At 37.3% G+C, this 72089-nt stretch overlaps 1 protein-coding gene across 2 annotated transcripts; it reads right to left on the minus strand.

Annotated features, from left to right (window-relative positions):
- Positions 1-9549: 9549 nt before the first annotated feature.
- Positions 9550-46895, minus strand: DCN (decorin). Of its 2 annotated transcripts, none has more exons than XM_068969993.1 (8): positions 46559-46895; positions 42527-42773; positions 30357-30469; positions 23787-24000; positions 22867-22980; positions 18485-18578; positions 14515-14653; positions 9550-10586 (listed from the first exon to the last, which is right to left on the minus strand). In XM_068969993.1, exons 2-8 carry the CDS (start codon positions 42738-42740, stop codon positions 10392-10394), a joined length of 1083 nt encoding a protein of 360 aa, XP_068826094.1. In that variant the 5' UTR covers positions 42741-42773; positions 46559-46895; the 3' UTR covers positions 9550-10391. The 2 variants fall into 2 exon arrangements, with proteins under 2 accessions (XP_068826094.1, XP_068826095.1); XM_068969994.1 differs by lacking the exon at positions 46559-46895 and adding an exon at positions 43526-43639.
- Between the last annotated feature and the right edge of the window lie 25194 nt (positions 46896-72089).

Genomic DNA, 72089 nt, shown 5'->3' on the forward strand with positions numbered 1-72089 from the left:
TAGTTGCTCAGTCATGTCGGACTCTTTGTGACCCCATGGACTGTAACCAGGCTTCTCTGTCCATGGGGCTACTCAAGGCAAGAATACTGGAGTGGGTTGCCCGGATCAAACCCAGGTCTCCGTCATTGCAGGAGGATTCTTTGCCATCTGAAACACCAGGGAAGCCCATATATATATATGAATTTGCGTTGTATCATGCCAGTATCAGTTGTTCCGTGACCGTTTGTTAAAGCCTCTGTCTCCTTTGAATTGCCTTGTCACTGTTGGTGAAAATCATTTGGCTGTATATGCATGGGCTCATTTCTGGGCTGATCTCTTTTGTTCAATTGATCTTTATATCTCTCCCTTCACTAATGCCACACCACAGCATCAATAGAACTTGAAAAAATAAATGAGTATAAATGTCTGATACTTTCCTTGAAAAAAAAAAAGCTTTATATCTACTTGGTTGTTTGTATTTTCATGTACACTTTAGAATCAGCCCATATATATATACGGGCTTCCCTGGTGGCTCAGAGGTTAAAACGTCTACCTGCAATGTGGGAGACCTGGGTTCAATCCCTGGGTCGGGAAGATCCCCTGGAGAAGGAAATGGCAACCCACTCCAGTATTCTCGCCTGGAGAATCCCATGGACGGAGGAGCCTGGATGGCTACAGTTCACGGGGTCGCAAAGAGTTGGACACGACTGAGCGACTTCACTTTATATATATTATATATTATATATATATATAGTAAACACCAAATCATTATGTTGTACAGTTGTCCTTGGTTTTCATGAGGGATGAGTTCCAGGACCTCCCACAGAAACTAAAACCTGTGGAGACTCAAGTCCCAGTCAGTCCTCTACATCTGCTATTCTGTACCCATGGATTCAATCAACTGTGGATCATGCTATGTTTTTATTGAAAAAATCTGTGTGTAAGTGGACCTGCATGGTTCAAACTAATGTTGTTCAAGGGTCAATTGCACACGTTAAATATAACGTCAATTATATCCTTCGTCCATGGGATTTTCAAGGCAAGAGTACTGGAGTGGGTTGCCATTTCCTTCTCCAATATATCAATAAAACAGGGCAAAAATACATGTTTGCCCAGGTGAAAAAATAAGCTGAAACAACTTCTAATCAGTTTACTATCTGCAGAGTCGAAAAGGACCAAAGTCAAAGAGTTCTAGCAACCTACAAAAAGGCTGTGTTTATATTATTAGCTGATTTTTAATTTTTGCCCACTAGGGTCAAAGGCATTCTTTCTCAGAAAGGAGTCCAAGGGGGGATCCTAGATATCTGAGAAAATGTAGGCCTTATGGATGTGACAGCAACTTTGACATCCCAGCTGTGTTGTACAGCTCAGTAATGAGTAGTTGTTTTCTGCACTAACTTCCCATTTCAGAATCTATGAACTCTATTGTCCTTCATCTTAGGTAAACAGATTGCTAGTATCTTTATCAATGAGAGTTTCTGAAGCTCGAGAAGAAATACCAGAGTGGGGGAAAAAAATCCATGTATCAGTCCAGCTGGTATGAGAAGGATCTTAATCAAAATAACAACATTCATGAACATCTGGTCTCATAAGCTTTGTTTATCATTTCCTAGACCTCAGAAAAAGCTTTGTGAGTTGTAGGTGGCCTGGTGTTTCTCACAGCGTTCCAGATGTTTTTTCCCCAAAGTCAAAGGCAGCCACAGGAAATTTGTTTAACATTATAATTTTTAATCATGAACAGAGACACAATACTTTTGACTTTCATTTCCTCTCAGAATCTTCTCAGATATTATCCTTTTATTCACTTTTAAAGTTTATTGAAATAATAATATCTCACTTTCACATCCCATTGTTTTTGACTGCAGGAAATAAAATATACATTTTTTGTTTTTATTTTCTCCAGACCTAGCATAGTTCCAGTCATATTCTAAGTTTTCAATAAATGTGTGAATTAAGTGAATACATTAATGAATGAGCAAATGAATCAAAATTTTCCTTCCTCTCTTGGTGGTGATTTAGTCACTAAGTCATGTCCGACTCTTGCAACACCATGGACTATAGCTTGTCAGGCTCCTCTGTCCATGGGATTCTCCAGACAAGAATACTAGAGTAGGTTGCCATTCCCTTCTCCAGAGATTCTTCCTGACCCCGGGATCCAACCACATCTCCTGTATTACAGGCAGTCTTCTGGATTGCTGGTAGATTCTTTACCACTGAGTCAGCAGGGAAGCCACGTTCTCTCTAATAAGCATGTTAAGATTGCAAGAAGATACCACCCCTCCACAGACAGGCACACTCACACACACACATAACTGGTGTTGCGGAAAGATGAAAAAAAGTAACTTGTTTCACAAGATATGTTTTATATTTTTCACGTATCAACGCCAGAACAAGTGACTTCGTGTGTTCTTCATAAACCGGTGATCAATATAAGTTATAAAAGAATCGTCTATGCTGGGATTTCGTGAAATAATGACCAGTTGTGGAACTGGTTTGTGTTTTTGTGGTTTTCTAGTTAGATGTGCTGGTACAAGTCCTGACGCCCACTGAGACCGCCTGTAGTTTCAAAAATATACTTTCTTTATGGCACAGGACTGTTTACTCATAACTGTCAAACCACCAGCAAGTTATTAATCCACATTCGAGGCAGGCACCAAGCTGTATTTGTGTTAATGTGAACTCTTGAGGGAAACAGAAACTAGACTGTGTTTTTATACAATTTTAAACACAGAAGAGAGAACACAGGAATTTTTTCAAAAAAATAAAATGCTTTCTCCTCAAGAGGTTTTTCCTTCGTGGTGTTGTTCAAGCAAGGACTGTTTTGGAAATGTTGACAGGATCTTAGCAAAGGCATCCAGAGGGAAACATATAATATGTTTATTTATCTTAGAAACCACAAGAACATTGCAAGAGGACAGAACTGGCCCTATAAAATGTGTTGCTAAGATGTACAGTATGACTGTTTTGTTTGGGTAAAGTCAAGTCATTTCTGTGCTGATAAAGGAGAGTAATCTATATTCTGACGTCTCCCAAATTTCTGTCTACAACCCAGCCCTCTCCCTGGAGCTCCAGATGCCTAGATCAAAAGCTTCTTTTATACCTCCTCGTTGAAACTGAATAGCCATCTTAAAAGAACAAGTCCCAAACCAGACTTTTCATTTCATCCACCCCAGCCTCCTCAGTGTTTTCCATCCCAGGCAAGGGTGACTTCATCCTCCCCGTGGCTCAGGCCAAAATTCTTGGACTCATCTCTGTCTCTCTTCTTTCTCTCTCACACCCCATTTGATCTCTCAGCCATCCAGTCCTCTGTAGCTTCAAAACATTTCCATATCTTGACCCCATTCTCACTTCCTTGTCTGATACTGAGCAGGTCAAAACCATCATCACTTCTTTCTTGATAAATAGCCCTCCTAGGTCCATCCCTATTGCTCTACAGCCCATGCAACTTGAGGTACCCTTTCACAGACAGTTAAATCAAGTCAGTTCTCTACTGAAAACCTTTCAACAGCCTCCTGTCTCGCTCAGAGGAAAAGATAGTCTTAAAGTCCTGTAAGATTTAGGTTCCCATTGTCTCTCTGACCTCATGCCGTATCTTGCCTCTCTTTATTCATTTTACCTGCTCACATTTGATCTCTCTGGTATTACTAGAACCTACCACACATCTTCCTAACTTCTGGCTCCTTTTTTTTTGCTTTGCTTCCTTCCATTTTTCATAGCTCTGCTCAAATGTCACTTTATCTTAAGGTCTTTTTCTGACCATGCTATATAAAATAGCAGTTTCCCTTCTCATACTGCCTATTCCCTGGTCCTTGACTTTCCTCTGTTTTATTTTTCATGTGCAGAAAGTCTCCTCCCACTGTGACGTCTGCTGTCTTTGAGTGAGACATCGTTCATTGCTCTATGTCAACTACTAGGGCAATGTGAAACACACAGTAGGTCTTTAATAAATATGTGTTGAATAAATAAGGTGATATGTGTTGGCAGATATATCAGACCTGGATAGAAGGGTTGGATTATTTGATGTCTGTGTATATTTAAAAATTGATTTCTGTTCCTACGCTTGTCTGTGAAGGCCTGGGAGTATGAACTTAGCCCTCATAGTCCCTATTGGAATAAGGTGTCTGGGGAGCAAGTTGTCTGTCCGTCAATGGTTAATCAATAGTTGAGAGTCGTGTACTTGGTAAGCAACTCATTCAGTCCTGTTCTGGTTATCTTGTATTGTGGAGGCGGGAGCGGCAGACATACGGACTTTCTCTTCAAATTTATCTCTATTGGAAGGTTGTTTTACATTCCTGGATGTTTATGTTTGATTTTTAATAAGTTTAGTGTTTTCCCTCTCTTGATTTTTCTTTTTTTTCCACTGTTACACCTTGTAGTATGAAATTGACAGTCTGTCAGAGACCTGTGACTCGAAATAACTGTGACAGATGGTGCACTGGAATACATGAACAGATCCCCTAAAAGAAATTCTTTTAGCAATGAGTATAGGAATTAAAAAATGAGCAGAAAAATCAGAAATGAAATATCAGCTCAACAACCTGTAACATGTGTGTTGCAGGAGGAGAGTCTGCGGGGCGATGAAGTCTTGTCAAGAGTGAACAGTGTACATTGAGGAGCAATCTTGGAACAACCCTCACTGGAACTCTGGATGAGTGAGAAAGTGTTGTATAAGTGTTTTTAGTTTTTAGTTTACTTAAGGGATCAGGCGTTTCTTTGCCTGGAAGACAAGGCAATGAGATCCTGCAGCTGCAGCCAGAAGAAAACGTGGAATGAGGAATTGTATTATGGAGAAGGAGGAGGAAAAAAGAGAAGGAAGGTGTAGGCATGACTCAGTAAAATGAGTGACCCAGGAAAAAAAGTGGACATCCAGGTTACTCCTAATTTATGTGACGAGAAAGACAGGTTCTTTCATTGCCAGGTCAAGGTCACTGATGAGGAGTGCATTAAAAGAACATAAATACTGTGTTCTGGAAATTTTGGGGCACTTGAATATGATGAGATGACAGCCCTTAGGATAAAAAGGTGTGCAGCCTAAGCTAGCAGAATGTGTGGTTTACCCAGCCACAAAGGGTCAGGAGCAAATTCATACTTTCCAACCTCTTAGGTAAACCACACACAGTCAAACAAAAGTCTTAATAGAAAGAAAAATAAATAAAAAATTTTATAAAGATAAAAAGAAAGCGAGTGTTAATGGTTTAATTACATCCCCTCAAAGACAGTTTCAAGATCTAACCCCTAGTACCTGTGACTGTAATCTTCTTGGAAACAGCCTTTGCAGATGCAATGAAGATAAGGCCATGCTGAGTTGGAATGGGACTTAACCCAATACTGTAAAAACAGACACACAAGAGAAAGAGGCCATGTTGGAGACAGAGACAGAGATTAGAGTTATATTGCCTCAATAAGAAGGTTAAATAACTCTCCTAAGTCCTGTGAACAGAAAATGTTGAAATCAAGGAAATGAACTACATTTTTCCTTATTTCAAAGAAAAGATATTCAAAAAGAAGTTGTGCTGATACCAAACAGTGGGATTCTGAAGGGTCAGGCCTCTTTCCCATGAATCAGAAAAGAAATAAAAATAGCTTTACCACTGGAAAAGGTAAGTTTGAGTATCTGCCTTGCAGAGAAAAGTCCATGGTTCTCTTTCTATCCATCCCTCCCCCAGCTGTAGGTTAAGCAGCAGGGTAGCTGCAAACATTTCTTCTCTAGGAGGAAGGTCACAGCATGAAGGAGGCATACTTGAGAGGACAGTACAGCATTCCAGCTCTGAAAAAAATGTCCAGAGATGACCTTGAACACCCAATTCCTTCCAGTAGAAATGAACTTTTCACTGTAGTCATGAGAGTAGGACCTTTTGAGAAATATGAGAGAAAAGAAGAAGAAGAAAGACATTTCTTCCTTCCTATTGAACGTTCTGGGAAAACTGATATTTTGTGTACCGATAAGACTGTGGAAAGAAAAAAAAAAAAAAAAGCCTCTTAGCCTAATGTTATCCTCAGCTCTGTGTATACCATAAGTAACTATAAACCACTGCCTCTGCTTCAGGAGAAGGTAAAGAAGTAGCAGAAAGCCTTCCTTTATGCCAGAGGATCAGACAATGTGCTAGGTATACCTCTGAGTGGTTGAACTTACTCTGCCTTGAATAGCCCCCAAATCTCCCTGTGGAAGGCTCACACAATCATCAAAACCCATTTCAGTCCCTACCTGTGAAGTTCTTCAGGCTCCTCTGTTCTTATTCTCCTGCTCTTAGAAGAGGTGACCATCCCTCTTGTGAGCCATTGCTGTAATTTGCATACATTCCTATGATAAAATTTATCCCTCTGAATTTCTGTTGTTTGGTTAAAAGATTGTGTCCTTTGTTAAACTCCAATCACCTTAAAGTCAAAGATGGTGTCTTATTGCTTGTATCTCCAGTGTCTGACACGGACCTAATAAATATTTTTCCAAGAATAGAAATTCACTCTGTACCATGAAAATCATATTTAAAATCATTGTGATTATTAAGAATATGATCTCCGTTATGATATCAACATAACTTAAAATTCATTAAAATTACATAAAATTTAAAAGTAAGTTCTTCAATCCTTTCACATTTCTCATGCTCCACAGTCATGTTTGGTTAGTGGATACAGGCCTGAACAGTATTGATATAGAACAGTTTCAAATTTGAACAGTGTTGTTGAAGAATATTTTCGATTTTTTATGAACAAATGTATCCTTTTTGAAAAGTGAAGACACGAATTTGAACTAGTAAGATTGTCCATTATTTTATATCCCTACATTCTATGGGAGATGTTCAGTGATTCCTCATTGTTGGGTATGATCTACTTTAAAGTATCAGAAGACAACATATTGAAGTGATGGATAATTTGCCTTTCTTACTTACAAGCTGTGCATCCATGGGAAAATTACTTGACTTCTCTGGGGCTCCATTCGCTCATCTGTAAAAGGGATATTAAATAACCAGAGATAGTTCACAGAGCTGTTGTAAATATTAAACAAGATGCTTTGTGTGTGTGTGTGTTAGTCGCTCAGTTGTGTCCAACTCTTTGCAACCCTATGACCTGCGGTCTACCAGGCTCCTCTGCCAATGGGATTTCCCAGGCAAGAGTACTGGTATGGGTAGCTGTTCCCTTTTCCAGGGGATCTTCTCGACCCAGGGATTGAACCTGGGTCTTCTGCTTTGCATGCAGATTCTTTACTGTCTGAGCCACCAAGGAAACTCCAAATAGGATGATTTATATACAGTTAAATCATAATATTCAATAAATTACAGTGATTATTTTTATGGAAACTGCACCTCAATACTCTAACCCATTAACACAGAGGAACTTCTGAGAACCATGAATAGATTCCCTTCTTAGATTTTAAGACTATCACCTTTGGTTTTGACATGCTATGAACTATATAAATTTTTGCAAAAGCAAAGGCTGACTCTAACCTGAGCAGGACAATGATTCTGACTCTGCATTTCCAATATCTCAATTTCATCATCTGTGAAATGGAATAACACAGACTTATGGAATTTTTGTGATAAGTAGACATGGTCCCCAAACAGCCAAATACAAAGGCTGGCAATTTGTTGTATGCACTGAATAAACTCCAGACGTACATGCCTATTTCTGCTACTGTTATTGTCCTTATCTTTCTGCCAAGATGTCTGCAATACATTCAGTGCTAGTTGATTGAACAAATGAATGAACAAAAGAATGAATAGAGTATGATAAAGCAGTAAATAGCTTCTTCCAGTTACGGACTGATAACAGATTATGAATAAAAATCACTAGCATAATCACTTCATGGGAGTCTCCCACATAATTAAACTGGTCCAACAGAGCTTTGTATATCCCAGGCAATAACTGGTATGAGGAGAATATGATTTTAACCAAAACAGCTTAGAGCTCAAGCTTTGATTCTTATGACCCTCATGATTATGCAAATATTATTTTTGTTTTCTGCTATATTTATGTACAATACATAATTGACTGCCCATTAATGTTGACAGTGTGCGTTTTCTGTTTACACTTCGATTTTTGACACTAACCACATTTCTTTCAATAAGTAAACTGCTTTAGTCAAAGCCATTATAAAAGCAGCCTAGTGTTTCACAATGGAAAATCAGATTTAGCTGATCATTTGACAAAGTTTTGTCAAATATTTTTTTGTATTTATTAACACCTCTGCATTAGCACCTCTGCTCAATGCAGAAAAGTCTCAAATAATTAGGGTCAGAAAAACTGCCTGGGATGACCTACAATGCAAATGTAATGCTAAGTCGCTTCAGTCGTGTCCCACTCTTTACAAGCCAAGAACTGTAGCCCACCAGGCTCCTCTGTCCATGCAATTCTCTAGGCAGGAACACTGGAGTAGTTTGCTGTATCCACCTCCAGGGGATCTTCCTGACCCAGAGATCAAACCTACATCTCTGATGTTCCTGCCCTGGCAGGCGAATTCTTCACCACCAGGGAAGCTCATGCTTAGCTGAGGCTGGTGGAACGTGTTCAATGACCCTACAGATACAATTACAGTGTTTGGGCTAGATATTCTCTGAATGTCCTGAAGAGATCCATTCCCCTCTCCTCCCCACTGGGCCCAGGAGGAGGCTTAATCTCTCTGGTTTTCTTTAAGGGTTGTCTTTCCTTTAGGTTTGATCAGTGGGAGGACCTGAAGTGGGAAGGAAAGGTAGTTACCCTACTTCAGTTCTTCACCTCTGGTGGGTACTGCATCCCACCAGGAGCATGGCTCCCTGGACGCATCCTCTCACTCAGCTCCAGGAATTCAGTTCTTCTCCTGTCCATCAGCCACTTGGGTGGGAAGGCCTTTCCTCCACTGTCCTTTCCTAGGTGCCTCACCATCCCTTGTTTCCTGTGGCTAACTCTGAGCACACTCTAGAACAGCCCTATCATCAAATTGCTTTCATTTAAATTCTCTGGGGTGAATTCTGTTTTCTACCAGACCCTGACTTGTACAAAGATTAAAAGAGAAAGCTCTGTTGCCAGGTATTTCCCAGGTATTTGACTATGGGAAAGTTACTAAATTTCTCCTAATTTTAGTTGACTTTTCTACAAAATGGGGATAATGATAGTATTTACTCTACAGGGTTGTGAAGTTTATATGCAATAGTGAGGGACAATCTCATGACTTTTCCTGGAATTTTGTGTTAATATGCTCTTGTCTGGGGGTCAATGATGGAGGAAGTTCATATTTCACAGCCATAAGAGAGGCCAGCCTGAAAACGTAATGCAGGAAGGCAAAGCTGAAAGAATTGATGAGAAACTCTGATAAAGGCTCATCTACTAACAAGACTGTTTTGTATTCCCCTTCACAGTTTAAACCAGTTTGGGTCGCAGTATTTACAATCAGAAAACATACAGGGTTATACAAGACATAAATTGTTCTCATGTGTTTGCTTATTAGACATTGATATCATACACGTACTTTTTGATAAATATTTACTCTTGGTAAAGCAGCCCATTCCCCAGGCTTGTTGAATGATCTGCTTTGATAGCTATTTTTAAATTGTACACAAAAGAATTTACAAAACCGAAGGTTTAGCTAAATGCACGAAATATTTCTAACACATCTAGTAAGGACAGAAATGTTTATGTGAGCAGATTGATTATACATAAAGTTTTAAAACCGATTTAGTATCCAGTAACTGAAAATATTCTTTTTTTAGACCAATAAGAAAAAGTCAGTTTTGTGCCTTATCAGCTTAACACTGAGTATAGATTAAGTAAGTTATAATACACAAACATCAAAGGACATGGGTAGAATACAAATCTGAGAACTTGAAAAGATGTGCTGTTTTTATCAAGAAAGCAATGTCTATTCTCTTCAGCAGATTGAGTTTAGGGAAGATTTAAAATTACGCCTTTATACAATAGTAATTTTAAATGTACTTGTGAATTTATTTTTTTTCAAAACAATGACATTAGCAAAAATTTTACATAGCCTGGATTGAATTCACACACTCAAATGAGGCTTTATCAATACTAATGGGGATGAATACACTGCTAGACTATGTCAACGGAGCTAATCCCCCGCCGTGAGTTACAGAAGATTGATACCATCTTTATTTGATTCTTTCTGGAAATTAAATGCTCTACTAAAATTGTTTACTCCAAATTTTACATTTAGTAAAAGAGAATATCTGCAATAGCTCAGTTAACATCAATAATAAGCTTCAAAAAAGGATTCTGAAATGGCAGGCAAAATATTTTTTTATTGTAGGCAATTATTTAAACTGCATATTTGGCTTTATGCATAATAAGTCATGTGGGAAAAACATCCACATTGCAGATAGATTTCCAGTATCTAATTTTCTTTCTTTTTTTTTTTTTGTATTTTTTCCGAGCAATGACATTAATGGGATTTTGCCAGGTTATAAAAATGAGGGTTTTCTCGGGAGCTACTTGTAGTTTCCAAGCTGAACAGCAGCGCGCACGTAGACACATCGGAAGGTGGATGGCTGGATTTCCCAGTACTGGACTGGGTTGCTGAAAAGGCTCACTCCTGAATAAGAAGCCTTTTTGGTGTTGTATCCGGGTGGGCAGAAGTCGTTAGAGCCGATTGCAGAGATATTGTTGTTGTGAAGGTAGACAACCTGCAACCCAAATAATGGCACATGGTTATTTTTCTCTAAATATACGCAGACCGTACAGGTAAACACTTACTTCTTTTTTAGCATGCTCATCCCTCAGTTTAAATATCTTAATACTAATCAAACCAAATGTTTGATTTCTCTCTCCCTTTTTAATCTTGTTTTTCCCTTCCTTAGTCTTCCTCATCTCAGTATATGGCATTTCAGTCTTTCCAGATGACTCAGGCTAAAAACATTGTCATTATCCTTGACTCTCCCTGTCTTACACTTTTTGCCCTAACATCAACAAATCCTGCTAGTGTAACCTTAAAAAAAAGACGTGTAATCCAGTTCTTCTCCCCATATCTACTCCTACAACCTCATGCAAAGCCACTATTATCTCCTTTTAAATTATTGAAGCTGCTCTGATCTTCCTGTTTCCTCTTTTTCCTTCTTGAAGTCTGTTCTTTCTTTCTCTTTTCTACCTTCTTACTTTCCTTTCTTCCAACTATTATTTTAAAAAGTAAGCAAGTTATATCATCCTGCCTCAGTACCCCAGCAGCTTCCCATCTCATGCAGAGTAAAATCTAAAGTTCTCACAATGACACATCCTACTTGATCTGGGCATCCTTCTACTCTCAGCTCATGCTAGAACAGAGTAGATGTTCAATAAATATGTGTTGAATGAATAAATGAATGATTTCATGGTTATTTCATAAATTGTGTCCACATGGAATATCTTCAGGGCAAAGATAAAATTATAGACTATTTAAAGAATTACCTAAAATAAGGAAGTAATATAGTAAAGTATGAGAGGGTATAGAGTATTAGAATCAGAATTAAAAATCACAAACTCTAAGAAATACTTGAATGCAACCATATTTGGAATAAGCAGACCTAGAAATTTTTAACAAAAATGTATTCTATGTTACAAGTTATATTCAATGAATATAACATTATAGTTCATTAGAAATTTTTTCTGAAATATATTTTATGATTATGTTTAAGACAATGGCAATTTGTTCATAGATTTTTTTTAAGCAAAACTAAATATCAGACTTAAAAAGAAGTTTGAAAATGAGTTTTTACTCAAATTATTTATATGTGAATTCTGAAGAATGGAAGTGATTGACCATAAACCAAGGCTAAAATATAATGGTAAAGCAATAATTTCTTACGCAAGCTATGAAATCTATGAGGTCCTTCCTTAGAATAACTGACTTGAAATATTGTTCCACCCACCAGAATATTTATATTCATATCCTGGTGAAGACTCTTGATTAAGAAAAGGTTTATGAAGAGAACAATAGATGTCTTACAAAAACAGAAACAAGGGATATTAATATCAAAACAATATCTGTAAGGTTTGTGTGTGTGTGTGTATGTGTGCATGTGATTCTCTAACTTTGAAAATTTCTTGTTGTCATTTGACAGTCTCCATTGCTTAACAATAATTAAAAAGAAAGGAGAGGTGCTTGGTGAGAGTCTATGGATAATAGTTAGAATAAGAGAAGGAAATATCAAGACATAAAGCAAGTGTTAGTCTGTGTAAAAAGGAAATTAAATTTCCAACTCATTATATGAGGTCAATATTTTCTTATAGCTAAACAAAAATCACAAAAAAGAAAGCTATAGTCAAAATATCACATATGAATATAGACAGAAAATTAACAAAATATTAGGAAATTATATATCACAACATTTAAAAAAAAAAGACTTCACCATGGTCAAAACCAAACATGATTTTTCTCAAGGATTTAAATTTATTTAACTGGAAATCAATTAAGTTAATATAGTATATTAAAGGAATAAAAGCAAAAATCACATAATCATCTCAACAGAAAGAGAAAACATTGGGAAAAAACACACATTTATGATAAAAATTTTCAGTAAACTAAAAATCAAAGGAAATATTTTTAACTTGATTAAGAACATGTACAAAAGACCTGTAGCTAGCATCATGCCTAATGACAAAAGGTTGATTGCCCTTGTAAAATAGGGATAAAACAAAGATGTCTAATTTCTGATTTTTTTAATTGGAGGTCACATGTACCCCAGTGTTCAAAGATGTCTAATTCCATCACTTCTACCAACATTGTACCATAGATTCTAGCCAATGCAGTGAAGCAAGAAAAGAAATTTTAAAAATTCAGATGAGAAAGAATAATTAAAATTCTCTTTATTTACAAATTATAAGATCCTGAATGTAGACTATCCAAAGGAATGTATTAAAAGTACTACAACTAAAAATAATTTTAGCACAGGACACTAGCACTAAGACAGAAGATAGATGCACAAAAATCAACTGAATTTCTACTAACAAAAAGATTCAAAAATAAAATTAAAGGAAACTATCCATAACAGCACCAAAAATACACAAAATTTAGAAATAAACTTAATGAAATGTAAAACTTGCATACTAAAAATGCCAAACTATTGCTGTGAGAAAATAAAGACAAAATAGAGAGATATTCCATGTTTGTGCATTTGAAGACTCAAAGTTATTGCAAGGAAAATTCTTTCCTGAATCATCTGTAGATTCAACACAATTCCTATTGAAGCCCTAGCAATCAATTTGAGAAGAAATGAACAAGCCAGCCCTAAAATTTGAATGGAATGCAAAGAAACAAGAACAGCCAAAATTTTGAAAAATAAGACCAAGGTTAGAGGAACTTCATTTCTCATTTCTAAGCATAATCAGAAGTTACAGTTATCAAAAGGTATAGTACTAGCAAAATAAAATGTGGTATATCCATACAATGATGTGCAATTCATCAATAAAAATGATTGAATTACTGACACATGCTGTGATATGGATGACTTAAAATTACTCTGATAAGTGAAAGAAGCCAACCACAAAAGCCACACCTTGTATGATTACATTTAGAAATGTCTAGAAAAGAAACATATATAGAGAAACCAGATTAATGATTCCCTGTGTCTGAGGATGAGATTGAGAACAACTAGAAATAAATATGTAAGAGGCCTATTTGGGAGGTAATCAAAATATTCTAAAACTATATTATGGTGATAGTTGGATAATTACATAATTTAAAAATATCTGGACTATATGGATACAGAAAAAAATAGTAGAGTAGGTGAAACCGCTAAGAGCCTCGAGAAATGTAGGTAATATGACTACACAGATGCCAATTGGAAATGGGAAACTAACAACAAGGTCCTTCTGAATGTGGGGCCCTGTGTAAATGTCCATGAAATTTGCTGACATTCAAGAAAGATTTCAAAATGGCATGTTTGATAATTTTATCTCTGTGACCACAGTAAGACACACTATATATTGAGCTTTTCATATATATAATCTTTTAAAAATACACAATTTAAACAACATGTTTGTTTAATTTCCTCAAGATAACAATGGAAATCTTATATTGTTATATATGAAATCACTATGACTACTTAAAGTAATAAGCATGACTTACATTTACAGATTTATGAACTATAAAGCTCTATTAGCATAGTGAACCACTGAACCATATCTTATCTTTAAGAATATATGCTAACTGATAATTTATATGAAGTTAATTCGGTCACACAGCTAGGTAAACATTGTCTTTTGACCTACAAGATGTTTGTTGAAACTCAAAGTTAAAACTACTATTTTATTTCATATCCATAGATTACAGATGATATCTAAACACTATGTATTTGTAACACTGATCTGTGACTTGAAACTACCCTGCTTCATAAAAAATAAATTATATTCTGGAAGCAAGTAATATAGTAAGTTCAAGGTAGTAGTCCTAATTAAAAAAAAATTAATACTAATTTAAACCTATATATCTCACAGAACCAGAATGAAAATTCATGTAGAAACATTAAAAATATCTCTCTGCAAAAACATTTCTAAGCAGAATTTCCTGCCTCCAGGCATCCCAGTAGGGATGATTTGCTCCCTAGATATTCCTCACAATAGTTAGTGGTTTTATATTACCTGGATGTACTTATGATCGGCCAGCCCACCGGGCACTTTGACAAGCTTGTTGTTGTTCAAATGAAGTTCCCTCAAATGAGGAGTGTTGGCCAAAGAGCCATTGTCAACAGCAGAGATGCTGTTGAAACTCAGTCCCAACCTGCAACAGAAAACAGAAATGAATGAATCACTGCACATGGATGCCTTCTTACAATAGGAAAGGCATTTTTTTGTTGTTTTGTTTTTGTACTATTACCTCTGCCTAATGTGATTTTCCCCAAACTATCTGAGCTTGGATAGAGCCGATTTGTTCTTAAGGTTTCATCTCAGATACAGTCTGCCCCTAGTGAATGCTCATAGAGCACCCTGTTGTCACCCTCTTGTAACACTCAAGGGGCTGTGTACTTGTGTGTCTTGCTTTGAGAAGAGTGACTGTCTTGTACATCTGGTACTAACCCAGAGCTTGATGTGATCAAGAGTTGATTGTATAATGAATGCAGTTTACTCAACTGAGGCAAAATGAAAGGGACACTATTACTATCTGGGTCACTTTGTAAAGCAAGCAATTGTATTTGTATTGGACAAATTTATTTGTTGTAAATAAAAAGTGAAAGTTTGTAATGTCAACAAATCTACCTGCCAGAAAGCTCAACAGAAAATATGGTTAAAAGAGTCTATCAATGACAATCTGTTACTGTCAGAATATGCCTGGTATCAATATTCCTGGCTTTTGACACTGATCTCTGAGCTATGAGCCCTAGAGCCCTGATCTCTGACCCTGATCTTGCCCCATCTTCCATTTCTCATACAATGCCACTCAAGGTTCTGGGTTGTATTTTTTTCGTTAAATGTTTAGCAAGTGTGAGTCTGCAGCTTTGATGTTCCCTCACAGTGCGTGCTAGGTCACTTCAGTCATATTCGACTTTCTGCGACCCTATAGACTGGAGCCCACCAGGCTCTTCTGTCTATGGGACTCTCCAGGCGAAACTACTGGAGTGGGTTGTCATGCCCTTCTCCAGGGGATCTTCAAGACTCAGGGTTCAAACCCGTGGCTCCTGCCTTGCAGGCAGATTCTTTACCACTGAGCCACCACGGAAGCCCTCCCTCACAGTCAATCAGATTCAAAACTCAGAAGACGCTGACTTGAAGACAGAACCACTGGACCCAACGTTCTCAGAATTAGTATCTGTCAGCACCAAGGTGCTGTCAATCCAAAAGGGCGGAGAGAGATGAGGCAACCAAGTAGTGGAAGAGAACCAGAAAGCTCAAAGGGAGAGGAAGCAGAAGAATCTCTTGAAGTCCTCCAAATTTAGTGAAAAAGACTTGGCCCTTTTTGAAGAATGATTCCTGCTTGCCTTCAGTGAGTTGAGATTTTTGAGCCCTTTTGGGATTTAGATGTTGATATAGGGCTTCCCTGATGGCTGAGCTGGTAAAGAATCTGCCTGCAGTGCAGGAGACCTGGGTTCTATCCCTGGATTGGGAAGATCCCCTGGAGAAGGGAACTGCTATCCACTCCACTATTCTGGCCTGGAGAATTCCATGGACTGTATAGTCCATGGGATCTGCAAAGAATTGGACACAACTGAACGACTTTCACTTGAGGTAACCAAAGTCTTCCAATTTTCATCATGACTTGGTATTTGAAATAACTGAGATTAAAGTGTGCTGACTTTAGGCTATTGATAAAACAGGTGGCTTGCCTTACTTGTTGATTATCAGCCTGGCACCTTGTCCCATAATATTTTGTCTTTCCCTCAGTCTTACACTTTCATCTGTTTCTGGTCTTTCCTTTTCTATTTCAGAACCTTGACTCTTAGTTCTTATAGCACTCCAAGTCCCATACCCATTTGGACTAATACATTTCTTAAAATATAATACTCCTAATAATTTAATCGAAGGAAACTACATTTTCAATGGTCAATTTATATTCACTCATCAAATGTTTTTTAGAACCTATTATGTTAAAGACTTTTGTTCTAGGCTTGTGAGGACAGAGGAGACGTGGCTAAAAAACCATGATTCTTTCCATCAAAGAAAATTAGGAGAGAATATGGTTATATATGCTTAATAAGAAAAGGGCAGTTTGCCTGAAAAACCACTTAATATTCTTGCAGAGGGACATACAGGATTTTGGCCTTACTTGTTCCTAATAACTAATTGGAATATTTGCCCTGCAATAATATTCTGAGATTAGTGGCTGCTTTTTTCTCCTTTTCACAGTTTTGATTTTTAGCACCAATGTACCTCTCATGTTCCAGAATCAGGGAGGAGCAAACAACATAAGGATTTGATAATTTATGAGATAGATTTTTCTGAACTTGATCCCAAACAGAAATATATTTAATCAATTCAAGAACTGAGAAAGATTGCCTGGCCAGTGAGGCAATTTTCTCTTATTTAATGACTGGAATTAAAAATCTTTTTAAACAAAAGTCTTCATTCCTATTGACCTTTTCAAAGTTTATTAGCTCTTTATGCTTCTATTTGATAAAAAAGTATGTGATGTTAATTTTAAAGTGTGGAATCATAAAGTCTCCATACCACTTTCAGTACAAAATAAATTTACTTTTCTAAAATGGCACAATATTATGAATGATTTACCACATTTAGAATTTTATACGATTGCCAATCCCTACTACTTATACTCCTCCTAATACTACTAATAATAATCCAAGGCTTCCCTGGTAGCTCAGACGGTAAAGTGTCTGCCCACAATGTGGGAGAACTGGGTTCAATCCCTGGAGAGGTGTCGCGAAGATCCCCTGGAGAAGGAAATGGCACCCCACTCCAGTATTCTTGCCTGGAAAATCCCATGGACTGAGGAGCCTGGTAGGCTACAGTCCATGGGGTCCCAAAGAGTCGGACAGATCTGAGAAACTTTACTTTCTTTCAAAGACACTTCTATACAGTGAGAAATGCAACTTATCTTCCTATATTTCTCTCTAGCTAGAGAGGCTTAATCAACATAGAAAGGTAGGTAACACTATTTTGAATATTATTTTCTCCATTAGAGACTAATTAAAATTGCTTTAGACAATGGGTTTCTTATCATTTGAGGCACCAGGGTTATATATTGCAGCTACAGTCACATGCATATACCACCTTCATCCCTCACGCTCCCCTGGGTCACTGGGGGATACCCACAGACACAGGGGAAATCTGCATTACATAGACATCTGCTTTTACGTATTTCTCAAAGGTAAATGATACGCTTTGTATTTATTTATCCATGATGAAATTTATGTGCAAAAAAAGGAGTGAGCCAATTTGGCATAACACTATGCTTCTCAGCAAGGACATTCAAGTACGTGTGAATCAGGAGCAGACTGTTTGTGAAGACAGTTGAAAAGGTCTGCCAATACTCTCTTTTTACTGCTTCGCCAGATTACAAATACTAAAAAAAAAAAAAACTGAAATTAGGTTAGAAAGCAGAATGGGCATTAATGATCATCTATAAGGAAAAAAAGTTTAGAAGGCTCAGAAAAAAAATTTGAGAGTATATTTGTCCAGAGAGACATTTTAAATTCTTCAGAGAACAGGAGTTAGAAAATCACATGATATGTATTCTAATACATGCAGTAAGATGCCCAATATTTTCATGCCCTGGTAGCTTTCATTTTAATATGTTTTCAAATTCTGAATACTATTTTATAATTACTTAGACTTCAGTTTGATACAATCAAATTAGAACATATTGAATGAGAATACAGATTTAATCAAATACTTGGTACATATGATATATCTTAATCTAAAAACAGTATGGTATTCATAAAATATAAGGCTGATGTTAGTGGACTTATGAAAGTACACTATTTCATTAGTTTTCTTTTTTTAAATAATTCGACAAAGCTGAAGTTTGCGGTTATTAGTAACAAAAACAATATTTGTGGTACAGGCAAAAAATCAATCATCATGTTTCTAATTCCGAGCGTATAGGCACTAATATACTCATCCATTTCACTGATAGAATATTATGAAATAACGTTATTACTTAGCCAAATTATTCAGTCCTTTCAGGCTAGCTGCATCAACTTTGGTGATTTTGTTGCCATCGAGATGTAATTCAGTAAGGGAAGCAGGAAGACCTGCAATATGGAAATACAGGAGGTTAAATTAGCAGAGAAATATAATTAGCGAATGTATGAAGACAGTGCAGACACATGTCATCAATTTTCCAAATGACATTCAGTTTCAAAGGATTTGCTTTGCATCTTATTCATCAGTTTTGCTTTTCATCTTTTTCCTTCATCACTTTTGCAATAACACATGTTTTCGGAAGTAGTACAAGCCATTTCTGCTTTCCTCCTAAACTGATTTTAACACACTGCGTTTGCTATGTAGCAGATTACCATGCAGTATATCTTTGTCCTAGACACTGTCAATACAGTTGTAGACGTGAAGTCAAACTTTGAATCTCGCTAGTTTCTCACACCTTTGCTAATGGGTTCACACTGCCATTGACAAAGGATAATGACCCTAAAAGGAAGCTTTTGGCATTTGAAGTATAAATAAGTAATTATGGATAAGTTCAACCTATAAACGACCTTAATCATGTATTTCCTTACTGAGATTCATTAATAACTAACACTTATATACTGTGCTGGCTTTACTTTTAATAAATTTTTCCATAAAAACACCAAATGTTTCCAAACATGATGTGTAGAAAGAGCTTACTTGATCCTTTTAAATTAAGACTATTTCTTCATACAAGAGGAATACAGAGTCCTATAAGCAAGCAACCTGCCATATGTGGGGCACCTGGGGAAATAATTTGAAATCCAACACATCAGCTAAACCTCTGGATAGTACCTCATGAATGGCTGTGACCTCTAAAAATGTAGTAATGTAAGTATAAAAGTTTAAATACTATATTTTCATTCCCTCTTGCCATCTGAGGATCTATTATGTTTTTATACAGTTTTTAAAACTACATATTGTTCCATTTACAAGAACAGCAACAACTACAAAGAAAATAGCAAATTGGTTACATGGAGAACTAACATCTGCTTAGCAGATAGGGTTGGTTCTTTGTCTATAATGAATAAAATTGGAAAATCACAGGTTATGTTTGGCTTGAAATTTTCACTACATCCCACTGAACTCAGTCAAAACATTCCATTTAATGTAAAAGTTTATTCCATATTTTATTTGAAAATGACTATTAATTTCTCAACAGTAGTATGATTTATGTGGGAGATACCAAAGAAAGGAACTTTTGCTTTACTAACTGTCTGTTATGTGCTGAACACTGAGGTTATCATTTTCCTAACCTAGCTCATGTAAGTTTTTTCAATATATAAATTATTTTTCATTAATTCTGTTTCATTGATGAAGAAACAGAGATTCACAGTTACCCATTTTGTAGGTTATCTAGCTACTAAGTGGGGACTGTGGTATGTTCCCAAATGGCCAAAGAGAATAACATGCTCTTCACTGAAGAAAATGAAATAACAATGGCATGATTCTTGCAAATAAATGTCAGGAAATCGCAGTCAATAAGAACTAAGGGATTCCAATCACTTTAGTCTCAGAATATACAAATGTGGATTTTTAAAATACTCTCATAGATAAAGCAAGTGAGTGTATAGCGAAGCAGTGAATGTACATGCTTTCTTCCCTGTCACTATGAAAAGCTGTTTTTAAAAATGTAGTGTCTCTGGAACAACAATCATCACCACATCCCTCATTCTTACCTCATTTCTAAGTGTCTTCCCTTTGGGGACATCAGTTTCCCAAAAGGAAAGTTATGGTAAGTTTCACTGTGAAAGAGAAGTTTGCAATAGGAGGGTAGAGAGATCGAAATTCATAAAAAACATCATTAGCCTCTGCCACAGTAGCATTTAGCCAAAGATTCTACACCTGTTACTGTTTTTTCTTTTCCTTTTCCATTTTTAAGATAAAATACACTGAGAGCTTACTTTGGGCCAGATACTGCGTACGTACAAGTCTTATTTATATCTATTAATCCTCACAAATATCCTTCAAGAGAGGTGTCACTAATACCACCATTTTATAGGTAGCAAAACTGAGGTTTTGGAAGTGTGGAATAATAAGCCTGGAGTCACAGGATAACTAAATGAATGAGTCAGTCCTCTCACCCAGGAAGGTCTGACTTCACAGTGTGAACTTAAAATCTCTCTACTCTACTCCACTGCCTTTTGATGTCACTCTGAGCGGAGATAACATGTGGAAATTAAGACTCCTGGAAAGAGGCTACGTTCAGGCATAAGGGCACCAGTCTAGGAAAGGTAGACTCTTACATGACACAGGTATAGATATGCACAGGAAGAATGAAATGGTCAAACACATGAGTTATGGCATCAGCCCAGCACAACCCAGCTGTGCCACTGCCTAGCTTGGAGGCTTTGGTCACAATTTACTTTATGCCTTTCAGATTTATTTTCCTCAATTATAAGACAGGTGTGATAATACTACTTAAAAGGGTCATTCTGAGATTCATATAACAGAGACCAAGAAAAGCATTTGGCATAATATTATAAAATTCATGAAAAGCATTTGGCATAAGTGCTTAATAAAACTGAGTTATTATGATTTCAATACTATTAAGAGTTTAGTAAATAAAAGCAAGTAGAAAAGATGAGAAAAGAGCCCTAGCATAGTAATAAATAGAGATAAGAAATCAAGGAAAACTGATCACTAAGTGATGAAATGTGTTATTGAGATATATTTAGGAGATGTAATTAGAAGGACAGCAAAATCAAAGAATGTGCTTTAATGCAAGTCATCTGGTAGCATGAAGTAATAAAAAATACCTGGACTTCAAATTCCAGTTACTTTACTTTACCTCCTACAGCTCTAAGGCTTTATAGATTATATATATATATAATAAAATGTACTATTGTAAATGTAAATTAAAATATATTTACAAATATAAAATCCCTGCACTGGTGATGTAAAAATTACCTATTACCATGTAACAAGTCAGAGACCCAATATGAAAGCACTTTGTGAACTATAAATCAATTTCCCTTCTTCTATCTGTCTATCATCTGTCTATTGATCTATCATCTATCTATCATCTATACCAGTAGTTGCTATCAATGGGTATCAGAAACGCTTTGTAGCAAAAATACTATAGAGAGGGCAAGGGGTAGTAAGAACCATCCTATGGACTAAGTACTCTCTAGACCTGAAATTTCAGTAGAAGCACAATAAAGGATAACTGTTTTCTTTGGGCAAGAACCTATATTTTGTATCAATTCAAGAACAAGACATCTAAACTGAGGAAAGGCCAGATTGAGGAGAAAATTTGAGAGTACGGAGGAGGTTTTGTGTGACTGAAATGAATACCTGAGACCAGAAAAATGTGAAAATTAAAGAAACTTATTTTTGCTGATTTGTTGGCTTAAAAGCCTCTCCTGACTAAACCTTAGAATGTGAGCTTATCCCTGTGACTGTGATGATTGCTGTTTCCTTGCCGGCTTTGCTCTAGGTAATAAGCTTCTTGAAGGCAGGCCTATATCCTATTCACTGCCCTTTCTCCATGCTTATACTTTGCCTAAGCTAAATGAGTATTTAAAATATTTTTAATAAATAATAGAAGGTAACAATAACCCACTACTTATTTACAGGCCAGATATTTTTCCATTTATTTAATTTTAAAACAATCCAATTAAGTGGATACTAATATTATTACCACTTTATGATTTTACAAATGTGTCATAGGTGTTGAATAACTTGGCCAAGATCATAGCCAATTAGTGACAGTCTGAACTCAAAATCCACACTCTTTACAACATGTAACCACCAGTCTTACAGCGCGACCATTGTGGATCCTGTTATTCAGAGAGTAGTGACTAGAATGTCCTAAAATGCAATGGAATTCTCTAAGGGATTAGAGACTCAGTAAAAATTGGCTCAATTTCAGACGTTCTTCCATGGTATCATTTTTTAAAACAAAGTACTACAAAAGCAGTCTACTTTTTAAACAACTATAATTTTTTTCTTTATGATATCACAATTCTATAATATAAAGTCATTGTCTGTTAATTTGCATCTTACATTAGATATAAGTATCTTTATAGCTGAAAGAGTCTAGCCATCTTTACAGTCAGCCTGGATGGCCCAGTGGCCAGCTAGTTTTGCTGGAACACTTTAAGGGATAGAGAATTTACTAGAAATAATGTTGGCCATTTGAGTCATCATCCAAATTTTCAAAGACATACTTTTTTTAGTGTCAAAGCCTTTGGATTTGGATATTCAAATTGCTTTGAAGACCCGTGGCTGATTCAAGTCAATGTGTGGCAAAAACCACTAAAATATTATAAAGTAATTAGCTTCCAATTAAAATAAATAAATTAATTTAAAAAATCAAATGAACAAAATATATATTAAAAAAAGAATTTTCATCACCTTGAGGGATGGTAGTTATATTAGTGTCAGCAATGCGGATGTAGGAGAGCTTCTTCATTCCCTGAAAGGCTCCATTTTCAATGCCTGAGCTCTTCAGTGGGTTGGTGCCAAGTTCTATAAATGCAATAAGTGCAAAACTTTTAGAGGACAACCTGAGGAAACTGCAAGCCAGAGCGGTGTCTGCTCAACAAGAAAAAATTTGAATCAATAACAACTTGACTGAAAATACGAAAGAGAAATTAAAGGGCTTGTGTCTCAAAGGGATGGCAAAATGTGGTAAAAGTTTCCGTCATTAATATAACCAAAAACAATAACAACAATGAAAATGATTTAGGAAAAAGTAATAATATGAAAAACAATATAACAACAACATTATTTAAGGTCCATACACAGGTTTGCCTAGAAATCAACAAAAGTTAGTGTTTATAAATCACACTTGTTATGGGGCAATTATTTAGATATATTAAAATATTGTTAAATAATATGAATCTAGCATTTTGTAAGCCAATTTTAATATGACAAATATTTTATCTCATATAGAGAAAAACATTAGAACACATTATTTAAAGCAATGATTTATAGATGTTCAGACTAGAATAAATTCCCACAATGTAAAGGTATTCTCCAAATATCTCTAATTAAGCACAGCTTAATTACATCCTGCATCTTGGGCCTGCAGTAGGTAGTGAAGCATCAGCCCTAGAGACTTCTTCCTACATTTTCAGATCCTCAAGTTCAAGAATAAAATTTTTGTAAGGCACAGATTCAATACCCATTTCTCCTGGCCCAGCTACTGTTATTTCTACATGCTTTAAGAGCTGTAAATTCTAGCTAATTTACCTTCCTGTAGCTAAAGCTTACTTGTAGTCTCTTAAGGTGAACCTTGAATCCTGGTTTTAGAGCTATAAGAATATCTGTACCTACGACGATCATCTGGTTCAATCCATTGAACACAGACTTTCGCACTTTGGTGATCTCGTTCTCGTGGACACGCAGCTCCTGAAGAGTTTTGGGCATTTTCTCTGGCAATTCCTTCAGCTGATTCTTGGAAAGATAAAGTCGTTCCAATTTCACCAGAGGAGTAAATGCCCCAGGGCTGATTTTGCTAATTTTGTTGTTGATGAGAATCAGTGTCTGTAGATAGTGAACAAAAGCAACATCTTAATTCCACAACCTTCCACTCATAAAATATGTATGTCAAGCAAGTGTGTAATTTCATTCCATTTATGGGACTCACAGAGAAATCTGCAAAATTAGAAGAAATTGGAAAAAAAATTAAACTGATCTGATTACTTGAACAGCACATGAGAACCTGAACTTCAGGAGAAAAGGGGAGAGAAATTTGATAAAAAGCGGATTATACATAGAGAGATATAGCTATTTAATTTTTAAACAATAAATGCTCCAAAATATTGAAATTGCTAGAGTGACCTGGAAAGAATCTAGTGCCACAGACCTCCATTCTCCAGTCAGCTTTTCAACCTCTTCGTCTGTCTTCACTGGCTGTTGTCATGGAATCCACTACAAAATGGTGGCACTAATTTATACCATCACCAACAATGCAAGAGAGTAAAATTATCTCGCAGCCTCATGGAATTTAATATAATCATTTTCCAAAAGTTTGCAAATCAACACATTATGTTGTAGTTCATTGCTTTACTTTGCATTTCCTTGTCTCTTGAGAGGTTAAAGAAATTTCCTTTTATTTTGCTACCATTAGCTTTATTTTTTGGAGGAAAAGGATTGCTTGGTCACAAAACTTCTCATTTTTCTTAATGTTTAATGTATTTTAATAAATGATTTATGGATACATTGTATTTTTCTTCTGTTTCTGCTCATTTTGCACGTAATGGTTTTATGTAGCCAAATATGTTATTTTTTTGTAATTTTAAAATGTGTGTTTCTAAGTTCTCCTAATATAAGAAATTATTTGTAAGCCATTATTGTTATACTATAAATACTGCTACACCTACTTTTGGACTACCTCAGTTATCTTCCAATGATCTATGTATATACAGAACCACACTGCATTATGTCAACTTGTTGGCTTATCATGAGGAATATAGGATAATTTCATCAAGATCTAAGAAACTTCTATTTTCAATTGTGGTTTGTGTTTAGGCACATGTGAAAATGCAAAGGGGCAAGAAAAGAACAAAAGGAATAGAACAGTGGGAACTTTCCATCTCAAAAATATAAGACTATTTTTAGAAGGTAATAGCTAGTTTAATAATCCATGTACATTCTCATGTAGTTCACATTATTTGATTAATTAAAACTTATTACAAATAATAAGTTCATCTTTTTAACTAATCCTCACAGGTGAATTGTTTGATTAAAATGAAATCCTAGGAAATTTCAGTAACTATTACAGAAAGTTAAAAAAAAAAAACATGAAGGTTAAAGTCTTAGGAAATTGATATTAATAAGCAAAATGTCCAGAAAAATCAGTAAAAGCCAGAGCTAGAGGAGAGAAGAGAGGACTTGCATCATTAAAAAACAGTCAAAATGGTGGATGCTTAAATGTAAACACAGGATGTCCTTAATTGCCATCCATGGAAGGAAATTCTGAAAGGCTGATATAATTAAATGCATTAAACCTGGTCTTAAAAATCTGTCTTATTTTATGTTGAATGTTAAACCTATTATGAAGAGTCAACCTGCTGATGTATTACCTGCCATTTCAGGTAATAAAATATTACTTGTTTCACTAGATAATACCTAGACAATGTCTCTACTGGTGAGTATGCTATAGTAATAACTGCTGCTATATTTTGGAGGTGGTGTGACATTTGTCCCCAGTTTTTTCTTCAGTAAAGCAGAAATAATAATAACACCTACAGGGGCTTATTGTGAGGACTAAAAAAATCAATCATGTATATAGACTGCTTTCTTGCAAAGCAACTTTCAAATAGCATTGTTTGTAGAAAAGGTCTAGTCCAGCAAAAAGAATCTCCACTGGAAAATAAATAAACTACAAATTTTGATCATCATGATATAAAGTGAAGTGTTAGTTGCTCAGTTGTGTCTGACTCTTTGTGACCCCATGGACTATATAGCCCTCCAGGCTCTTCTGTCCATGGGATTCTTCAAGCAAGACTGGACTGGGCTGCCATTCCCTTACCCAGGGAAGCTTCCTGACCGAGGAATGAACCCAGGTTTCTTGCATTGTAGGCTCCAGTCCATGGGGTCGCAAAGAGTCGGACACGACTGAGCGACTTCACTTTCACTTTCACTTTTCTTGCATTGTAGACAGATTCTTTCCCATGACCTGTATAAATTAGAGTTTCATATAAAACAGATCCACGTGTGAAAAAAGTTACTCATGTATACATAGTACTGCTGAGAATGGCTAACATTAGTTCTATACACAGGGATAGGTATTTGAGAAAGCATAGTTTATAAGATTATATGGCAAATGTTGATATGGAAAAAAGTGGACTAATTACATTGAGTAATGACAAAGCCCAAATAAACCAGAGGAAGAGTCAAAGGTAAACCACATATACTGTTCAGGAGATCAGCTGATGAAAAGAAGAAAGACAAGCAGAAATGGACTATCATTGTTTAGATAACGGGCTGAGAGAAGCCGAATTAGGAGGGATACTGTTGCTTGAGGATCAGAAAATGCCCTGAGTGCCATTTAACCTACAACTGAAGCACAGGCTTAAAAAATCAGAACGACCTACTTCTTTGTAACTGAAGAAAAAGTGATGTAGCCTGGTAGGTAGGGGAGAGATAATGAAAAAGTGAATAGATGAAAAAATGGCAATAAAAATACGGTGGCAGAAGGAGTAAAAGCATTTTCCCCACCTTCATCAAAGGAAGTAGTCAAAAGGTCCATACTTCCAGTCTTAAGACCAGTAAGTACTGGGAATGTAATGTACAAAATGATGACTATAGTGAACACTGAACATTGCTGAGAGACTAAATCCTAAAAGTTCTCATCACAAAGAAAACATTTGTTCTTCTTCTTTTTTAATATCTGTATGAGATGATAGATATTAATTAAACACACTATGGTAATCACAATATATGTATGCCAAGTTATTATGCTGTACTCCTTAAAGTTGTATGAAAATTTAAGTGTTACTCGCTCAGTTGACTCTTTGTGACGCTATGGACTGCAGCCCGCCAGGTTCCTCTGTCCATGGATTTCTTAGGCAAGAATAGTGAAATGGGTTGCTATTTCCTTCTCCAGGGGATCCTCCCAACCCAGGGATCGAACTGAGGTCTCCTGCATTGCAGGCAGATTCTTTACTGGCTGAGTCACCATGGTATCCCTGGTGAAGATATATAGTGCTGCATATTAATTATAGTTCAATAAAATTGAAAGAAAAAATGTTGAAACCCAACTTAATAGTATGTTCAACTTTCCCCAAAGGCACTAATGTAGGGCTCATACTATACCAGAGGTTTCTTTTAAGAAATTTTATTGTTATTATCATATTTACAGGCAACTATAAATGCACAGACTTGAGCCAGACTGCTCCTGAGCTTAGATGTCAAGCTCTGGCTATCATTTGCTGTGTGACAATAAGCAAGTAGCATAACTTCACGTGTCTGTGTGCCCTCATCTGTATTGAGGTGTTGTCTAGAGTGTCTACTTCATAAGAATAATTATAAGAATTAAATAAGTTAATGAATATAAGATATTAGAAACAGTGCTTAGTACGTGTATGGAAGTCGCTCAATTGTGTCTGACTCTTTGTGGACCCCATGGACTATACAGTCCATAGAATTCTCCAGGCCAGAATACTGGAATGGGTAGCCACAGGATCCCCTTCTCCAGGGGATCTTCCCAACCCAAGGATTGAACTCAGGACTCCCGCATTGCAGGTGGATTCTTTACCAGCTTACCCATCAGACAAGCCCCATAGTAATGACTAAACAAGTGCTTTGCTTTTTGAAAATTAAAGCACTATAGAATTTAAAGACTCTTTCAATCAATTAAAAAAAAACACATATCTATTAAATCCAAAAAAAAAAACAACAACAACAAATGTTTGCTATGATGTTTATTCATTTTAACTTAAGTTTTTTACTAGATTTATTTCCCAGGTGACCCAATGGTAAAGAATCCACCCGCCAGCACAGAAGACACAGGAGACATGGATTCAGTCCCTGGGTTGGGAAGATCCCCTGAGGGAGGAAACAGCAGCCCACTCTACTATTCTTGCCTGGATAATCCCATGGCCAGAGGAGGCTGGTGGGCTACAGTCCACGCGACTGCAAAGAGTCAGATGCAACTAAGCGCGAATGCAACTAAACTTTAACTCAAAGGAAACACACAGAATGTTGGATTAAAATGTTTAACTTTCCATTATTTATAGGATAATTATTTATTTTTATGCTATTTATAAGAATACAACTACTCTCAAGCAGTACATACCGCTCATAGGGAGGTGCAGTTGTAAACTGAAAAAATTCAAAATCAGACACGACTGAGAAACTGAACTGACTGAGGGAAAAAAGCAACGTTTTTCTCCTAAATCCTTTCCATTTTAATCCTTGGTAAATTTTTATTTCTCTCCCTTCTCATTCAAGGGTGGCTTTCTTTGCTAAAATTATGATGTTTATTTGCATAATAACAAGGATAGAAATGATCATGAATGAAAGAGTAAGAGAAAAATAGCTGTTTAACATCCTCTAAATGTTTAGAAGCTCTAATAAACTCTCTCTCTTCTTCCAGTATATACTTTAAATTAGAAAGAAAGGGATTGCCAAGATGATAAGTTGCCTAAAAACATACTTAGGAGGGGATCAAGCAAAGAAAGGACACATTATTACAGACATCAGATTTAGTGAGAAGGTCACAGAAGCTAGGTATCTCTTATTTAAGGTACGAGGAGTTTAAACAAACTTTTGAGATAATATTTAAACAAACAGGAAGTTGAGATCAAGAGACTTTTCCTTTCTCACAAAGTAGCTTGAGGGTAAATTTATGCAAATAAAGTGAAGTATTTTATATTTTTGTTTATTGAAGCTAATATATTCACTTTTTTATTATTGCCTCTTTTAACTTATTCAATAGTTAAAGAATCACTAACAAACTTTGTTGTTACTCCATCAGCTCACTCCCAGTGAGATCAGAACATGAAAAAACAGAGGAAGATGAGTAGGGTCCCATGTCCTGTGTTCTGGCAGTGGAGAAGGATCCCACTTGTCCAGGGTTCATCTCCACCTCAGGCCTTAGCTTCCACTATTTTGGAGCCTGTATCTTTCACTTTAGCCATCTTCTATTCTTGTCTCTCGCTCATTTTCTTCTGCCTTTCCTTCCTCTTGCACAGAAAACTCTCTTCTCCTTTCAAAATTCTGCTAATCCTCTATGACCCTTTTGTCTCTTATTATCTCAAAACACTATCTGGGTAACCTGATGTAGGAACATGTCTCTTTTTTTCTCATCATTAGTGCCCATAATATTCACTACTTACATCATAATGTGCTTACATTACTTCAGTAATTTGATGATATTTTATTATGTGCTATTATTTTTATTAACTGTTTCATAAGCAATCTTAAAATATCAAGGAAAAATTCTTTGCTTCCTTTTGAAAGTCTGGTAAATTTTCTCCTACTGGGTAAATGTTTATTGCTTTTCTTATCTTGGCTGTCTGAAGGTTGATAAGTAGATACTGTTTTGATTATAACATCCCTTTTCTGTTGGAATCCTAACTGGTAGACTGTGTTACAGTATAATAGATTAGAGGGAAGTGAAAAATCAGAATACACACACAGATACAGATAAGGATTCAGCTTGTGCATGCTCAGTCCCTCAGTTGTGTTCCACTCTTTGTGACCCCATGGACAGAGTCAGCCTGCCAGGCTTATTTGTCCATGGGATTCTCCAGGCAAGAATACTGGAGTGGGTTGCCATGCCCTCCTCCAGGGGATTTTCCCAACCTAGGGATCAAACCCATGTCTCTTGAGCCTCCTAAAGGAAACAGAACAATGAAATAAACTAAGATCAGTCCATTTTGTTCCCCTGTTGAAATACGTTCTGGAAAGATATTGGAAAGAGAAAGATTTTTATCGATGAAATGTGAGAAGATTAAGATATAATGTATCTTTTGGACAGCCGATACTAAAGCTATATAAGAGTTGTTGCTCTCAGTCATGTTTCACTCTTTGTGACCCCATGAAATGTAGCTCGCCAGGCTCCTCTGTCCATGGGATTTCCCAGGCAAGAATACTGGAGTGGGCCAGGGGATCTTCCTGGCCCAGGGATCAAACCCAAGTCTCCTGCATTGGCAGGCAGATTCTTTACCATCTGAGCCACCTGGGAGCCTATATAGGGGTATATGTGAGAAAATTGGCTCTGATTTTTAGGGGTTAATATCCTGCTTTACTCCATCACTCCCTAAAAAGAGAATTTAATAAACACTTATGTGCTTATTTATTACCATGGAGCACTCTTGACCTTATGTACGTTTTGTTTTCAAAAATACTTTGCAGATCTTGTTATAGCTCAAGAAAATAGCAATTCTTACATGAAGGTTCTTCAGGTTCTTAAAGTCTCCATCTTTGATCTCAGTTATTTTGTTGTTTTGCAGGTCCAGCAGCGCGGTATCAGGAGGAAGGTCTTTGGGCACTTTTTCCAGACCTAGCAGGAGAGGAAAAGCAACATGCAGTCATTAAAAAGGGACACATGACCACAGAGTCACAAAGAATGTGTTTACAAAGACATTAGTATTTCAGTGATAGTTTTCCACTATCATATTTTTCTTCTTCTAGGAATTATATCAACTGTTGTTTAAAATATCTGCTTTGCCTTTTCTAACAAAGTCAAAGGATTTATTAGAAAAAATCATAAACAGAGCAAACTATTTACCCATGTAATTATTCTTTCACATAAAATAGAAATTAATATTTTGCCAGGTATGGTTCAAATGTCTCAGTACACAGTCTGTTTCACCTCATTGTTCTTATTTTAGAGAGTCATTTCTTTGATAAGTGGGAGTGATTTGTAAATCTATACCTTTCTATATAAACATGCTTTCAGTAGAGAACTTTAACCAATCATCAAATATTCTTTTGATAAACTTAGCCCTGTCATAGATCTACATATAAAATTTAAATTATGTGAATATGTAACCATGCTGTTGTGTCAACAACTTGAAAATTTATTCAAACTTTTGGGAGAATGGTTCTTTCAGTTTTAACTCACAAAACAGTATCAATTTTATGACTATCAATCAGAATAAAATGAATAAAATTTGTGATTGTAACTTCTCTAAAATGTATTACACAAAGCATTACTTTCAGACTTAAATTTGGATCTAAATAACTGAGGTTTTAGTTTATAAATATAAATACATTGAAAAACTAAACGTTCTATGGCATTAAAAAAAACATTTTCATAGTCATTCCACTAGATGTATAAGGATAAACTGCTTTTCTACAAAAGGTACGGCATTTAAAATAAATTATCATGATGGATGTTAATAGAGATAATATTAAACTACAGAGGATGAGATGGCTGGATGGCATCACCAACTCAATAGACGTGAGTTTGAATGAAATCTGGGAGTTGGTGATGGACCGGGAGGCCTGGCGTGCTGTAATTCATGGGGTCGCAAATAGTCGAACACGACTGAGCGACTGAACTGAACTGAGGCCTTTTGCCTTACTTTGTTCCATGGGCTTTGTCCCATATTAATATAAGATGATATTTTATTAACTCAAATTCATATGATCATTTTCATATTAATATTTTAAGACTGTATAACAAATCAGAAATGCTTTTTAACCTCTTCATCATATCTGAAACTTGAAGTGCTGAAGATCATTCTTTCATTCATTCAATAAAGGCTTATTGAATATTTTTAGACATCATTACTTTATTAGGTAGGCCCTGCCTGAGGATATAGCAGGCACAAGATAGAAATTGACCAAATTCTCATGGAAAAAAGAATTCAATCTACAGTTTTCAATTAAAAGGAAAATTACAACAGGGTATACAATAACTAGGTTGGGAAGATATCTTTTTGATTTTTATTATATATAAGCATATGAAGGTAGATTATCAAGGTAACCATATTTCTATCTTCATATTTCCTTGGAACTTACAGAAAATGTATCTGAAATCACCAACTTCTAATTTCTTTCCAAATAATTTTCACATTATTACTGATCTAATGATAGTGGGAAAAAATCTATAGTTTCTAATTCAGTGGTTAGCTATGGTTATAAATTTGAATATCAAAATGCAGATGATTCTGCACATGCATAAATATATTCTAAGAATTAACTACGGAAATAGTTCACAGAGGAATAACAGAAATGAAGTGTTTTCAGTGACAAACAGCAAACCACAGAACAGCTACCTTGTAGGAGGATATTTAACTGTACTATACACTCATGATCATTGCCATTTTCAGAAATGTCAGTTTGCTAATTTCATGCAATTAAGGAGTGTCAGACTTCTGCCAAATCTTTGATAATTAATGTTCTTTAACGAAGAAAAGACATGTTTCCTTTCATTTGGAAAAAACTTACTGCCTACATTTTATTATTACATCATGGGCTTCTTTGTCCAAGTCTTAATTTCCACTTTTGCTTACTTTTATACATAGTTGAATGTGAATTCTAGTGTTCAGTGTCAAAGTTGCCTTAACAGTTGTTCAGTCCAAAGTGCAGGTTCATTTCAGATATGGACAAAAAATGATATATCTGGATGGCTGATCATTTTGATTATGTTGTCATTCTAGAATTTTATAATAACAAGAACTACGTGGGGTGAATTATATACATTGTTCCCCTGATGATTTATCATTAAAAAAAATCAGTTTTGTGGCTTTTGCAGCTTAGTTGTTAGAGAGTCATCTTAATGATTAAAATCATAACCCTACAATCTCTGAATTGCCAGAAAATTCATATTCACTTGAGAGACTTAACAGATTTATATTCTATCTTAAAACTTTATATTTACATAGCTTTACAATTTATAAAAAATGAAAATATGTTACCTCATTAATCTCACAGCAATCAAATGAAATAGGTAAGGCAGTATGAAAATTTCATTTTTTCAGATGATTTTTAGAAAAAGTTAGGTGACATGAACAAGCTCATGTAACTGGAGTGACAAAATGCAGATGAAAAGACTATTTCTTGGTTTCCAACAGTATATTATTTTTTTCCTGTCATCCCTATTCATATCCCTAACAAGAACTGTTCTGACATCAGACTCAATAACATCCTGAAAAGGGCTAGACAAGGCATCAGAGTGCTAACTAAGCTCACTCAGAAATTACAGGAAGAATACCAAGGGGGAATAATCCTAGCTACGTATTCTTACAATGTCACAAAGGGAAGGACCATTAAATATCAGCTAGTCTTTGATTCCTAAATGCTGATCGGGTAGACTCTATGATGATCTTATTAGTCTGTGTCAAAATCAGAAAGCTATAGGGAAATTTGGTTAGTTTTAATGTAAATGATCAGATACAAATATATATGTGCACACACACCTTTGTGAGGCTAGCTCCTGCCTCCATTTAAAATAGACCTTCTTTTTAAAAAAGCTAATTATTTGGCTGTTCCAGGTCTTAGTTGTAAAACTCAGGATCCTACACATTCTTATTCAATATACACTTGTCCAACCCCATTGAAAGATGGAGTCAAATTCTTCTCCCTTCAAATTTGGCATGGCCTTATGATGTCTCTAAGAACTAAAGGTGAGGGTGACATGGTGTGGCTTTTGGAACTAGGTCAGAAAAGGCTGTTTCTACCCAATTCTTCCGGCATGCTTGCTCTGGGGACAGTGTGGGGTCATGTAAGTTGAGTCTGTCTACATTGAGACCACTGTGCTGGTGAGGTCACCGGAAGACACTCCAGATGACAGAAGAGCCGAGCTCCCAGGCAACAGCAGCACCAACTGCCTGTCACTAGAGTGAGCTGTCTTGAGCTGACCCAGTCTGGGTCAGCCTCACCATGGTTATGGCATCAGCCAACATGCATGCATGCTAAGTCACATCTGACTGTGTGACGCTATGGACCGTAGCCCACCAGGCTCCTCTGTCCATGGGGTTCTCCAGGCAAGAATACTGGAGTGGGTTGCCATGCCCTCCTCCAGGGCATCTTCCCAACCCAGGAATGGAACCACATCTCTTATATCTCGTGCACTGGCAGGTGGGTTCTTTACCACTCAGCGCCATCTGGGAAAACATGGCCACCTGATTGCAAACGCCTGAGACCGCAAGGGAGAGCAGCCCTTCTAAGACCTGCTCACATCTTCTGTAGCCTAAATTATGAGCAAATAAAATTATTTTTAAGTCACTAAGTTTTGAGGTAATATTTATTCAGAATAGTAACAGGAACAAAGTGATTTCCTAAATCCAATTATTTTTCAGTGAGCATTCTTTAATAGAATTCTAAATCTTCTGTTAAAACGCAATTGTTTTCAAGGCTAGACTGAAATATTTAGCTGCTATTCCAAATTCAATAAAGGAAACTTTATCTTCTTTAAAATTGGGTTATTAATTAAAATAAATAAAACTCTATTTAAGACATTACCGGGAAATCATTTCTGAAATAAATGCAAATAAGAAGCATATTTTTAAGAACTGTATTTTTTTTTCCTAGTTGTCTCGGTGATGAATGGTATTGTTGTGCTAGTAAATTTCAGCAATCTGGTAAACATCATGTTGGACAAAGGCCAGGATGTCCTAAAATACCATGCCTTTTTTGTTGTTTTCTGCCCTGTGGCAGTGGTCCAAACTGCAAGATTTATTCTCGTTGACTTCCAACACTTTTTTAATATTTCTGTCTCCCATGTAATAATCAAGACAATAGTGATACACTTAGTTTTGACACGTGACCAGTATAATATAATGGAGTCCCAGGTCCATCAAAAAACATTTCTGCTAAAGGCATGCATGTTTCCTTCTTCTCTTAAAAATGGCAATTTAACACTGATGGCAGCGGATTCAGAAATACTAAAACTTCCCTTTAATTTAATTCTCTTTCCAAATAACTTAAGGAAAGTTTGAGCTTCCCGATTCTGTGTGTGTGTGTGTGTGTGTGTGTGTGTGTGTGTATGTATGCTCAGTTGTGTTCAACTGTTTGGGATCCCGTGGACTGTATCCTGCCAGGCTCGTCTGTCCATGAGATTTTTCAAGGCAAGAATACTGGAACAGGTCGCCATTTCCTTCTCCAGGTGATATTCCTGACCCAGGGATGAAACTCACATTTCCTGCACTGGTAGGCAGACTCCACCCCTGAGCCACCTGGGAAACCTCCTGGTTCTATGTGTGTGTGTCAGTCGCTCAGTCCTGTTCTACTCTTTGCAACTCCTTGCACTGTAGCTTGCCAGGCTCCTCTGTCCAGGGAATTCTCCAGGCAAGAATACTGGAGTGGGTTGCCAGTCCCTTTCCCAGGGGATCTTCCTGACCCAGGGATTGAACTCAGGTCTCCCACATTGTGGGCAGATTCCTTCCCCCTGAGCCACCTGGGAAGCCCACTCCTGGTTCAATAGTCATCCTCCACAAGAATAACAAAGGATACACTACAGTTTCATGACTCCTAATTCCTAGTCAGTCATGTTCTATCCTGTTTCCAGCTTGATAGAGTCAAGAAAATAAAATTAAGCACTCATTCAGGCACTAAGTCATGTATATGTTAATTTAATCATATCAAGCATTTACTGATGTTTGAGAACCTACCAAGTATAAGACACTTTTTGGAGTGGAGGGCCAAAAGATAAATTATCACCATGCTTTACTTCTGGTAGGGAAAACAGAGATTTATTTTTATATAACAATCTAATTACATTTTGTTTGGTTGGTTTTATTTTTTTTATTTTTTGTGCCATGCTGTGTAGCATGTGAGATCTTAGTTCTCAGACCAGGGACTGGATTCTTGCCCCCTGCTTTGGAAGCACAGTCTTAACCACTGGACCACCAGGGAAGTCCCAGAAAGTAGATATTTAAATAGATGATTAAAGGTAATGAATAATCATCATTTATTAAATGTAATTAATTGATTATTGTTGTCATCAGGCAAATATAGATTACAGTGAAATCATGGAAGCAGACAAGCTGAAGAAATTGCCTGAAAACCATCTCCAGACTAAGTCAAGGGTTAATTGAATCTTGAGTGTTACAGTATAGCTGCTACAGGGCTTCTTCCTTTTATTAAGACTGGATTGCAAACTGAGTTAATTCTCCTTTGTGCCTATTTTCAAAGAAATACATAACTTTCTCACTACTCTTTTGAAGGAGAAAATTAAGATTAGAGGGTCTTCTGCATTTCCTCTTTCATCCAGGAAATTGATATTCTGGCTAACCTATTCCCATCCTGTCCTCTGGAGCCAGGAATGATCTTCCAGAGGAGAATGCATCACAGCTGCAGCCTAACCAAATGCCTTGATCCCACACAGCTGCCTCCTTCTCCCCTCTGGGACTAAGAAGGAAACCAGGGATATGTTAGTTGTCAGTCAGATCAAGGAGACAGATGCTTCCTTTGGCCTTCTCTGACTCCTCTCTTCCTCCTCCTTCTCTTTAACCCCTTGAGTCAGAGGCTTTGGTTATCTGGATCATACCTGAGCATTCCTCTTGCTGCATCTGAGATCTGTCATACTCTACTCCTATCCAAACTACTTTAGGCAGCCAATGGGCATGCTCCGTGCACAGCCTCCTGTGTAGAGATACCCTTTCGATGCATCTGAAACTCTGAATGAGGGTCATCCCACATCCCTGTTGATGTGAAGCTAGATATAAACTATGAAAGCAACTAAGCTGCCAGCATTCTCTCTGACCCTTGCCAAAGAGGACTAATTTATTCTTCCAAGATGATTTCATGGAAGAAGTCTAATGATTCATTTACCTCATACATAAGATTTGCTTCTCAAAAAACAGCTTCCCCTTAGATGTTGTGGTATCTAAGTCCCAAGTGGTGACCTCTGACAAAATTTTCCTAATTGAAGCAAAATGATTTTAAAAAGAAGAAAACTATGCAATTTAAAGGGCTGTGCATTTCCCTGAGATTTTAGACAAGTAAAATATTATTTGCATCAAGAGGTACATTTTAAGAACATTAGTTATTCATAATGCTTTTGCCTGGAAAAACAAAATGTTCCACCTTCTGGCCTCTTCGTTAGAGGGCTACCTATATAGGTTGTGAATCATTTATGATTATAAAATAACCAAACACTTTATTGTTCTCTACTAAACAAAACCAATTCAGTTCAAAGGAAGAGTCTTTGAAGACTACTATTTTGATAATTATATTAATTTGATAATTACACAATTTTCTAATTTTTGCCTATTTATATTTGGATGTGATATGGCTTTCTTTGGGAGAGGAGGGAAGAAAAGGTACTATTTTGTATCCAGCTTGGCAAGCCATATACTTAGTGTTTCTTAATTTCATGTAAAAATAAAAACGATGCAGCCATGAAATTAAAAGACGCTTATTCCTTGGAAGGAAACTTATGACCAACATAGAGGGCATACTCAAAAGCAGAGACATTACTTTGCCAACAAAGGTCCATCTAGTCAAGGCTATGGTTTTTCCAGTGGTCATGTATGGATGTGAGAGTTGGACTGTGAAGAAAGCTGAGTGCCAAAGAATTGATGCTTTTGAACTGTGGTGTTGGAGAAGACTCAAGGAGATACAACCAGTCCATCCTAAAGGAGATCAGTCCTGGGTGTTCTTTGGAAGGAATGATGCTAAAGCTGAAACTCCAATACTTTGGCCACCTCATGCGAAGAATTGACTCATTGGAAAAGACTCTGATGCTGGGAGGGATTGGGGCAGAAGGAGAAGGGGACGACAGAGGATGAGATGGCTGGATGGTATCACCAACTCGAAGGATGTGAGTTTGAGTGAACTCCGGGAGTTGGTGATGGACATGGAGGCCTGGCGTGCTGCAATTCATGGGGTAGCAAAGAGTCGGACACAATTGAGCGACTGAACTGAACTGATGAGAAATAGCCTCATGTTATTAGCTTACTTAAGTAGTAAACTGGACATAACATTTACTATGAAAAACAGTTTGTATAAATATTTTCTATTCTTACCTAATGAAGTAAGAGACATTCCCATTTATCCAGTGAGGAGACAGGCTTTGAAAGTTTCAAAGTTATAGGTCTCAGTCTCCATGTTAGTCACTCAATCGTGTCCAACTCTTTGCGACCCCCATGGACTGTAGCTCACCAGGCTCCTCTGTCCATGGGATTCTCCAGGCAAGAATATTGGAGTGGGTTGCCATTTTCTTCTCCAGGGGATCTTCCCAACCCAGGGATCGAACACACGTCTCCTATATTGCAGGCAGATTAATTTCTGTCTGAACCACCATAAATGGTAAAGCTGAACTTGAGTCCAGAGATGTTGAACTTCATAACCCAAGATCTTTCCATGATCAAGTGTTTTTAAGGATATTTCAAATCTTTTGAAAGTTGTTTATAATACAAATTTTAATAAACATTGCTTTAATTTGGAAGAATAGTCAAAAAGCAATACTTATGCCTATTTCACTAGTTAGGGCTGATCTGTCTTTAATAAATAAGATGAAAGTACCAAATAATGCTTCTTGGTGACACTTGATCCAAAGATGAATGGCTGGGCCAAAGAGTACATAAATAAGGGAACTGTCTTCCCTTAAGGTACTAGGTGTGTAAAACAAAGCATCTTTTCAAAAGATCTGACAAGAATGAGTTACATTGTGGGTTTATTATTTTAAGGAAATCCATAGGTTTCTGAATTTGCTAACCCTACATTTATTTTTATATTGATATTTTTATAAGTGCTATAATTATGAGTGTATTTGTATGCCTTAAGAGGATAGATAATGAAAAGAATATATGTGTCTCATAAAATTATGGTTCAAATTACAAGTTAAATACAAGCTCAGCCAAATAATTTGGTCAATATCAATGGAGAATTCATAACTTTCTTAGGCTAAAATATATGTTTACTTTTTCAATTCCCCATGCCCTAGAAAAACATATGATACCATTCAGATAAGTTGCAACTAGGAACTAAAATAGTCAACAAGTCTTCTTGAACACTTCAAGCTTCCCATGGGCTGATTATTCATTTTTAACTTCACAGTTTTTACATCTCAGCTTTGAAAGAACTGTTTAAAGACATGTTGTTTAACTTTGTCAGAAATACTTCTTACGGCAAAATAATCAGACATTTTAATAAGAAATGTTTGCTTACATTAAACACTGTTTGGATAATAAGATGACAAAGCAGTATTGTCCTTCAACACTGAAGCTCCTCCCTGTTCATTAAAAGCTCTGGTAAAAATAATCCTTAAGAAAACATTAATTGTTTATATGATAAGCATTCACATTTCTTATCCCAAAGGGCACTGCATTTTTTCTTTGCTTACCAACTGAAGAACAACAAATGATAATAATTCAAGCTTCATGTTCAGCTCACTAGAGAATTTAAAAAATAAACTTCATTGCCTTTATTTTAGGCTTCCCGCTGTCTTCCCTGGTGGCTCAGAGGTTAAAGCGTCTGCCTGCAATGCAGGAGACCTGGGTTCAATCCCTGGGTTGGGAAGATCCCCTGGAGAAGGAAATGGCAATCCGCTCCAGTAATCTTGCCTAGAGAATCCCATGGATGGAGAAGCCTGGTGGGCTATAGTTCACGGGGTCACAAAGAGTTGGACACAACTGAGCGACTTCACTCACTCACTCAGGTGGTGCTAGTGGTAAAGAACCCACCAGACAATGCAAGATCCCTGGGTCAGGAAGATCCCCTGGGGGAGGGCATGGTGACCCACTCCAGTATTCTTGCCTGGAGAATCCCATGGACAGACGAGCCTGGCAGTCTACAGTCCATAGGGTTGCAAAGAGTTGAACACTACTGAAGTGACTTAGCATGCTTGCTTTTACTATTAATGAGATTGTCCACTTCTCTGCTTTTTCCTATGCTTCTTTCATTTTTACTCCATATAATCATCACACAGCAAAAACCTATTGAACCTCTACTATGGGCCAGGTACTTCACACAGATAACAGGATCTTTAGGACTGTGATTTCTTTGCAGATGAAAATGTTAAGACTCTGAACAGCTTACCATGATCATAAAGGGAGCAGAGGCTATGTTGTTGTTGAAAATGTGAATACAGTGTTTTCTTTAAAGGCAAGTGGATTGCTTTTCTTTTTTAAAAAATGTATTTTCTGTTTTAGAAATACCAATTTTTTGAATATGTATTTAACTACTCATCTGTGAAATAAAAAAAAAATAATAAAAGTAACTTGTATGAGACCATTCATTGCTCACTCGAACTCAGGGCTCCTCTTCAAACATGGCTCCCCAAAATGAATCATTATTTCAATCTCAGCTACTTCTTCTGTAAAAAGATCATTAAGCCCAAAGGAATACTGTACTCTCTGAGATCTTAGAGAAAAAGATAACTCGGAAAACTTTCTCATTTGAAAACAACACAAAATAAACAAAACAATCTCAAGGACAACCAAGAAACTGTATCACGAAACAGCCACATCAATGACTTGATGTTTCCCAAGGTTACATTTTTCTGTTTAGTTTTGAACCATAGGCTTGGGAAATATTCATGATAGACAATTAATAAACTGTCCCAATGCTTTCATCAGAGTCAAGCTTTATGAGTTATTTATCAAGAAAGCAAAGTAAAACTATATGGAAAAAAATAAAACTTCAGTGAAGTGACTGGACCCATCTTCCTTAAAAATATCAACTCTATACTATCATGTAAGAATTGAATCGCCAGTCTATGTCTGACGCAGGATACAGCATGCTTGGGGCTGGTGCATGGGGATGACCCACAGAGATGTTGTGGGGAGGGAGGTGGGAGGGGGGTCCATGTTTGGGAACACATGTAAGAATTAAAGATTTTAAAATTTAAAAAAAAAAATATCAACTCTATTGTTGATAATATATGTAGGAATTCCCTGGTGGCTCAGATGGTAAAGCATCTGTCTACAATGCGGAAGACCTGGGTTCGATCCCTGGGTAGGGAAGATCCCCTAGAGAAGGAAATGGCAATCCACTCCAGTACTATTGCTTGGAAAATCCCATGGACAGAGGAGCCTGGTAGGCTACAGTCCATGGGGATTATGGATCCTTTTAAACTTGTGCTCAGGCAAAGTGAGATTCCATTTTCGTCACACTTCTTAGGAACCCAGCCATTTTTGCAACATTTGAAAAATTTTACTACTAGTATATCCATCACACGTTTATTCTCTTCTTTAGATATCTTGTCTAAACCAGTTATAGAGATTATCTCTAGATGCTATAAAAGTTTCTGTAGAATTTGGTAGTAATCTAATCCCCTTTGTCTCGAATATACAATTCAAAAAAAGGAAAATCATCACCAGTGGAATAACAGACCCACAAGAACTGGGACCATATTTGTCTTCCTCATTGCTTTTTCTGCTGGGCCCAGAACAGATCTGACCCATTATAAGATCTCAAAATATCTTCTGAATGAAAGAATAATTAATTAATCTAATGGTATTATCCTGTAGCCTTTTAAAATCTCCCTTTACATTTTCTATTTGGGTTTAAATGGCTATACAGTTCATGTTAGCATCGAAGAATCTAGCTCAAAGTGTTTGCATTTCAGCAGCTGTTACTATTTAGCATGCTTCATGTTTTCCTGGGTTCCTGTATGTGTTTATTCCAGCTCTAGGAGTTAGTGGCAAATTTTCCTGCAAAATACCGCTAGAAAGCATATTCTGAATAAGTATAGGATTTCTAAAATAAGTACTCTACAAAGCTACGGGGTTTATTCTATAAGAAAATGCTCCATGGCAGAATCATTCTGTGAGGTTTTTTCCTTCTTTTTTTTCTTTCCAGTAAGAAAATGAACTAAAAGAAAAGAGAAATGTGAATCAGCTGCCATGTAAGCTAAATTCATTCCCCTTTGGCTCATCTGCTGGGGCTCCAAGCTTTCTGGAGATTTATCTTCTGAGTATATGGCTCTTGGAATTCCCAGGCCAACTTTTTCTTGAAAGATAATAAATCAAAATGCATTTGCAGTGTTAGGCTAAAGATATAGGCTTCATGATCATATCGAATATTTATACCATGACGTATAAAGATTATAAGTCATAAAGATTTTCTTTGAAACTTTCTAAAGAATATAAACAGCTAGATTACAAAATTCCAAAGGCAGAGACAAAACTAAGACCCAGGGATTATGAGAGAATTTTGGTACTTGAAAGATAAATTTTTGTTCTAAAAGTTTACTGGTTTTGCTTTTGATAACACTGCATACTTTACAGTTTTGTTCAAACCCTGCTATCTGGGCTAAGCCAAGAGTAGAGCGATCACCCAGGTTTTCTTAATATCTAAGATTTCATGGGAGCAAATCACAGACTTCAAATAATCTATCACCTTGGAATCATAGAACACAATATATTATTTGTTCAAAATTTTATTTTACATAAGGGGAGCCATGAAGCTTAGAAAAAAATTTTTTTAGTGATTTGTCCAAGATTGCAGAGTGATGCTTCTCTGACTTAAAGAAAAGAATCAAGTCCCCTAACTTCAAAGTTACTTCTTTCACTCCTACTCTGCTTCCCTAACTCCTCATTAGGTGGCACTGTCTCTCACATTTGGAATTGCAGAAATTAAAACTGAAAATGCTGCACTCCCAGGGAAGCCATTCCCATGAATAAAGCAGACAAGGTAGGTAGAGAGCCGGCATCCCACTCACCCAGATCAGAACACTGGACAACTCGCAGATGGCACTGACAACGGAAGGGGCAGACTGGGCCCATAGGCTCTAATTCAGGAACTTCAGGAAAGCGCTCTTCCGGGCCTATCCCAGAAGCCTCATCTTCCAGCATAAAGTCAAATAAGCCTTTCTGTTGAAACGGTCCAGCCCAGGAAACTTGTGCAACCAGGAGGAAGATGATAGTTGCCTTCATGATTTCTCTCGTGTATTTTCACAACCGAGGAACCTGGGAAATAGCGGAAGGTTTAGAAGAATAGCCTTGCCTAATGTATGTGTTATGTAAGTGGAGTGCACATAGAAATAAGCACTAAAAAGTAATATTTTATATACTGTTAGGAGCAGAACATTAGAAATATATTGGAAGGTAATAAGGTTCAGTAGAGATGAACTTGCACTGTTTACTTATGAAGAAAAATTTAAATAGTATTTGAATCGCTTCGTTGAATTTGGGGTCTGAATTAAGACCACAGATTATATAGTCAACCTGCAAAACTGTTGCGATGATAAATCACATTGGAATTTTCAATGCTCACTCAACACAAGCCGTGCCACAGTTAAACAAGTTTTGTCTGTATACATGAGAGTTCTCCAATTCCTGCTCAGAAATATCTCTGGAAGCCAATCTGACTTCTCCATCCCACTTTATTTATCCCAGTCCAGACCCTTCTCATCACTCCCTGAACAAGAGCTTTCAATTAGTCTCAGCCTCGAATATTTCTTCCACTCCAGGCCATCTTCCACTCTGCTGCCCAAGTCATCTTGTAAAAATTCGATTTCATTGTATTAATTTTCTACTGCAAATCCTTTGCTGACTTCTCACAGCTTGCCAATAAAGTCTCCATCCTCTCTGTTGCAAATAAGACCATGCACGATTTGACACCATATTGATTTAAGCCATATTTCTCTCCATTTTCTCTCTACTCCCAGTCCCCACTTCAACCCTGATGCTCAAAGCTAATCACCATTTAAAATACCTACCTTGTGAGAGTGTTGTAAAGGCTAAATGAGATAATGGGCTTCCCTTGTGTATTCTCGCGCATCCAGGGAGGATGCTGCGTCCTCCTTCTTCTGTGCTCCCAAGGCACGTTGCTTACCTCTTTTAAAGAACTTATCACATTATATTGTAATTTGTTTTGCGTGCTTGGTCTGCCCCCCCACTCGAAGATGTACTCCTTCAGGGCGTGTCTTATTATCCTTTGTTCTGTACCGGGGCCTTGCACAATATTTTGCCCATAAATGACTCAGTTGACCGTCAATTTATTAATAATACAAGTTATTCAATTTGTTCTTAGCAACCAAATTTGATTTTTTTAAAATATGGTTATCTTTGTTTAAATATTAAATTTCTAGCATAAGAAAGATATCAAATTGAAAACCTGAGCTTGATATAAGCATGATTCAGTTTTTAACATAAATCTTTTGGATGGTTTCTCAAATGCATCCTTTGTAAGGACTGTGTAAACCAGCAAACACATATGGAAAATCCTATCTGATTTTATTTTATTTTATATGATATATGTTATCTAATTTTATAGGATTATTTTGTAAACAAATTGATAAACAAAAATATGATTTCAACTCATCTATACCATTTTTATCCATTCATTTAACAAGCCCTTCTAGATATATATACATCTCTGTTATTGAGTTGGTTGTTTAGATGGCTGAAGTGAACTAAATGAACTGAATAACAAAATCTTAATAAATCTGAATAAAGAAAAGTAGTTATCATGGAGAGAACAGTCTATTTTGAGTTGTTATATTTTCAAACTCCATTAAAACTGCTCAAAATATTCCCCAAACACATTGTAGATGTTATCTTTAGTCTCATCATCTTTAATCATGTTATTTCCAGTCACTATCCAAATGATAGCAATACAGAAAAGATAAAGTCTTCATATGTGCTAACTTTAATATATATTCTGGAAACGTTTGCCTAGATCCACTAAAGGGGAAACAAATGTTTTAAAATTTCTTACACTTTTATTCTTAGTTTATATTTATTACTGAAGCACGTCAAAGGCAGCACATATGCAATACAGGCTAGTGACTTTAAAATAATACCACGAAGATTATTATTCACACTGCCCCTTTAAATTCAGTATCAGATTCTCTCTGGAAACCCATTCCCACTCAGTTACTGCATTGCCTTTTAAAGGAGACCCTATTGTTTTGGCAGGGTTCCCTTGGACTGGATCTCAGGGAGTGGTTTTCTGTCTGTTTCACATTAAAATGCAATGTTTACGGTTTACCACAAGTTTGCTAGCCTTGCATATTTCATGTCTTGCAATTTTTGAGAAAAATGAAGCAAACTAATTGCAGATTTAATAAAGAGCAATGAGAAATTAATGCAGATGTCTGTTTCTGATCTTTCCTCCAGAAAAAAAAAAAAGGCCTGGTTCACTAATCCAAAAAAAAGAATATTAAACATTAGCTCAGGGGAATATTATCATTTACATTTGTTTACTCTTGTTAAAATGGTACAAATTCTCTACACAACATTCTTTTTGGTTGAATCTGAACTCAGACAGACAGTTTTTAGCTTCCATTACTTATCATTTTCTTGTGTGTGTGTGTGTGTGTGTGGGTGCATGTGTGTCCATTTTAACCCTGAATGTCCTGGGTAAAAATAATATGGCCAGGTATTTTGCACAAATTCCTCAATGAAATAACTTCTTTTAGATTAGTATCATAATACTTAAAACACAGCATCTTAATTAATCTAGGCTACTGACAGTGATAGTCTCTCTATCATTTCTTTCCTCTCTTAATAAATCAGGAAAACAAACAAACCCATAGCCATAGCCCATGTGGACATCAAGGAGACTGTTATCGAGATGATATACTATTAAAATTTCATTTCAACCATTTTAAGTATTCTCGAAATGTATGCCTATTTCCTAAATACTAATTGCTAAGAATGCCACTACTTCAGTTAATGTGTTCTATCAAAAATCATAATTTTAGTTTTCTTAAACGACATCCCATTAAATTATACCATTCAGATCAACATTTGTATGATGTCATTTATGCCTTTGGTGTGAATTTCAAAGTCAAAATTTAAACCTCAGGAGATAAGTGAAGCTATAAATGCAAAGCAAATTAAACCCCCCCAGCACTGGGTGAATTAAAAACCTCAATAATAATAGAAATAAGTTAAAAGTAAACCATAAAACAGTATCCATCTATCAATAAGGGGTACTATAGGGGGCATCTGATTCTTTCTCTGGTCAAAATAGCAATTTGAAGAAAAAGCCGCAGGTATTTATATCACTGGGAGCCCACTTAATCAGTGGTCATCATATTACCCTGTTTTGAAATTAGAAAGAAAAATAACCCACACTTTCATTCTACAGTGAATGTATCTTATGATAAAATTTCATTTGCAGCAAAAATTCTGCAGTCTCTTCTTTACATTTTAGTAAATATGTAGCTAACTGTGAGATCATCTTAGTTAGGTCCTTAATAATCAGCATAAATAGAGCCAGTGTTTGTTTTCACCTCTCTGGTGACAGTTTCTATTATTTTCTAAGTTGTAGAAATATACACTAGACTTCTATAACTAATCACCAAAGTTCATGTCTCTGAAGTTTAAAAGTTCTTAAAATGTACAAGAATTCAGGAGGAGAATAAATTCTTAAATATACAATCCAACTATGAATAGCATGCCAGTCTAGAATACTTTTCTATAAACATTTCCTAAACATTTAATAAGTAAAAACACAAAATACATCAATAAAGAGAGTCACCGTGTTAGATTATAGTTTCTCTAAGAAACATCTTTGTAAAAACAGAGAGAAAGAACTAAAACAATGCATCACAACCATTTTACCAAATACTTCGTTTCTGTTTTCAAGCAATATTTGTTTAAAACACTGCAGAAACATTACTAAAAGTTCAGTACACATTTTTTTTTCTCGTTTTCTCTTACCAAATAATTCCTTTTTTCTTAACTTGATCAAAGTTTTATTAGTCTGTAGCAGAGTTCAGGACAATTATTGAAAACCATACCTTTTAATCCGGGGATTTGCCACAGGAGCCCTCAAAGCTGAGATGTAATTACACTAAATATTCAGCCCAAGCAAAAGAGTTTGCAGGTGTGGAAAGGAGGAGGGGGAAGGTGCTGCTCTGTGACTGTCACTAGGTTGAAAACCTCCTGCTTCTACTCCATAGCACAGTTAAAAAATAAGGTTTCCCTCAATGAACACAATCCGGCTGACACCCACATTAGATCATATGGTAATGATATGTCTCTTGTATTGTAGCCAGAAACTTTATCGGCCTTTTTTTCTCCCTATTTAAATGCTTTATTCCTTTTGTATCTGCTTAAAATTCTAAACTGCTTCTGTAATATAGTAGTGGAGCAACTTGACTTGGAATTTGTTTCATTGTGTCGACTCATTTCCCTGAAATTGTAACTAAAGGGTTTATTTCCCCACCCCCAACCCTACTGCTTTATCCACTCTTTCTAGTCTTCTTTACGAGTCACATTTATCATACTTCTGAAAATGACAGTTTGTTTGTTTTGTTTTTTTTTTTTTTTTCTTGCTTTCAGGATGTGTAAGTCTGGCAAATGGAATGAAATTATTTTAAGTGTGGGCTATGAAAATAAATGAGTACTCATTCGGATTCTTACTTGCCTTGGGCTATTTGTGCAAATTCAAAAATTCAAGTACTATGATATGGAGGTTTTCTATATATCTTGAACATATTTCTAAAGTTCCCTGGAGGAAAGCCATGATTTTATATGAAAAGCACACCATTTATTACTTCCCTTACTTATAGTTTAAAACCTTCCTTGTTGTCTACCAGTTATGTGTGTTTTTAAATAAAGCACATAGATACTAAAAGATGATCACAATTTAATTTAGCCTGTATATGAAAAATTTTATTTTCGTAGGCTATATTTTTATGTAATCCAGAACTCTGAAAAGGCAATAAAGTCTATGGCTCTTTCCAAATGCAGTAAATAGAAAAAAGAAAGTGCAAATACAAGGAAAGATATTTATTCAGCCAGTGAAAGCTTTTTTGAGCTTTTGTAATTCCCTTGCTGGATGCTGTCAGTTCTCTGTGTGTCTCTATGTTTTGACTTGTATCTTTATGCCCTGGCCCCTAGGCTGTTACCAGGTGGAAACTTGAAATCAACATCTGTGAAACATGAGAGGATAACCCTTCCTTTCTCCACCCTCCCTTCTTCCCTTCTCTAGCCATCTAAGTACACAATTCTACAGTAAATATACTTTGCCTTGATGAAACTTGAAGGGATTAAATTTTTATGTGTGTTACCTAAAGAAGAGGGGGTAAGGCTGTTATCACATGATATTTTGCCTTATTTTCCAAGCCCAGTCTCCATAATGTTAACACCTTACCCCACTCTTCTCCTTGGCATTTAATAACCCCATGCCTGGTTAGTCTGATGATTTAAAAGAAGGCAATTATTTTCCCTGGACATTGGTGCAAAATCCCTGACCCCCTTGGTGGTGGTTTAGTCACTAAAGTAGTATCCGACTCTTGCAACCCCATAGACTGTAGCCCACCAGGCTCCTCTGTCCATGGGATTCTCCAGGCAAGAAGACTGGAGTGGGTTGCCATTTCCTTCTCCAAGGGATCTTCCTGACCCAGGAATCGAACCCAGGTCTGCTGCATTGCAGGCAGATTCTTTACCAACTGAATGTCAAGGGAAGCCCTATGATCCTCTTGAAAGTGAAGTCACTCAGTCATGTCTGACCCTTTGCGACCCCATGGACTGTAGCCTACCAGGCTCCTCTGCCCATGGGATTTTCCAGGCAAGAGTACTGGAGTGGATTGCCATTTCCTTCTCCAGGGGATCTTCCCTATCCAGGGATCGAACCTGGGTCTCCCACATTGTAGACAGACGCTCAACCATCTGAGCCACCAGGGAAGTCTGGAATCAATTAATTTTTTCCTCTTGACCTTCTCTTACATTTATCTCATTCTTATAACATGCAATCATTTGTTCATAGTAGGGTTATTTATGTACATCTTTCATCTCAAGGAATAAAGCACATCCTCTTCATACTTGTGTCCCCACTACCAGCCCAAAGTAAATTCTCAAGAAACACTTCATGAATGACTATAACATGAAGATAGATCATTGACTGAGGATGATTATTGTTTTGCCCAGGTCTGGTTCACTCTTTATCAAAACCCAGTCTGGGCTTCCCTGGTGGCTCAGTGGTAAAGAATCCTCTTGCCGCTGTAGAAGACATGGATTGCATGATCCCACATGCTGGGAAGCATCTAAGTCCACGTTAAAACTACTGAGCCTGTGCTCTGGATCCCTGAACCTTAACTTCTGAGCCCCTGCGCGGTAACTGCTGAAGCCTGTGTATCCTGGAGCCTGTTCTGGGCAACAAGAGACGCTCTCACAGTGAGAAGCCCACACACCAGGACAAAGAGTAGCCCCCGGCCACTCGCCGCAACTGGAGAATGCCCATGCACAGCAAGGAAGACCCAGCACAGCCCCCAAATAAATACATAAATGAAAATGAAAATGAAAGCAAAGAACAAAAAAACAATCTGCTATAGTACTACCTGGTAGATGATGAATAACAGCAGCAGTTGTTACCAGAGAGAGAGGTGAAAGGAGAAAGCGAAGGGGAACAGGGTATTAAAGAAAAAGAGGAACAATTAGAACAGGAGGAGAAAACACGTTATCTTGATATGCGGACCTTCTTAATTTTATAAAGCAGAACTGTTTTAGCTAAGTTTCACATCCAGTTTCTTCCCTCTTATAGTAAGCTCTATGAACTCAGCACACTCAACCTCTCTGAGTTCCCATATCTGTAAAACAGGTTAAAAGTATTACCTAATTCATAACGTTGAAATAAAGATGGAATGAGGTAAAGGTTTAGGGCATGTAACTCAGAGCATGGCTGTTATCCCAGGAAATTAAGCTTCCTGTAAATGTTAGCTTTTATTGTTTTCTGATATATATCATAGCAATCGTTTAAGTTGGGCAAGGGAAATCATTTTACTGAAGTCCAATGACCTGCCCAAGCTCACAGAGCCAGTAAGAAGCAGAACAGGAGTGAATATCCAAGTATTCTAGTACCTAATCTACTTTACTGTTAACTATACTTCATTTTAAGAAAGCTCAAACTCTTAAGGTATAGAAAATTAATAATAAAAAATTTTGAATAACATGTCTTTGTAGACTTGTTTAAAAACTGTGACCAGTTTTACAATTTTTTGGAAACTTTATCTTTGTGGAGGAACAAATATTTCTATCTTTTAAGTTTTAGTAAGAACCTCATCTCCAAAATCCTAAGGACTTTACTGAATGTTAGTTTATTTCAAATATGTGCCTTTAATCAGATGTTAAATTGCATCTGTTGTCATACCTATTTTTAGATAGAAGAAATGAAGTTACAAAAAGTCACACATAGCAAGTCATAAAGATGCCATAGGGACCACTGTCAAAATCTAGGTCTCTTGCAATCAACTGGGAAATGAAACAATTTTGAGGCAAGAAGCCATGCATGAGCGGAAAAGGCTGAAACTTATCCTGGCTTGGAATGTTTGGGGGTAGGGTTCACTGAAACCTTGGCTGCTGTTATAGATATTTGAAATATTCAGATTCAGAGCAGATACCACATCTGCTGTAAAAACCACTTAAACAGTGATTTCTACTGACAACTCACTAGTTAACTGGGTAACTATATTCTGCATGTTGTCAATGTTCATTTCAAGCTAGTCACTCTTTCCCAGCGACATCAAACACAATTGGTCTAAACTGTACCTGCATACTAAGATGTGAAGAATGCCAGAGCTTCGAAAGGTCTTCTTCTGACACCCTTTATTTTCGAAGAGGTCTGGAAGCAAGTGATTATCTTCACAAAACTGTGACTGGTTTATTCTTAGACTGACTCTTCAAAGTAAGGTCAGCAGCTGGAATGGGTGTCTGGCTCTTTATTAGCTACCCTAGACAATTTTTCTTCTTTAGCCAAGAAAGAAAGCTAAGGTGGAATTCAGGCCAGCCTAGCATGCAGGATGGACTGGAACATTTCTTCTTTCTTCCCCATATTACTCCACTCCCCCACCCTATCAACACTGTGTTTAGTGTCCCTGGGCTGTGCATATGAGTAACTTTACCTCTCTGTGTTTTAGAGTTTTAATCTATAAAATATACCTAACCTTAATACTACTTAAGGGTCTCCTTCCTTCCTTGCCTGGTGGCTCAGACGGTAAACCGTCTGCCTGCAATGCGGGAGACCCGGGTTTGATTCCTGGGTTGGGAAGATCCCCTGGAGAAGGAAATGGCAATCCACTCCAGCACTCTTACCTGGAAAATCCCGTGGACAGAGGAGCCTGATAGGCTACAGTCCATGGGGTCGCAAAGAGTTGGATACAACTGAGCGACTTCACTTCACTTTATTACTACCTACCTTATAGGTTTGTTGTGAGGTTTAACAACAAAAAACACACTAATACATCAAGCATTTAGAGCTGCATCTGACATATCTCAAATAATATATAAGTATTCATCATTGCTTCTGCTGCGGCCACTCCTGGGGGCGTGGTTGTTACAAACCTTTCCTTGGACATAACAGTTTGGTGATTGGATCGAATCCCTGTCCTAGCCCACAGATGTTATCTGCCTAGCAACTCAAGAAAGCCTATAAATGATATGATATAATAAATGATATAGCTGGAAAAACAGGGACTTTTCAGCTAGATAAACTTGGGTTTAAACCTCTACTTGTAAAAAAAACTGTCTAGTTTTCTTCTTCTATCCTAGAATGCATGAGATTTTGCTGGGTTCCAAAACTTGACAAAATCCATTTGTAGGACTGTATAAGGATCCAGAGATTCCAGGTAAAGAATCTCTACTCTGAACAATGAAGGCAAAATGGCAATAGAGATAAGGACTGGGCAAGAGATGAATTAAAATAAAGCTATGGAGATACGTGCCTCTCTTTCATGACAAGGAAGCATTCAGTTGCTTTATTTTCTGATGCCTGAATGTTCAGGAGCATCTCTTTCATCAATTGCAGTCAAGAGATTTATTATTTTTTTCATAGTATTGATCAATGTGTTGTACTGAGACACCAAGCCAACATATTAAATATCTGAATATCTAGTAACCTACTAAATAATCAATGAATCAGCAAATATTGACTGAGGAACAGCTGTAGGAGAAAATGTTGATCCTAAGACCTGTAGAGGATATTAATAAACAGAAAATAAAAAGTGAAAGGGATGACCTCAGAGGACTTTCACTGCAGTAAGGAGGTAGGGTATACACTATATTATGTTATATATACCTATATATCAGTTCAGTTCAGTTCAGTTCAGTTCAGTCACTCAGAGTGTCTGACTCTTCGCGACCCCATGAATCACAGCACGCCAGGCCTCCCTGTCCATCACCATCTCCCGGAGTTCACTCAGACTCACGTTCATTGAGTCCGTGATGCCATCCAGCCATCTCATCCTTGGTCGTCGCCTTCTCTTCCTGCCCCCAATCCCTCCCAGCATCAGAGTCTTTTCCAATGAGTCAACTCTTCACATGAGGTGGCCAAAGTACTGGAGCTTCAGCTTTAGCATCATTCCTTCCAAAGAAATCCCAGGGCTGATCTCCTTCAGAATGGACTGGTTGCATCTCCTTGCAGTCCAAGGGACTCTCAAGAGTCTTCTCCAACACCACAGTTCAAAAGCATCAATTCTTCGGCGCTCAGCCTTCTTCACAGTCCAACTCTCACATCCATACATGACCACAGGAAAAACCATCGCCTTGACTAGTCGGACCTTAGTTGGCAAAGTAATGTCTCTGCTTTTGAATATACTATCTAGGTTGGTCATAACTTTTCTTCCAAGGAGTAAGCGTCTTTTAATTTCATGGCTGCAGTCACCATCCGCAGTGATTTTGGAGCCCCAAAAAATAAAGTCTGACACTGTTTCCACTGTTTCCCCATCTATTTCCCATGAAGTGATGGGACCAGATGCCATGATCTTCATTTCCTGAATGTTGGGCTTTAAGCCAACTTTTTCGCTCTCCTCTTTCACTTTCATCAAGAGGCTTTTTTAGCTCCTCTTCACTTTCTGTCATAAGGGCGGTGTCATCTGCATATCTGAGGTTATTGATATTTCTCCTGGCAATCTTGATTCCAGTTTGTGTATATATGATATCATTTTAGAGTGATATATACACATATATGGGCTTCACTTGTAGCTCAGCTGGTAAAGAACTTGCCTGCAATGCAAGAGACATGTTTTCAATCCCTGGGTTGGGAAGATCCCCTGGGAGAGGGCATGGCAACCCGCTCCAATATTTTTGCCTGGAGAATCCTGTAGACAGAGGAGCCTGGCGAGCTACATTCCATAGGGTCACAGAGTTGGACACGACTGAGAGACTAAACATAAACACACACATATATATAATAACATTTTAGAGTTATTTATGTGTATGTGTATATATATATATATATACATAATAACATTTTAGCATTGCAGTATCAGAAAAAGTATAATGTACTATATAATTATAACTCCTGGCGAAAGTAAAGTATGATGTAATTAAAAATAATTGTCTTAGCAAGTCAGAAGAAGAATGGGGGAGAGATCAGTTTACACATGGGTGGTTAGGTAAGTGTTTATGCAGAATAAGGAACAGTTCGAGCTGAATCTTGAAGGATAAAAAGAGTGTGAAAGTTGAGAGGCAGCTTTTTAGGCTGGCAGAACAGCACTCTCAAAACCTTGGCAAAGGGGAAGCAAGAGACAATAAATCAGTCAATTTGGCTTAAAGGGACTCTTTTCAAAGAAGCTCTAAGCTCTTTTCTCATCCTTGAATATTCAACAACCAGTCTGGTATCTGACATGTGGATGTCACACAGTAAATGAATGTTCCGTGTTTATGGGAATAACTAAAGGCAGATAAGGAAAGAAATGAGTGCAGAGTCTGACTGTGACAGGACTTGAAAGTCTCCCTTGGGGCACTTATTTATTCATTCATTTGCTCAGCAAATATTCATTTGATGATTACTGTGTGCCAGTTTCCTGTGCTAGCTGCCGGATGTCATCAAAGGTACTTGAATGAGATATAAGATGATAAAATTTTATTGTAACAAATCAAATCTAGCAAGTGGATGCAGTGCGATGAAACTGGAATCAAGAAACTAGTTAGATGATTATTGCTTTAGTGTGCAACACTAAAGCAACAAGAAAATGAGCTGGCAAAAACTTAGGCCACTGGTCACAAAGCTGATATGATACATTAAAGATAAATGTTTAGACCATCTGTTTTGTGCCAAGCACTGGGTATGTTCTCAAAATTCATTAACTCAATTGAGATTCTTGATAACCTTATCAATTAAGAACTATCACAGTTAATTTTCATCAGTTCAGTTCAGTTCACTCGCTCAGTGGTGTCCAACTCTTTACGATCCCATGAATTGCAGCACGCCAGGCTTCCCTGTCCATCACCATCTCCCGGAGTTCACTCAAACTCATGTCCATCGAGTCGGTGATGCCATCCAGCCATCTCATCCTCTATCGTCCCCTTTTCCTCCTGCCCCCAATCCCTCCCAGCATCAGAGTCTTTTCCAATGAGTCAACTCTTCGCATGAGGTAGCCAAAGTACTGGAGTTTCAGCTTTAGCATCATTCTTTCCAAAGAACACCCAGAGCTGATCTCCTTTAATTTTCATAATCAGTTTTAAAAGCCTGGAACTAGGGCTTGTAGAAGCTCTGTATGTGGCCTTTGTCATGTAAGCAGTCCAGGAAAATAGTTAACTTCCTTGCTACATCTTTATCTGTAGGAAGAACATTGTTTAAATGGAAAAGACCAGCAGAGATGATTAACTAAAGCTCTTGATGTCTGCAAAAGTCATGAGAAATTAAGCATTTTATGTGAGTACAACTTTTAAGACATTAAGATAATCAGTAGTCTTGATAGAGATGTTAGTGTGAGTAATTACGGAGAACTCCTGCAATCTGAAGTATGGAAATAAAAAAAAAAAGAAAGCATTTACATCTAACCTTTCTCTGTGAATTCTCACATGGGAAACGCCCTTGGGTTGCACAAAGTCTTGCTTCCCACAGAGTGATGGCAAAAAGGTGACATTTTACAGTTGAGAGCACCTTTGGAGATGTACCTATCAAAAGTGAGTGGGAACTACCAAAGAAAGAGATAAAAGAAAGACCACCCCCAAAGAAAGAGATAAAAGAAAGACCACCCGCTAGCCATGCTCCTGCCTGTGTACTTACTAGTTAACTAGTGCTGCTGGAAATAAGACCTGCTACTGCAAACACACCAAAGTTTGGCAATGCTGTACTTTCTTTTCAAGCAAAGAAAAACATTCTGCCTAGACAAAAGTAAACCAAGTAGAAGATGAGACAGACAACAATAATGTGTAATGCCTGAATCGCGAGTTGAGCACTCAGGCCCTGGGGCCAGAATGCTCAGGTTTTGATCCTTGGCTCTGTGATCTCATTGATTATCTGTGTGACCTCAGGCAGTTTCCCCATTAAGGACCACAGGTTATCACACAAGGATAATGGTCGCACGTTATTACACAGAAGGATAAAATGAGTCTGCCTTTGCAAAGGGTTTAGAACAGGACCTGTCCTGTAGGATAAGCTTTGTGAGTTTTTGTTGAGCAATGCAAATGTCAGAACAAAGTGAGAATTTAAGAAATGTTCTCCTTCGTCTTGCCTTTTATTCATGCTCTTGCCTGAAAGTTCTGTTCTATTTAGTTTGGAGCATTCAAATGCCGGTCAGGTCTGTGCAGTGTACAGACCTATTTGGTCTGTAAATATTCTACTTTGAGTTTACCTTGTATCCTAGGAAAAATAAATGCTCCACCACAGGATACAGTCCTCTAGAATTTAAGTAGGCAAATGAATGAAAGTTCGATTCTAATGTCTGTACTGTAAAATAATGGCTTTGCTTAGGAACTTTTTCTGGGATAATTATAGCCTCTTAAGAATTATTTGACTTGGTTCAAGTTATCCTTTCAATAGCAATAATTCATCCCTTGTAATTTGTCTTATTTAGGTTATTTTTAAGTAATTCATAAGATGAATTCTTTGATGCAGATAGATATTAACATGAAAACAAAGTGAACTATGTTCTCCCATTTAAGTCTCGTGAGTGGTTTTTGTTTGTTTGTTTTTTTTTTTTGGAACCAATTCTTTTTTATTTTGGATAAGTCCACTTTAACTTCTTGAAGAAATATTATTGTTTAGAGTAATTTATGTGCCCATTTTTTGGAAAATGGTGTCTGAGCATATTATTGATAAAAGCAATAAATCACCAATGTGTGAGCTTACTTTAAAATGATTATGAGTCTATGGGGAAAAAACGGAAAATTGGAGGCATAATCACATTTGGTGCTTCAGGTTTAAATCTCTTTGGCGCTCTCTGTATCAAAAGGTTGGCTTCTTATGAAACATCTTCATTCCTGGAGGCCAGTTTCGATAACTTCTCTGGCACTAGTCAGTGGTCTGAGACAATACAAAATTTAAATAGAAACAGACTACTTAATTCTTCCCATAGGCCAAAATTCATACAAATTGGTTTCTATACGGTTTCCTACCTACTAAATGATAAGAACATTATGTGCCTGTCTGAGAAGAGTAAAACCATAGTGAAAGCTGCTGAGAGAGAACAGTAAATACTGGGAAGATTTTTTGTGTGTTTGTTTTTAATCTATGTAGTTGCAAACGTTGATGGTTGCCAGCTGGCAATTGAAACCTAATGGCATCAACATTATATTAACAAGTACGTAATGATGCCACGGCAGATCTGTGGTGTCAAGAGCTTTTTTTTTTTTTTTTTTTTCGGTGTGTTTTTACTGTCGTAAAAATATACCTAACATAAATTTTATCATGTTTACATTTTAAGTGTTCAATTTAATGTCATTAAGTACACCTACAATGTTGTGCAAGCATCACTTCTTTCCATTTCCAGAACTTTTGCATCTTCTCAAATAGAAACTCTGTGTCCATTTAATAATAACTCCACATTCCCTTCACCCTTCTGTCCCCAGTAACCTCTGTTTTACTGTCTCCATGAATCTGCATGTTCTAGATACCTCACATAAAGTGAAATCACAACAAATTTGTAAGTTAGGGGAAAAACTAAGCTTTTTTATTTGTTTTTTTCCTTTTTTTCTTTAAGTGTATTTAAATGGAGGGAGAGTAGAATGGGAAGAAATGAGCAGGGGCACTGAAACAGCCGGAACTATGTTGCTTCAAGGGATGGGTTTCTTCCAGGAAGAAATCCCTGGCCTCAGTCATTAAGCCTGATAAATGGGCCTGGGAGCTTGCTATGTTTATGTCAAATAGGAGCTACCCCACATCCGAGGTCAGGGGCAGTGGCTGAGAGGAACTACCCCATGTCAGAGGTCAGGGATGGTGGCTTAGAGGAGCTATCCCACACTCAAGGTCAGGAAGGGCAACTCGTCCAGGGTAAGGAGCAGCGGCTTTGCTTTGGTGGAGCAGCTGTGAAGAGATACTCCACGTCCAAATTAAGAGAAACCCAAGATGGTAGGTGTTGTGAGAGGGCATCAGAGGGCAGACACACTGAAACCATAATCACAGAAAACTAGCCATCTGATCACACAGACCACAGCCTTGTCTAACTCAATGAAATTAAGCCATGCCTTGTGGGGCCACCCAAGATGAGAGAGTCATGATGGAGAGGTCTGACAGAATGTGGTCCACTGGAGAAGGGAATGGCAAATCACTTCAGTATTCTTGCCTTGAGAACCTCATGAACAGTATGAAAAGGCAAAATGATAGGATACTGAAAGGGGAACTCCCCAGGTCAGTAGGTGCCCAATATGCTACTGGAGATCAGTGGAGAAATAACTCCAGGAAGAATGAAGGGATGGAGCCAAAGCAAAAACAATACCCAGCTGTGGATGTGACTGGTGATAGAAGCAAGATCCGATGCTTTAAACAGCAACATTGCATAGGAACCTGGAATGTCAGGTCCATGAATCAAGGCAAATTGGAAGTGGTCAAACAGGGGATGGCAAGAGTGAATGTCAACATTCTAGGAATCAGCGAACTAAAATGGACTGAAATGGGTGAATTTAACTCAGATGACCATTATATCTACTACTGTGGGCAGAAATCCCTTAGAAGAAATGGTCAACAAGAGTCCGAAATGCATTACTTGGATGCAATCTCAAAAAAGACAGAATGATCTCTGTTCGTTTCCAAGGCAAACCATTCAATATCACGGTAATCCAAGCCTATGCCCCAATCAGTAATACTGAAGAGCTGAACGGTTTTATGAAGACCTACAAGACCTTTTAGAACTAACACCCCAAAAAGATGTCCTTTTCATTATAGGGGACTGGAATACAAAAGTAGGAAGTCAAGAAACACCTGGAGTCACAGGCAAATTTGGCCTTGGAATATGGAATGAAGCAGGGCAAAGGCTAATAGAATTTTGCTAAGAGAATGCACTGGTCATAGCAAACACCTTCTTCCAAAAACACAAGAGAAGACTCTACACGTGGACATCACCAGATGGTCAACACTGAAATCAGATTGATTATATTCTTTGCAGCCAAAGATGGAGAAGCTCTGTACAGTCAGCAAAAACAAGACAGGAAGCTGACTGTGGCTCAGATCATGAGCTCCTTATTGCCAAATTCAGACTTAAATTGAAGAAAGTAGGGAAAACCACTAGACCATTCAGGTATGACCTAAATCAAATCCCTTATGATTATACAGTGGAAGTGAGATTAGATTTAAGGGACTAGACCTGATATAGGCAAAGTGCCTGATGAACTATGGACGGAGGTTTCTGACATTGTACAGGAGATAGGGAGCAAGACCATCCCCATGGAATAGAAATGCAAAAAAGCAAAATGGCTGTCTGAGGAGGCCTTACAAATAGCTGAGAAAAGAAGAGAAGTGAAAAACAAAGGAAAAAAGGAAAGATATAAGCATCTGAATGCAGAATTCCAAAGAATATCAAGGAGAGAAAAAAAAAAAGCCTTCCTCAGCAATCAATGCAAAGAAATAGAGGAAAACAACAGAATGGGAAAGACTAGAGATCTCTTCAAGAAAATTAGAGATACCAAGGGAACATTTCATGCAAAGATGGGCTCAATAAGGGACAGAAATGGTATGGACCTAACAGAAGCAGAAGATATTAAGAAGATGTGGCAAGAATACACAGAAGAACTGTACAAAAAAGATCTTCATGACCAAGATAATCACGATGGTGTGATCACTCACCTAGAGTCAGACATCCTGGAATGTGAAGTCAAGTGGGCCTTAGAAAACATCACTACAAACGAAACTAGTGGAGGTGATGGAATTCCAGTTGAACTATTTCAAATCCTGAAAGATGATGCTGTCAAAGTGCTGCACTCAATATGCCAGAAAATTTGGAAAACTCAGCAGTGGCCACAGGACTGGAAAAGGTCAGCTTGCATTCCAATCCCAGAGAAAGGCAATGCCTAAGAATGTTCAAACTACTGCACAATTGTACTCATCTCACACACTAGTAAAGTAATGCTCAAAATTCTCCAAGCCAGGCTTCAGCAGTACATGAACCATGAATTTCCAGATGTTCAAGCTGGTTTTAGAAAAGGCAGAGGAACCAGAGATCAAATTGCCAGCATCCCCTGGATCATGGAAAAAGCAAGAGAGTTCCAGAAAAACATCTATTTCTGCTTTATTGACTATGCCAAAGCCTTTGACTGTGTGGATCACAATAAACTGTGGAAAATTCTGAAAGAGATAGGAATACCAGACCACCTGACCTGCCTCTTGAGAAACCTGTATGCAGGTCAGGAGGCAACAGTTAGAACTGGACATGGAACAACAGACTGGTTCCAATAGGAAAAGGAGTAGGTTAAGGCTGTATATTGTTACCCTGCTTATTTAACTTCTATGCAGAGTACATCATGAGAAACGCTGGGCTGGAAGAAGCAGAAGCTGGAATCAAGATTGGTGGGAGAAATATCAATAACCTCAGATATGCAGATGACACCACCCTTATGGCAGAAAGTGAAGAGGAACTAAGGAGCCTCTTGATGAAAATGAAAGAGGAGAGTGAAAAAGTTGGCTTCAAGCTCAACATTCAGAAAACGAAGATCATGGCATCTGGTCCCATCACTTCATGGCAAATAGATAGGGAAACAATTGAAACATTTTCAGACTTTATTTTCTTGGGCTCCAAAATCACTGCAGATGGTGACTGCAGCCATGAAATGAAAAGATGCTTACTCCTTAGAAGAAAAGTAATGACCAATCTAGACAGCATATTCAAAAGCAGAGACCTTTGCCAACAAAGGTCCATCTAGTCAAGGCTATGGTTTTTCCAGTGGTCATGTATGGATGTGAGAATTGGACTGTGAAGAAAGCTGAGTGCCCAAGAATTGATGCTTTTGAACTGTGGTGTTGGAGAAGACTCTTGAGAATCCCTTGGACTGCAAGGAGATTCAACTAGTCCATCCTAAAGGAGATCAGCCCTGGGTATTCACTGGAAGGACTGATGTTGCACCTGAAACTCCAGTACTTTGGCCACCTCATGTGAAGAATTGACTGACTGGAAAAGACTCTGATGCTGGCAGGGATTGGGGGCAGGAGGAGAAGTGGACGACGGAGATGAGACGGCTGGATGGCATCACCGACTCGATGGACGTGAGTTTGTGTAAACTCCAGGAGTTGGTGATGGACAGGGAGGCCTGGTGTGCTGCGATTCATGGGGTCGCAAAGAGTCGGACACGACCGAGCGACTGAACTGAACTGATGTAGTTTGAAGGCATCTAACATTCTTTAGTTAAAATCAGCACCGAACAAGAACATAACAATTAAGGTATATTAATTATCTGTAGAAAAAGTTCACCAAGGAAGCTTTCTTATCACCAAATTTTGTTTATAAACATTGAGAATGTAATTTGCAGGCCAGTTAATGCATTCGGAATGATGGTACTGACACTCCTTAGCAAGCATTTATTTTCAGTTCTTTGCTCAGTGCTGGTAACTGAGCTTTAGAAAATATCTGTGTCTTGTCACATCAGTTCTGTGAAATGAGGAACAAAAGGGTATGTTTTGTGACTATAAAATACATTTAAACTAACATGGCATAGCCAAATAAAACCTTTAATCTTGGTCTTACTAGAAATACTTTCTGCACAAACTAGCTACTTTTATGAAAATACTAAAGATAATATCTTCCTGAAAGAGTAGCATCTATTTATGTAAAGTGCTTTTAAAACATTTTATATGTTACAATTAAACACAAACCTCTTAAATATTTAATTCCAAACAACAGAAATCATGTGTAAAGATTTTTAGGAAAAATTCTCAGTACCAGACAAAATCTACCTTGGGAAATGTGAAGTTACTCTCATTCACAGTTTAAAACTCATAGCTCAGTTCCTTCCGAATTTAATTTATACTAAGGCATCCTAGCTGTGGGTGCCAGAATGAAAATTCCACCAAAGAGGGGATATTTGCCCTTTGTCTCACTGCAATATTTCTCATGTTTAAACAGGCATGGCCCATGGCAGACCTAAGTAAATAGTTGTTGAATATTGGCCCTGTAGGGTCTGATGTTCCCCAGCTTCAGGGCATACAACATTCAATTCTTCCATGCTACATCCTTAAATATCTAGAAGAATCTGTCTTCACTGGTAAAGACCCATAGTTGGCACAGGATCAAGTTCAAGTTGTTCCTTTCAGATTGATAATTTTGGAGATTTCAGTCCTCTCAGCTTTCCCTGCCATGTTCCAGGATTCAGACTTCACCATCCCTAGTTGCTCTCCAAAGCCCCACAAATGATCCCCAGGTACCCATACAGAGAATTGCAAAACCTCTTCTGTTTAAACTTTCTTATGTTCTTCTTTACTTCCATTTCTCTATCCAAAGTTTTTTTTCACCCTGCCTCTTTCTTTCAAGACTGTCATTTCCCCTATAACTCAGTGATTTTCAAAATTTAGGAAGTTGATTACGGACATCATAGCTTTCTATCTTTGCTGTTTTAATCAATGATTATTAATTTTACTTGATTATTAATTATTCACTTAATGACTATTATTCCAAATAATAATAAAGTCTGAAAAACCACATGGTAGTTATTTTTTTAATATATTTAAAGAAACTTAGCATATTAAAAAACAGAGACATCATTTTGCCAACAAAGGTTCATATAGTCAAAACTATTGTTTTTCCAGTAGTCATGTATGGATGTGAGAATTGGACTGTAAAGAAGGCTGAGGGCCAAAGAATTGATGCTTTCAAACTGTGATGCTGAAGAAGACTCTTGAGGGACACTTAAACAGCACGGAGATCAAGCTAGTCAATCCTAAAGGAAATCAACCTTGAATATTCACTGGAAGGACTGATGCTAAAGCTGAAGCTCCAATACTTTGGCCACCTGATTGGAAGAGTGACTCATTGGAAAATATTCTGATGCTGGGAAAGATTTAGGGCAGGAAGAGAAGGGTGTGACAAAGGATGAGATGTTTGGATGGTACCACTGACTCAATAGTCATGAATTTGAGCAAACTCCAGGAGATTATGAAGGTCAGGGAAACCTAGTGTGCTGCAGTCCATGGGGTCACAAAGAGTCAGACACAACTTAATAATATGTTTAAGTAAATCACTAGTATAGTTAACTCCTTAAATTCACATTGCTTACTATCAATGAGAAAGGCTTTACTCTTTTGGAAAATATTTAGTAATCTTACCCAGTGCTTTTGAAACCAAATTTCAATACTTTATACTTAATTTGATATTAGTAATAGTTAATCCATAACAGATAATGGGCATATAGATATTTGAGGTTTTCCTATGTGAGGCCCCATTTGTTCGTTGGGACCAGGTCAGAAACATGTCCCTAGTTTTCCATGTTTGTGAAGTCATTTAAATCTCTTTCTCAGTGTCGCAGACATCCCCAGTAACAGCAATCTAATGGCACCCCACTCCAGTACTCTCGCCTGGAAAATCCCATGGACGGAGGAGCCTGGTGGGCTGCAGTCCATGGGGTTGCTAGGGGTCAGACAAGACTGAGCAACTTCACTTTCACTCTTCACTTTCATACATTGGAGAAGGAAATGGCAACCCACTCCAGAGTTCTTGCCTTGAGAATCCCAGGGACAGGGGAGCCTGGTGGGCTGCCATGTATGGGGTCGCACAGAGTTGGACACGACTAAAGCAACTTAGCAGCAGCAGCAGCAAAGACTAGACTAGTCTTACTTTCTTTGTGTTAAATCTACTCTGTATGGATCCTGGGCTAGTTACCTACAATGCTCTTATTGGATAAAGTTACCTGGAATGTTATATTCTAATACATTGTAAATCCAGCATTGGTGGTGGTTGGTTAGTCACTAAGTCATGTTTGACTGTAGTCTGCCAGGCTCCTCTGTCCATGGGATTTCCTAGGCAAGAATACTGGAATGAATTGCCATTTTCAACTCCAGAGTGTCTTCCTGATCCAGGGATCGAACATGAATCATCTGCAGTACAGGTGGATTCTTTACCAACTGAGCCTCCAGAGAAGCCTTAAATCCAACTTTAGACTTGCCTAATAGATTCCTTTAATATTGCTTTATCTTATTTACAAGGTTGCCCTTTAATATTTTCTTTAACAGTGAAGACTCTTACCTACACATATACTTAGAAATTTCTTAGGTCAGGTTCATCAGAAAGTAGATCCTAAGACAAATCTTTCTGGCATGAGGTTGATTGGAAAAATGTCTCAGAAACAACCCTTGTAAAGGAGAGAGGGAAGCAGAGTTGTAAGGGAGAAAGGGAAGACACCCTTATAAGGGAGAGAGGGCAGACAGAAAAAGCTGAACTGTGTTGAGGTCACGATTGCAATACTGGCAGATCCAATGGGAAAGCTCTAGAGCTGAGTGAATTTTAGACTTGACTCCAATTCAGCAAAGCAGCTGAACTCCTGTACCCCAATAGCAGCCAGATAGTGTGTAAGTTGTCTTTGAGAAGTGACTTGACCTTGTGCAAGGTAACTTCACCGTAGGACCACCTTGTGGACCATCCGGTGACAAAAGTTCTGGCAGCGCAGAAATCAGTGCCTCTGTACTAAAGGGGAGACCTGAGCAATGACTCACAACATCCACCACAAGAGCTTCCTATCCTATAATATAGGAAAATGCAAACTGAATTTTTATATGAATCAAGTTCACATTTTCCATTATTTTGAAAGTGTCTTTGTAATTGTGTATCTCACTAAGCCACGAGTTGATTGAAGGTCAGGGACAGGACTTTTCCACTTTTAATTTCTGACATCTGGCATGTATATAGCTGTTCAAAAATTGTTAAAATATTGAAACTAAAAAACTGGACATTTGACACAAGTCCATAATTAAGCAAATTACAAAAGATTAATGATATAATTGAACTTTGAGCAAACATTAGGGTTACTGGGCCCTCCATATACTTGGGTTCTCTGTACCCAAATTTCCTTTACATCTGCAGATTCAATGAATCACAGATAGTGTGGTTAAGTAATATGTATTTATTGAAAAAATAATGTATAAGTAGACCCTTAAAGTTCAAACCTCTATTGTTCACGGGACAGCTTAGCACAGTTCAGTCACTTAGTCGTGTCCAGCTATTTGCAACCCCATGGACTGCAGCAGGCCAAGCTTCCCTGTTCATCACTAAGTCCTGGAGCTTGCTCAGATTCATGTCCATGGAGTTGGTGATGCCATCCAACCATCTTATCCTCTGTCATCCTCTTTGCCTCCTGCTTTCAATCTTTCCCAGCATCAAGGTCTTTTCATATGAATAAGTTCTTTGCATCAGGTGGCCAAAGTATTGGAATTTTAGCTTCAGCATCAGTCCTTCCAAAGAATATTCAGGACTGATTTCTTTTAGGATGGACTGGTTGGATCTCCTTGCAGTCCAAGGACTCTCAAGATTCTTCCTCAGCACCACAGTTCAAAAGCATCAATTCTTCGGTGCTCAGCTTTGTTTATGGTCCAACTCTCACATCCATACATGGCTACTGGAGAAATCATAGCTTTGACTAAACAGATCTTGGTCAGCAAAGTAATGTCTCTGCTTTTTAATATGTTGTCTAGGTCGGTCATAGCTTTTCTTTCAAGAAGCAAGTGAAGTGGCTCAGTCATGTCCAGTTCTTTGCGACCCCATGGACTGTAGACTACCAGGCTCTTCCATCCATGGGATTTTCCAGGCAAGAATACTAAAGTGGGTTGTCATTTCCTTCTCCAGAGGATCTTCCTGACCCAGGGATTGAACCTGGATCTCCTGCATCGTAGGCGGATGCTTTACCATCTGAGCCACCGGGGAATTTCATGGCTGCAGTCACCATCTGCAGTGATTTGGGAGCCCAAGAAAATAAAGTCTACACCGTTTCCATTGTTTCCCCACCTATTTGCCATGAGTGATGGGACTGGATGCCATGATCTTTGTTTTTTGAATGTTGAGTTTTAAGCCAACTTTTTCACTCTCCTCTTTCACTTTCATTAAGAGGCTTTTTAGTTCCTCTTCTCTTTCTGCCTTAAATGTAGTGTCATCTGCATATCTGAGGTTATTGAAATTTCTCCTGGCGATCTTGATTCCAGCTTGTGCTTCCTCCAGCCTGGTATTCTGCATGATGTACTCTGCATATAAGTGAAATAAACAGGGTGACCATATGCAGTCTTAACAAACTCATTTCCCAATTTGGAACCAGACCATTGTTCCATGTCCATTTCTAGCTGTTGCTTCTTGACCTGCATACAGATTTCTCCAGAGGCAGGTCAGGTAGTCTGGTATTCCCACAGCTTTAAGAATTTTCCACAGTTTGTTGTGATCAACACAGTCAAAGGCTTTGGCATAGTCAATAAAGCAGAAGTAGATGTTTTCCTGGAACTCTCTTGCTTTTTTGATGATTCAGCAGATGTTGGCAGTTTGATCTCTGGTTCCTCTGCCTTTTCTAAATCCAGCTTGAATATCTGAAAGTTCACAGTTCATGTACTGTTGAAGCCTGGCTTGGAGAATTTTGATCGAGCATTACTTTGCTAGCGTGTGAGATGAGTGCAATTGTGTGATAGTTTGAGCATTCTTTGACATTGACTTTCTTTGGGATTGGAATGAAAACTGATCATTTCCAGTCCTGTGGCCACTGCTGAGTTTTCCAAATTTGCGGGCATACTGAGTGCAGTACTTTCACAGCATCATCTTATAGGATTTGAAAGAGCTCAGCTTGAATTCCATCACTTCCACTAGCTTTGTTCATGGTTATCCTTGAGTTCACACTCAAGGATGTCTGGCACTCTGTTCAAGGGACAACTGTATATAAAAATCACAAATTTAGTTAAAAGACTTATACATGACTCTTTATATATTATAGCATTTTGTTATCAAATGTGATGAACTGTAATATAACCCAAAGATTTTTAAGCATGCTAACACTTAAGGGGTGAGGAAAGAGGTAGCTGATTCTCCCCTAATCCTCCCCTGCATCTGCAACAATACTGAAATTTTATGTCCACATCATCCCTTCACTGAAAAAAAGTCAATAAAGAGCTAATGGTTCTCAATAGTTATCTCATATAACTGTTGAAAAAAACACACTGCTTTAACCTGTGAAGGCTGCTCTAACAAATTTCAGAGACTGGATGGCTTATAAACAACAAACATTTATTTCTTACTCTTCTGGTGGCTGGGATGTCCAAAATCAAGGCTCCAGAGACCGTGTATTTGGTGAGGACTTGCTTCCTGGCTCATGGACAATTGTAGTTTTGCCGTAACCTACATGGCAGAAGGGGCAAGGGACCTTCTCTGTCACTTGATTTATAAAAGCACTAATCCCCATCATGAGGGAATCACCCTCATGATCTAATCACTCTCAAAAGTCCCACCTCTTAATGCCATCACCTTGGGAATTAGATTTCAATATATGAGTTTTGAGGGGCTACAACCATTGAACTTATAACAGGCTTTATTATAATTTCTCATATTTACAAACAGCTCTAAAGTAAAACAGTTACAAGAATATACAAATTAGACATTATCATGTCATTTTTCAAAAAATGGCTGCTTACAAGTTTCACAGACATTTTAAAAATATTGTGTCTAGTTTCTTAAGATGAAATACATCCACTTAATGCTGTAAATTTCTTCCCATCACTGCTTTTTACTGCATTCCACAAATTTTCATAAGTTGTCTTTCTATTTTCATTCTCTTCAAGTAATTTTAAACAATTATCTTCTTTGGCTCAAACATTTGTCTTCTCAAACCTTAAAGTAATTAAAAAGTATGTTGTCTAACTTCAAATATTTGGGGACTTGACATGTATCTTTCTGTTTGATTTGTACTGTAATCCCTTTAGGTCTGAAAGCATACTCTGTGTTTTTCTATTCTCTTAAATTTGTTAAGACATATTTTATGTCCTCCCAGAGCGTGGTCAGTCATGATGAATGTTCTATGTGAGCTTGTGAAGGATGTGTACCTTGATGTTGTTGGCCGAAGTCATCCATAAATGTCAGTTGGTTCACATTAATTGATAGTGTTTTTCAGGTAAAAGATATTCTGATTTTCTGCCTCATGGTCAGTCAGTTGCTGAAAGAACAGTGTTGAAGTCTTCAGCTACAGTAATGAATTTGTCTATTTTTCCCTTTCATCTTATCAGTTTTTGCCTCTTTTTTTTTTTTTGTACACACTCTTGTTAGGTATACACAATAAAGAGAAATTAAAATTGACTTCTTTATCATTATATAATGCCCATTTATCCATGATAACTTTCCTTTTTCTGAAGTATGCTTTATTTGGAATCAATACAGTTACTTTAGTTTTCTTTTGATTATTGTTAGCACAATGTCTATTGCTCCATCCTTTTTAACCAATTGGAGATTTTATTTTTAAAGCTGACTTCCATCAGACAACATAAATTGAGTCTTGCTTTTATACCTATTCTGACAATCTTTGAATTTAAATTGGTGCTCTGACCATCCACGTTGAGAGTTATTCTTAATACAGTTGGATTAATATCTAACATGTTTATAACTTTGTTCTATTCATTCAGTTTGTTCTTTTTCCCCCTTTTCTGCCTTGTCTGCTATGAAATGAACATCCAATATGATTCCCTTTTAGTTCACATCTTAGCACAAAAATTAGTTTTTTAAAATGTTGCATTTGCCTTGGATTTTCCAATATACATTTTCTTTAACTACCCTGTCTGATAGTCTTTATATATATATATATATATATATATATATATATATATATATATATATATAATTTTTAAATTTACTTATTTACTCATGGCTGTGACGGTTCTTTGTGGTTGCTGCTGCTTGGGCTTTTCTCTGGTTTTGGTGGTCGGGGGCTACTCATGGGGCCTCCCCTTAAGGTTTCCTCTGGTTTCTGAGCCCAGGCTCCAGGTCATGTGGGCTCAGTAGTTGCAGCTCCTGGGCTTTAGAGTATAGGCTCAACTGTTGTGATGCTTGGACTTAGTTGCTCCATGGCACGTATGGTCTACCTGGATCAAGGATTACCACGTTTCCCGCCTTGGCAGGTGGACTTTTTTTTTTTTTTTTACTACTGAGCCATCAAGGAAGCCTCCCAATATGCATTTTTAATCAATCTAATTGTTATTAAAATGATACTAGACCACTTCACTTGTAGCAACAGAATATTTCCAATCCCTCTTTCTTCTCCCTGTGACATTGCTGTCATTCATTATTTATCCATAGGCTTACTCACAGAGAACATTGTTACTATTATTACTTGAAACACAGTTATCTTTCATATTAAATAAGAATAAGAAAAATAAAATTAAAAAAAAATTTATTTTTCAATTTTCTCTAACATGCTCTTTTCCTTTAAGTAGATTCAAGTTTGTGGTGTATATCATCTTCCTTCTGATTTAGAAATCTTTTAACTTTTTTTTGCATACAGGTATGCTAATAATGGGGTTTCTCTCATAGCTCAGTTGGAAAAGAATCCGCCTTCAATGCAGGAGACCCTGGTTGAATCCCTAGGTCAGGAAGATCCGCTGGAGAAGGGGTAGGCTACCCACTCCAGTATTCTTGGGATTCCCTTGAGACTTAGCTGGTAAAGAATCCACCTGCAATGTGGGAGACCTGGGTTTGATTCCTGGATTGGGAAGATACCCTGGAGAAGGGAAAGGCTACCCACTCCAGGATTCTGGCCTGAAGAATTCCATGGATTGTATAGTCCATGGGGTTGCAAAGAGTCAGACATGACTGAGCGACTCACACTATGCTAATGATGAATTCCTTCAGTTTTTGTTTGTCTTAGGAAGTTTTTATATTTCTCTTTCACTTTAGAGAGTAATCTTTCTGGATACAGAATTCTTGACTGGTTCTTTTTATTTTTCTTTTAACACTGAAGATTTATCCTACCTTCTTTCTTGCATAATTTCTGACAAAAAGTCCATTGTATCTTTGTTCCTTTGTAGGTAAGGTGCATTTTCCCTTCTCTAGATTCTTTTAAGATTTTTTTTTTTTCTGTCTCTCTCTTTATTTTGGAGGATGCTGCTACTGCTAAGTTGCTTCAGTCGTGTCCGACTCTGTGCGACCCCATAGATGGAAGCCCACCAGGCAAGAACATTGGAGTGGGTTGCCATTTCGTTCTCCAATGCGTGAAAGTGAAAAGTGAAAGTGAAGTCGCTCAGTCTTGTCCGACCCCTAGCGACCCCATGGACTGCAGCCCACCAGGCTCCTCCATCCATGGGATTTTCTGGGCAAGAGTACTGGGATGGGTTGCCATTGCTTTCTCCATTTGGAGGATGAGGGTTTCTAAATATTATGTATGTGGAAGTAGTGTTTTGGTACTTATTTTTGTTCTGACTTTCCTGGATGTGTGGTTTGGTGTCTATCATAAAGTTTGGGAGCTTCTCAGCCATTATTACTTCAAATATTCCTTTCTTATTGTGGTATGCCAGTTATGTGTATGTTATATCTTTTGACATTATTCCACAGTTTTTGGATGTTCTGGGTTTGGGTTTTTTTCCCTTCTTTTTGAATTTCATTTTGGGAAATTTATATTGATCTGTCTTCAAGCTCACTGACTCTTTCCTCAGATTTATCTAGTTTATTGATGAACTTATCATAGGCATTCTTAATGTCTGTTATAAGGTTGGGGATTTCTAGCATTTCCTTTTAATTCTTTTTCAGAGTTTGTAGCTCTGTGCTTACTTTACCCAAGTGTTCTTGCACATTATCTAACTTTTAAAATTAGAGCTCATAATGTTTGGCCAAGAGTTTTTAAAAATCTCCTGTGATAATTTTAACATCTATGTTACATTTGAGTCTAGTTCTGAAGCTTACTTTATCTCTTTAGACTATTTTTTCTTGCTTTTTGTCATATATTAAACAAAGATTATACACCCCCCTCCCATTCCAGAGCCTTGAAGGGATCTTCACCAGATCTTCAACTGAAATCTGGTAGAGTTTCTAGAGGTAAAGCCCACAAAAGGTCCCCTAAGACCTCAAAACCTAAGACTTTCTCATTTTCATGCTAAATCACAAAATTACTACTGAAATGTTGGCCCTGATGCTGGGAAAAATTGAGGGCAGGAGAAGAAGGAAGTGACAGAAGACGGGATGATTGGATGGCATCACCAACTCAATGGGCATGCATATGAGCAAACTCTGGGAGATAGTGAAGGACAGGGAAGCTGTAGTCCATGGAATCACAAAAAGTCAGACATGACTTACTGACTGAACAACAAACAACAACAGGTAATTTATAGCTACCTCTGCTTCTGATCTAGTTAGCAGATTCCAACTGCAAATCCCCAAATTCGTCTGTCTAAGGAAAGGACAACCCACTCCAGTATTCTTGCTTGTGAAATCCCATGAACAGAGGAACCTGGCAGGTATAGTCCACAGGGTTGCAAAGAGGCAGACATGACTGAGAAACTAAACAATAACAACAAAGCCAGCATAGTATTTTCCCTGAAACCTGCATTTTCTGATGGGTTCAAGAAAAGTCATTAATATTCTTTTTAAAAACTGTAATAGCAGTTATTTCCAAGCTCTTTACATGTTATTGCTAAAACTGGAAACCTCTTCATTCTTTTAGGTGAGGGAACTTTGTCTTTCTTTCTAGTTTCTAGATTTCTATTGCTGTAGTCTTAGTTCTTCTTTTCATTGTCCTTTTTTGATGTTGACTCATTTTTTTTAACATTTTTATGGGATTTGGTGAAAAGTAGAGGTTAATACATTTGTTCAATTTCCCACCCAATTATTTCAACTTTACCATTATATTCCCTCAGAACTCCATGAAACATAGTTTCCTCAATTAGGTCGATAAGTATATTAGTTCCTAGAATCATTACTTTGATCACTTTTGTATATTCAGGGCCAAGACAGTGCTTGATAAATAGTAAATACCTCAAAAATGTGTTCTAAGTGAATGGGTAGATGACTAAATGGCTGAAGGAATGAATGGCTACTTTCTTGACTGCAGTTACAGGTATGCCAAGAAGAGTCTTCTCTTCAAACCACCTCATCATTGGTCTGCTTGTGCTGGAAGCACCTTTGGAGTTTCATAGGTGTCGGTCTTAAAGCATTTTCTTGTTTCTGGAGTTGTGTGTTCACGTTGAATGATGGGAGAAATGACAGAGAAGACAATATCATGTAACATTCCAGTAGAAAATTTGCAGGAACCTAAACAAAATTGTTTGAAAACTGTCAAAACTGGCCGAAGTCAAATATTTGTCTTGATAAGATATTCTTCTTGTAATATCCTGAAAGGAAAGCAAAATGTCTTTAATATTATCTTTTTTCTTATCACAATTATACTTGCAAATATTTTTAAAATGCTAAATTATTACTTTTACTGAAGAATTTCCATATCTCATTTGTTACTCTAATGTCTGGCACAGAGAGGTTAATACATTTGTTCAATTTCCCATCCAATTATTTCAACTTTACCATTATATTCCCTCAGAACTATTATTTAATAAATACTATTTTCTAATTGATCAAATGAGTGCATTCATTCACACCTTGTATTGAGGGATGTGTATTTATTATAGATTTTTGCTCTAGAACAGAAGTTAGTAAATTTCTTCTAGGTAAAGGGCCAGGTATTAAATATTTTTGATTTGTGAGCCATAAATCCCTGTTGTAACTGTTCAGCTCTGGTATTGTAGAGCAAAAGCAGCCACAGCCATGTGTAAATGAATAACATCATTGCATGCTAATAAAACTTTATTTAAAAAATTAAGAAGTGGACTGGATGAGCCATGTACCCTGGCTTGGCTATCCCTACATTAGAGTCCAGATATTTGACCCAGGTATATACTCTATAATTTTATATTCCCCTTTCTACTGAACATTCCTTCTGGGATGTACATAGGTACCTCAATCTCAGCATGCTGATAACTGATTTTATCATTATTTACCTGCTTAAGTGTTCCCTGTATATTTTCTACCGCAAGAAATGACAAAACTTTCTCCTCAACTAATAAACAGTCCAAGATTTCCTATGTTCACTTAGGTGTTTTTTTTGTTGTTGTTGTTCCTTCATCTAGAATGTTTCTTTACTATCTTACTTTGTTTAATAGAGACCAATATCCCTTTCATTTTATAGGATAACATTTTA

This window comes from Capricornis sumatraensis, chromosome 4 (assembly GCF_032405125.1).
Source record: "Capricornis sumatraensis isolate serow.1 chromosome 4, serow.2, whole genome shotgun sequence".
NCBI lineage: Eukaryota > Metazoa > Chordata > Mammalia > Artiodactyla > Bovidae > Capricornis > Capricornis sumatraensis.

Excerpts from the sequence above, each read along its gene's own strand:
- DCN (XM_068969993.1), bottom strand. The coding sequence starts at position 42,740 with ATGAAGGCAACTATCATCTTCCTCCTGGTTGCACAAGTTTCCTGGGCT. Across the intron at positions 22,981-23,786 it reads GAACCAGATGATCGTCGTAG|AACTTGGCACCAACCCACTG; the intron begins GTACAGATATTC and ends TTGCATTTATAG. Across the intron at positions 14,654-18,484 it reads GGACTGAATAATTTGGCTAA|GTTGGGACTGAGTTTCAACA; the intron begins GTAATAACGTTA and ends TTTCTGTTGCAG.